Raw genomic sequence first — 72,089 nt, 5'->3', positions numbered from 1 at the left:
GACAAGCACAGCGGTGTCTCTACAGGATATGCTGGTCACTAGACAGCCAGAGTTTCTGTGGGGGAGATATACTAACAGAGGTTCTGTTGACCCAAAAAACCGGTGTAGAACGTACACAGAGAGCAACTTACAATATTTACTAAGGTAGCGGAAATGAGTTTACTGCAGTTATCAGAGCATTGTATTTTATTTGACAGCCACAAGTCACACAGGTCATGATGATAGTGTATCTGCAGCATGTTATTTGGAAATAAAGAAGCCTTTTTTGTATTCGCCCGCATTTTATATAAAATCTGCATAAAAAAATCTTCTTGGTTACACCAAAACACGTAAGAAACAAATGTATAACTTTTAGATCTACCGCATCCACAGATATTATTTCAGCGTTCTTTAATTCTACATTATTTTAGCACATATTAATTTCACAACTTTTATATGATATTTATAACACTCATTTTATATGAGTTTTCTAACACATTCTCACGGGGATATTATATATATATATTTTGTGTTTTGCGCAATTATTTGACACTGTAATTCGCATTTTATATAAAATCTGCATAAAAAATCTTCTTGGCTGCACCAAGACATGTAAGAAACAAATGTACAACTTTTAGCGCTGCAGCATCCGCAGATATTATTTCGGCGTTCTTTAATTCTACATTATTTTATCACACATTAATTTCACAACTTTTATATGATATTTATAACACATTCTCATTTATAAGGGATTTATAACACAATATTGTAAAAGCATTTATTGGTTCGCGGCCTTACTAATATCCTTTGAAAATAAATTCAGCATTATTATTCCATGCTGTAACATTTCTATTCTGCAGCCGCCTGTTTAGTAAAAATTCAGCATTCTTTTTATATCTTTGGTTTATATTATATTAGCTTTTTGATAATCCCGGGAATGCCATCTATCTAGCCCTAGTATTTTTGTTATCTCAAAAGGGTGTGACACAGTCACATATATTATTTCAGCATTCTTTAATTCTACATTATTTTAGCACATATTAATTTCACAACTTTTATATGATATTTATAACACTCATTTTATGAGTTTTCTAACACATTCTCACGGGGATATTTTATATATATATATATATATATATATATATATATATATATATATATATTTTGTGTTATGCACCATTATTTGACACTGTAATTCGCATTTTATATGCCGCTGCTTTTTCTTGTTTTTTGTGTAAAAATCTCTGGCAGACAGGCACAGCTGTATCTCTACAAGACATGCGGGACACACCAGAGACATTGGAAATTGGGGTTTATAATGTCGAATTCAGAAAATAACCATTTTATATTGAATGACTAATGATTTCTATAGGCCTACTTTACTATGAAATTATGCATAAAAAAATCTTCTTGGTTAACCCAAAACCGTAAGAAACAAACGCATAACTTTTAGCTCGAACACATCAGCATATATTATCACAGTTTTTTGCTGAATTAAAAATTATACAGTTATTTCATATTTTTGGGGCTTAATGACAGGAGAAATTATTGATAGAAACCCAGAGTTTTGATACGTGTATGAAAATACACCAATATTAACTATTTGTGCTATTTTAGGCACAAATTTGGTCTATATGCATAACAGGCAGGAGTTGGGGCGAAGAAATATGTGTTACATGCGTAGTGAATTGCAAATATATTCTGAAGTGTATGGCATTTTGAGAAATGTGTAGCATAAACAATTACCTATCACGGTCACTAGATGGCAGAATATCATATTAATTATACATTGGGGTTTACTTTTGGAAGCTTATAAAGGCGGTGTGTATGTGCACAGGATGACTTATTTTGTTTTTATAGTCACTAATATCCATATTAAATGACTCTTTAGCTTTATGAGTAAGAGACAACCTACAAATAGAATCCTTTTCCCTAGTAGTTTTATATTCTATGTCTGATATATTTCTACACAAAGCTACAAAACTATTTTGTAGTTTATAATGTATCACAGTAGTTTCATGTGAAGTTACATCTTAGGTTCTGTTCAGACTATTGTAATATCTGTAGCTTAAAATAGAGCCAAATAGCTACTTTCAAACACGGACATACACCATTGATTTTCGTCACAAATGGATCCAATATACACTATATCTCGTGTCACGGTTTATTTTTCCGCGTTACGGTTTAAAGTTATAATCATTTAAATAATAATTTTCTCATTAGATATGTGATTCGTGATATTTATTTGCTTAGGCTAGATCATTTTCAGTTTAACAATACATTTTATCACAAAAATGACCTTATCTGGGGCCCTAGAAACAACATAGCAGCATTAGTAAGCCCCTTTCTTTTTACATTATCAAGAATCCTTGGGCTAAGATAACGTAAGTTTATATGCATAAAGCATTTAATATAGTGCACCAAACATGATATGGTTTTTGATTTCTATGAACTGTCGCAAACAAATCATTTAAGGTTAAAAATATGAATATTATTGAATATAATGTTTTACTATTGTTTACAGTATTTTAGTTACTTTTGTTCATGTACTACTGGTTTCTTCCTCAGTTGTGATTTTTACCTTTTCTATATAAATATGGGTAAATGAATTGGCCATTATAGATTTATGGCGCTGTAAAGAGAGAGGAGAATTACAGAAAGGAGATGGCTGCAGGCAAACACACACACAACAAACACACATAACATACAGAAAACACACAACACATACAACAAACATACATACACAACATACAGAACACGCACACACACACACACAACACAGAACCCACACACCACAAACACACATAACATACAAAACACACACACAACACATACAACAAACATACAGAACACACACACACACACACACAACAAACACACATAACATACAAAACACACACACACAACACATACAACAAACATACATACACAACATACAGAACACACACACACACACAACAAACACACATAACATACAAAAGACACGACAAACATGCACACACACAACACACATACAACACATGCATTACACACAACGCACATAGTGTATAGTGCGATTACATTTTAGACCTCGACAGCATTGACACGATAAACCAGTAGTACATGAACAAAAGTAACTAAAATACTGTAAACAATAGTAAAACATTATATTCAATAATATTCATATTTTTAACCTTATATGATTTGTTTGCGACAGTTCATAGAAATCAAAAACCATATCATGTTTGGTGCACTATATTAAATGCTTTATGCATATAAACTTACGTTATCTTAGCCCAAGGATTCTTGATAATGTAAAAAGAAAGGGGCTTACTAATGCTGCTATGTTGTTTCTAGGGCCCCAGATAAGGTCATTTTTGTGATAAAATGTATTGTTAAACTGAAAATGATCTAACCTAAGCAAATAAATATCGCGAGTCACATATCTAATGAGAAAATTATTATTTAAATGATTATAACTTTAAACCGTAACGCGGAAAAATAAACCGTGACACGAGATATAGTGTATATTGGATCCATTTGTGACGAAAATCAATGGTGTATGTCCGTGTTTGAAAGTAGCTATTTGGCTCTATTTTAAGCTACAGATATTACAATAGTCTGAACAGAACCTAAGATGTAACTTCACATGAAACTACTGTGATACATTATAAACTACAAAATAGTTTTGTAGCTTTGTGTAGAAATATATCAGACATAGAATATAAAACTACTAGGGAAAAGGATTCTATTTGTAGGTTGTCTCTTACTCATAAAGCTAAAGAGTCATTTAATATGGATATTAGTGACTATAAAAACAAAATAAGTCATCCTGTGCACATACACACCGCCTTTATAAGCTTCCAAAAGTAAACCCCAATGTATAATTAATATGATATTCTGCCATCTAGTGACCGTGATAGGTAATTGTTTATGCTACATATTTCTCAAAATGCCATACACTTCAGAATATATTTGCAATTCACTACGCATGTAACACATATTTCTTCGCCCCAACTCCTGCCTGTTATGCATATAGACCAAATTTGTGCCTAAAATAGCACAAATAGTTAATATTGGTGTATTTTCATACACGTATCAAAATTCTGGGTTTCTATCAATAATTTCTCCTGTCATTAAGCCCCAAAAATATGAAATAACTGTATAATTTTTAATTCAGCAAAAAACTGTGATAATATATGCTGATGTGTTCGAGCTAAAAGTTATGCGTTTTTTTCTTACGGTTTTGGGTTAACCAAGAAGATTTTTTTATGCATAATTTCATAGTAAAGTAGGCCTATAGAAATCATTAGTCATTCAATATAAAATGGTTATTTTCTGAATTCGACATTATAAACCCCAATTTCCAATGTCTCTGGTGTGTCCCGCATGTCTTGTAGAGATACAGCTGTGCCTGTCTGCCAGAGATTTTTACACAAAAAACAAGAAAAAGCAGCGGCATATAAAATGCGAATTACAGTGTCAAATAATGGTGCATAACACAAAATATATATATATATATATATATATATATATATATATATATATATAAAATATCCCCGTGAGAATGTGTTAGAAAACTCATAAAATGAGTGTTATAAATATCATATAAAAGTTGTGAAATTAATATGTGCTAAAATAATGTAGAATTAAAGAATGCTGAAATAATATATGTGACTGTGTCACACCCTTTCGAGATAACAAAAATACTAGGGCTAGATAGATGGCACTCCCGGGATTATCAAAAAGCTAATATAATATAAACCAAAGATATAAAAAGAATGCTGAATTTTTACTAAACAGGCGGCTGCAGAATAGAAATGTTACAGCATGGAATAATAATGCTGAATTTATTTTCAAAGGATATTAGTAAGGCCGCGAACCAATAAATGATTTTACAATATTGTGTTATAAATCCCTTATAAATGAGAATGTGTTATAAATATCATATAAAAGTTGTGAAATTAATGTGTGATAAAATAATGTAGAATTAAAGAACGCCGAAATAATATCTGCGGATGCTGCAGCGCTAAAAGTTGTACATTTGTTTCTTACATGTCTTGGTGCAGCCAAGAAGATTTTTTATGCAGATTTTATATAAAATGCGAATTACAGTGTCAAATAATTGCGCAAAACACAAAATATATATATATAATATCCCCGTGAGAATGTGTTAGAAAACTCATATAAAATGAGTGTTATAAATATCATATAAAAGTTGTGAAATTAATATGTGCTAAAATAATGTAGAATTAAAGAACGCTGAAATAATATCTGTGGATGCGGTAGATCTAAAAGTTATACATTTGTTTCTTACGTGTTTTGGTGTAGCCAAGAAGATTTTTTTATGCAGATTTTATATAAAATGCGGGCGAATACAAAAAAGGATTCTTTATTTCCAAATAACATGCTGCAGATACACTATCATCATGACCTGTGTGACTTGTGGCTGTCAAATAAAATACAATGCTCTGATAACTGCAGTAAACTCATTTCCGCTACCTTAGTAAATATTGTAAGTTGCTCTCTGTGTACGTTCTACACCGGTTTTTTGGGTCAACAGAACCTCTGTTAGTATATCTCCCCCACAGAAACTCTGGCTGTCTAGTGACCAGCATGTCCTGTAGAGACACCGCTGTGCTTGTCTGTCAGTTTCACACTTATATTAATGAAATGTCTTTGTAAGCCACGTTGTCCTGTAGAGACACAACTGTGATTATTATATAAACGACATGGTGTGTTATAAAATACAATATATAATAATGAGAATACCTTACACATTACAGTCTGCAGCCAGAAACACTGGATCTAAAATACACTGCATAGAAATGTGGCCGTAATAGGTAATTAGTTATGCCCCACATTTCTCAAAATGACATACACTGTAGAATATATCTGCAATTCACTACGCTTGTAACACATATTTCATCGCCCCAACTCCTGACTGCTATACATATAGGACAAATTTACGCCTAAAATAGCACAAATAGTTAATATTGGTGTATTTTCATACTTATCAAAACTTTGGGTTTCTACATAATTTTCTATTTATATGGCCTAATTAGCAATACCATTCAGTTGTATTCTGAGATATATATATATATATATATACATTAATGTACACCCTGCACGACATCATGCCTGAACAAAACAGAAATGTAGATTTTTTGCGAATTTATTAAAAAGAAAAACTGAAATATCACACGGACATAAGTATTGAGACCCGTATAAAATCTAATATAAAACAAATGAGAAAGGTGTTATAAACCACGTGTAAAATAAATACACGACTAGGCTATAATTATAAACATGTGTTATATAAACGATATCAAAAGGGGAAATCAAACAAGGAGGGCCAGCTGGATACCTAAATGACTAATAACCACATATTAATAAAGTGCAAAAAATCCCTGACCTATGACAAAAAACTAATATAATATAAACCAAAGATATAAAAAGAATGCTGAATTTTTACTAAACAGGTTGCTGCAGAATAAAAAATGTCACAGCATAGAATAATAATGCTGAATTTATTTTCAAAGGCTATTAGTAAGGCCGCGAACCAATAAATGATTTTACAATATTGTGTTATAAATCCCTTATAAATGAGAATGTGTTATAAATATCATATAAAAGTTGTGAAATTAATGTGTGATAAAATAATGTAGAATTAAAGAACGCTGAAATAATATCTGCGGATGCTGCAGCGCTAAAAGTTGTACATTTGTTTCTTACGTGTTTTGGTGCAGCCAAGAAGATTTTAGAGAAACATTTTAGCAATAGGATATAAAATAAACAGCTGGGTGTGTTAATGATGTTGAATAACATGTGAAAACTCTGGTTGTAGTTTATAAGATGCAAAATGAGAATACTTTTCACATAACAGGATGTAAGATTGCATACAGAAACACCAGCCCTATTCACTATATGGATACACTGTTAATAAAATATAAAAAGAAATACTGATATAATATGAGAATACTTTTCACATAACAGGATGTAGGATTGCATACAGAAACACCAGCCCTATTCACTATATGAATACACTGAATAAAACACAGCGTGCAGAATCAAACTCGGGCTACGTATAAAATCTAATATAAAACAAATGAGAAAGGTGTTATAAACCACGTGTAAAATAAATACACGACTAGGCTATAATTATAAACATGCCTGGACAAATGCCCCGCAGATAACCTTCAGGTACAATACATGTACAAACAAAAAAAGCTGCCTCTACTGTTTGTGAAAATAAACATTTATGGGGTACGCAAATACAAGGATGTAGGATTGCTCTTTGAGATGCTGTTTTATTGTGAGAAATAAATTTTTTACATTTTTACAATATCGTGTCTTTGGTTTTTATTCGTATAAAACACGCCGCTTCTTACTTGTGTTGTAACATTGGGTTATATTATAGCTTGTGTTGTAACATTGGTGCATATTATATATATATATATATATATATATATATATATATCAGAAATAAGTTGTCCAGTAACTCTTCTGTTTGTGTATATAAGGCAGCCACAAGGAGAAAATCTGCGACAATGTGAATAAACACAACTTACAATGCCCTCAGTAGATAACAAATAACTTCTCAGATTGACATTGGTGCATATCGCTTCTGTGTATATAAGGCAGCCACAAGGAGAAAATCTGCTACAATGTGAATAAACACAACTTACAATGCCCTCAGTAGATAACAAATAACTTCTCAGATGCCATCTTCAGGACACAAAAAAGAGAAAGCAAATATCAATTCAGGTACAATACATGTACAAAGAGAAAAGCTGCCTCTTCTGCTTGTGAAAATAAACATTTATTGGGTACGCAAATACAACAACAATTGACCTAGGTGTTATGAACCTCTGAACCGCAGTTAACCTAATTTAGGTAATGTTCACCATTTAGTTAGTGTTCACCATTTACAAAAAAACAAACAGACAGCTTTAAGTTCTCCACTATATGAATACACTGCAAATACCCACAGCAGATTCTCTGTTTGTGAAAATAAACAGTTAGTTAATGTTCACCATAGTGCTCAGTAGAGACACATATAAACAGCTTTAAGTTCTCCACTATATGAATACACTGTGAATAAAACAAAAGCTTACAGAATCAAACTCGGGGATACGTATAAAATCTATTATAAAACAAATGAGAAAGGTGTTATAAACCACGTGTAAAATAAATACACGACTAGGCTATAATTATAAACATGTGTTATTCCACAAAAATACGGGAATAATATCAAAATGCAACAAATTAAAGTATATTAAACGATATCAAAAGGGGGAAATCAAACAAGGAGGGACAGCTGGATACCAGCCGTCAGACAAGGGGAGGGGAGGGGTTACACACTTTGATACACTTTGATAGGGGGCGGGGCACCTGTCAGATTGAGTTTGACGAATAATCTGAATTATACACTACTCACGTACAAGCTCCATCACCGTTTTTTAATGGATAGAACATGTACCTGTTATGTCTTATGTAGCTGCTCACATATCCATGTTTTTTTTGAAGACTGAGTGGTTCGGGAAAACCACAGATCAAAGATATCACGTGGATGACCCCAGCCCCACATTGAGTACTTGGTGAATTTTTCATAGACTTTCCTCATCTTGTTGAAGTCTATATGGAAAATCCACAAATAAAATGTATATTTACCACAAAAGAAATTGACATGTTGTGAATTTAAAAATTGTGACGTCATTCAGCATTAAAAAAAAAAGCACAGTGGGCGGTGGTTCCTTCAGTCTTGGAATTAGTGGGGTCCCAGCAGTCTGAAAACATATCACATAGCCTATCAATATACCGCCAGTTAATGAGATGAAAGTAACCCATTAATACTAAACAATCAAAAACTGGGACAATTCATACATTAACATTTAATCTCGGCCTCAATTTATTGTAACAGAGGCTCCATCATAGACATAGAAGATAACATGTAGGGGCTCAGTGAAGGAGGCGGTGAAGGTGTGTAAGTGTCTGATGGGGTCACACAGCTCATAGAAGGACAGACGCCCGGCCTCATAGTCTAAGAAGAATCCAAGTGTCGGATATGTTGCCTTTACACTGAGGGTTAATTTATCTGAGTTGTGCCATACTTCATATTCTCCATTATACATAAACAAACACCAAGATTTATCATTATATTCAATACAAGACTGCCGTCCTTCCCTCTCTATACTGGGATAGGACAATCCGATGGCACAGTTTCCTTTCTGGTTCCATTTTACCTCCCAGAAATGTCGTCCTGAGAAGAGGCCACATCTGCTTAACACCTGAGTATAATTAATAAATCTTCCTGGTGATTCTGGCTTCTGTTTTTTTCCTAAATCTGTTGCCGTTTTCAGATCCTCTGATATCTTCACCCATCTATGAGCCGTGTCCACATCCAGCAATATGTCCGGGACATGGACCCCGAGCTCTGATGTTACATTGGTGACAATATCCCTCATAGATCGGTGTAAGGTCAGTGAGATCAGAACCTCATCCAGATCCTCCTCAGTGCTGACCTCTCCACCATCTCCTCCTGTGTCCTCATCACCTCCATGACTACATACTGTAATGTCACTTTCTTGTAAGAGTCTTATTGGGTCGGTGACACGACACATCTCCTCCACGTGATGCATCTTCCTGGACAGCTCGTCCTCCTGTATTTCCAGCTTCTTGATTAGAGCAGATATCTGGGACACAATCTTCTCCTCCTGCCTGGAGACCTCGCTCAGCGCTTTTTTTTGTGCCATTTCCAGTTTCTTCTTAATGTCCATAAATATCTTACTGATGTTCTTCCTCTTATCGGAGGCTTTCTCCTGGATCTTCCTCTTACGATCCTGAAGATTCTGGACTTTTGCCTGAATTTCTGCTTTTTGTGGATTTAGTGCATCCAGATATTCCCTCAGTTTCTTAATCTTCTTCACAGAAGCCTCATCTAGAAGTTCCACCTGGTGTCCTCGGTGTTCGCCAACCAGGCAGCAAGACACACACAGACAAGCCGCGTCCTGCGGGCAGTAATACTCCAGAACCTTTTTGTGGAGGGAACATTTTTTGTGACCAAAAGAGTCGGTGGGTTCTGTTAATATATGATCCAATGCCTTGTTGTGGGCTGTCAGGTGGTCGTCACATAGGGAGCTTTCACAATGCAGACATGTTCTTACAGCCGGTACAGGAGACCTTGTACAGTAAGTACAGAAGATTCTGGTCTCCTCCATATCAGGCTGAGTAGATGAGAAACGCTCCACTATGTTCTCCAGCTTCCGGTTCTTCTCCAGGGCCGGACGCTCCGGATATTCTGCTCTGCAGTCAGGACAGGAATACTCTCCAGCCGCCTCCTGTGCATCCAGCACACTCACAATACACGAGCGGCAGAAGTTGTGTCCACATCTCAGGGATACGGGATCTGTATAGAGGCTCAGGCAGATGGAGCAGTTCAGCTCGTCCCTCAGCTCCGCAGACGCCATTGTAGTGAGAAAGAGCAGGAACCAAAGTGAAAGAGTTTATTAGAGGCGGAGACTGGAGTTTCTGAGAATGAACTATTAACCTCTGCAGCTCAGATAAGGAGAAAGAAACTGAATCACAGGTTCTGAGGTTGGATGAGAGTTGTAGTAGTTGCAGTTGCACCATAGGCCTGAAGCCGGGCCAGGAAGTGGGGTAGGCAGGGTAGCAAGAGGGGGGCGCACTTTGGGTAGAATTAAGTTACTTGGCTGAATAACTGCTGTCGACCAGCATTTTCCTGTGACTGCAGACATTCAGCACAGTGATGGCCGGGGTGTAGGCATGGAGGTGAGCGCTGTCTATCATTGGCACTGTTCAGCCCTCTCTGCCCTGCGCCCCGGCCATCGCTCCTTCCCTACACTCACGGCCAGAACAGGAGCTGTAATCCTCTCCCTGCCCTCCTGAGAACTCCAGCAGAACACAGGTAATTTCCGGCCTCCATTGTGCTGGAGATGGTGAACACAGGACACGTTGAATATCGCGAAACAGTGATGTCATAGCGCCATCCACGTCCACTGCTGTACAGTGACTACAAGATGAGATGGAGGTCACGGTATACAGGGAGCCAGAATGAGGGGACAGTAAACTTTTTTCTTTGATATTTTGCCAATGAATGAGAGACATAAGAGGGGCTGGCTATGGGAACATCAGAGGGGCTGGCTATGGGAACATCAGACTGTGGGGAACATTATACTGTATAGGGTGCTGTGGGGGGAATCATACTATATAGGGGGCTGTGGGAGACATCACAATGGATATTGGGGGACTGTTGTTGACATCATCCATAGATGTCCATAAATTATGTGTAATCATGAGAAATGACATGTAAAAAGTATTGAACACACGAAGAAAGAGAGGTGCAAAACACCCTGGAAAGTCCTGACACCAACTGAAATCTATCAGTAATTAGAAAGCAACCCTGCCACTTAGTGACAAATAATGTCAGCAGGTTCAACTGATGGTCTATAAAAAAGTGTCTCATTACCAAGGGGCCACACAAGAAACATCTCATGATGGGTAAAACTAGTGTGAGAGTGTGAGTGGGATAACCAGGTGAGTGTGAGTTGGATAACCATGTGACTGTGAGCGGAATAATTAGATGAGTGTGAGTGGGATAACCAGGTGAGTGTGAGTGGGACAAGCAGGTGAGTGTGAGTGGGATAACCAAGTGAGTGTGAGTTGGCTAACCATGTGACTGTGAGCGGAATAATTAGATGAGTGTGAGTGGGATAACCAGGTGAGTGTGAGTGGGATAACCAGGTGAGTGTGAGTGGGATAACCGTGTGAGTGGGATAACCAGGTGAGTGTGAGTGGGATAACCAGGTGAGTGTGACTAAGATAACCAGGTGAGTGTGAGTGGGATAACCAGGTGAGTGTGAGTTGGATAACCAGGTGAGTGTAAGTGGGATAACCAAGTGAGTGTGAGTGGGATAACCAGGTGAGTGTGAGTGGGATAACCAGGTGAGTGTGACTAAGATAACCAGGTGAGTGTGAGTGGGATAACCAGGTGAGTGTGAGTTGGATAACCAGGTGAGTGTGAGTGGGATAACCAGGTGAGTGTGAGTGGGATAACCAGGTGAGTGTGAGTGGGATAACCAGGTGAGTGTGAGTGGGATAACCAGGTGAGTTTGAGTGGGATAACCAGGTGAGTGTGAGTGGGATAACCAGGTGAGTGTGAGTGGGATAACCAGGTGAGTGTGAGTGGGATAACCAGGTGAGTGTGAGTGGGATAACCAGGTGAGTGTGAGTGGGATAACCAGGTGAATTTGAGCGGGATAACCAGGTGAGTGTGAGTGGGATAACCAGGTGAGTGTGAGTTGAATAACTAGGTGAGTGTGAGTTGGATAGCCAGGTGACTGTGAGCGGAATAATTAGAGAGTGTGAGTGGGATAACCAGGTGAGTTTGAGCGGGATAACCAGGTGAGTGTGAGTTGGATAACCAGGTGAGTGTGAGTTGGATAACCAGGTGAGTGTGAGTTGGATAGCCAGGTGACTGTGAGTGGAATAATTAGATGAGTGTGAGTGGGATAACCAGGTGAGTGTGAGTGGGATAACCAGGTGAGTGTGAGTGGGATAACCAGGTGAGTGTGACTAAGATAACCAGGTGAGTGGGATAACTAGGTGAGTGTGAGCAGGATAATTAGATAAGTGTGAGCAGGATAAGCAGGTGAGTGTGAGATGGCAGGTAAGTGTGAGTGGGATAACCAGGTGAGTGGGATGACAATGTGAGTGCGAGTGGGTTCATTAGGTGAGTGGGATAACCAGGTGAATGTGAGTGGGATAACGAGGTTAGTGCGTACTTACTTTTTACCTTTGAGTGCAGCACAGGTTGTGTATCATTTTGTAAACGCTGTTAAGGTGTCTTCTTGCAATCAGTGCATGGAAATGTAAGGTGCGCATCGGCTGAGACAAGCAGCTTTACGGCAGCATAGGCTTATATGTAGATGTGTGGAGGGTTCACCTTGATAACCTTTGATCCCCGGCTGTTCTGGGCATGGTGAACTCTTTGGTGGTGGCTGCTACTGTCCAAGTAACAGAACATAAGAGAGGCCATAGTTGTTAAACACAGTTCTTTTTACTGATGATCTTGATTTAAAACCGCCAGTTGATAACAGACACAGGACTTTGAACATAACACTTGTCGGGGATCGAGGAATGATCATATTTGCACATATTACACCTGACAGCGCCTGTATGGCAGCTCATGGAGGTTGTGCAGATCTTTTCTCCGTAGATACGTCCATTTTTTAGGCTTTCTAATGTATCCGTCAAGCGTAGTTGAAAAACGTGACATGGACACAGCCCTTTAGAAACAAAGTGGTCAGCACTAACTGGTCGATATGTCGGAAGACCACCAAACCATTTTAACACCTTATCCCATTAATGTTCAGAACACTTTTAAAAAGAAGGCAAAAAGTTGTTACAGAACTCAAAAGTGTTTTTTAATATATAGGGGTCTAATCTCCCTCCTTAACCAGATAATGGGACCTGAGCTACAACGTGATAGATCCCTGCTGAGGACATTAATATGTCTTCTAAAATTGTCATTGAAACACACATTTTTCTCCGGCACAGTCACGCACCCCTCTAGGGACTTGTACCAGAAACAATGGAGTGAGAACTCGTTCCTCTACATTCTAATATCGATTACGTACCTGCTATCGTCACAGGAGAAAATTATTGACATCTTCATATGTCAGAGTATAGAGAAAAGTAGTCACCCGATGTATAGGATGGGGAGATGCGAGAGGACCAGGGTGGGTGGACCCCATAACAAATTATTTCAAAACATTGACTGCATCCCACATATAAACTGTATAGTGATACAAGTCTTTTTATTGTTGTTTATTGTTGCTTTTTATTTTTATTGTGTTTTTTTTTGTTGTTTTATGCAATGTAAAGCAACACACACACTCACATCAGCCATAGACTCAGTCGCCCCTCTCATCCATGGCAAAGTGTAACAAATCAATAGGCAACCCTGGCATAACAACCTCACCAAAAAACTCTTGACAAATATCCAGGGTTGCGGAGCGGCGTTGGAAAAAAACAACTTCACCGCTTTCAAACAAGCTACACTTGCCTTCAAACTAGCCCTCCCTTCTGCTAAACAGACCTATTTCACTAACCTTGCATCTTCACTATCCTACAACCCAAAACAACTGTTCAGCACATTTAACTCTCTCCTCCGCCCACCACTGCCACCTCCAGCTCCCCTCATCTCTTCTGAGGACTTTGCCACCTACTTCAAAAACAAGATCGACCAAACAAGGCAAACTTTTACTGTTCCACCACCCCAACCACTCCATATACCATAGCCAACAGAGACAGTGAAGTCACAACACGATCAAATTGAATAAAATAGATGAATACCTTTATTAGAATATCAAACAGGAATATTCCATGAAAATCAAATAGAATATAAATAAATCTCACTAAAAATAACCACATATGTAATTTGCAACAGAGGTGAAAGAAACAGCTCCGCTGCACATGGACTGAAATTAACCAGCAACAGAGACAAAATAGAGAATGTGACTTATCCAAGTACTACTAATCCACAAAGATATAATAAGGACAGATATATATATAGATATAATATCATGTAATAGAATCCCATATGTTGTGGATCTACATGGCCGCTACACACCACCTAACATAAATAGGCACGATCATATATCACACCATAGGCCTTGCCCAAATAGGCATAAATGGGCTATATCTCATAGAACATGCTCAGAATTGAATATATTTATTACCTGCGGCCATTGTAGTAGAAAGATAGCGATCACACTGCAGCACCTCGTCGCGCGTTTCGCTGACACAGCAGCTTCGTCAGGAGGTAGCCAGTATTGTGTATTGCTGGCTACCTCCTGACGAAGCTGCTGTGTCAGCGAAACGCGCATTGAGGTGCTGCAGTGCTGTCCTATTTGGGCAAGGCCTATGGTGTGATATATGATCAGGGACTACGTACATATGTACAAATTAGTAGCATTAATACATAGGATCTCTATGATGAAGTTTAGGTACCCTACTGTATATAAGACTCAGGTATGTTCCACACTAATTATGTAGCAATATCAAATAGAAAAAAATAAATGCATAAGGAACCAATGATAATAAAAGCAATAGTAGGAATTTTAGGGTTGAGTTTGAATATGCTATCTTATTGTTACTGGAATCTGGCTTGCTCTCGATGTTAAAGGGAACCTGTCACCCCAAAAATGGAAGATGAGCTAAGCCCACCGGCATCAGGGGCTTATCTACAGCATTCTGTAATGCATTCTGTAATGCTGTAGATAAGCCCCCGATGTATCCTGAAAGATGAGAAAAAGAGGTTAGATTATACTCACCTGGGGGCGGTCCGGTCCGATGGGCGTCGCGGTCCGGGGCCTCCCAACTTCATAGGATCACGTCCTCTTCTTGTCTTCACGCTGCGGCTTCGGCGCAGTCGTACTTTGTCTGCCCTGTTGAGGGCAGAGCAAAGTACTGCAGTGCGCAGGTGCCGGGCCTCTCTGACCTTTCCCGGCGCCTGCGCACTGCAGTACTTTGTTGTGACACGTGACGTCGGCGGCCAATCAACGCCGGCATCACTGTCCCCCGCCACCTGTCGAAATGAGCATGAAGAGGAAGTCCGAGATCAGCTGCTACCTGGTGTATGAAGGTGGAGACCGTGACACCAGCGCCGATTAGGTGCCGATGTCACAGCAACCGCACAACCCGGAACCACAAGTGCAGACACCGATAGAATTGCTCCAGCACGAGAGGTGAATATAGGCTTTATTATTTTATCAGGGCCAAATATTTAAATCAAGAAGCGGTTGCCCTAGCACCTAGAGGTCTTAGTGAAGGAATATGGGACCGGCCAGGATGGGACACATTCATAAAAGGAATAGCAGCTGAGAGAGCGACCTTTATATAAGAGGAACATAAGATTGTGTGTGGGAAGTCACAAGGACACACATTGACCCACGTGACTCTTATAATCATGGGATGGATGTGCCCAGGGACACTTGCTGTACAGTTGTAAAGTCCCTCACAAGCTACGTACCGCAAGTTATACCCATCAACATTGTACATCTATTTTGTGCAGGAGAACTATTACCAAAGCGTTATACCTGCTACCAGTTATATATTTGTTTTACAAGTTCATCCAGTAGAATAAAGTTTATTTTAATACTCCTGCGTCTCCCAGCCATCCTTACGTTGTTGGGTCATGGCTTCCCACCAAAATCGGCAGCGTGCGGTCTGCAGGTGCATGTATGTGAATCACCAACACACACCCATCCAAGTATCCTTTTCTACGATGTTTAGGGATAACAAAGCAACCCTCGGTCAGAGACCTCCCTTACATACAGGGGTCCTGCTACCAGAAGAGGTGACAACACTTCCCGTTTTCATCGATAAGAGATACAGAAGAATCTGATGTCAGTTGGGTCCCAGCAATTGTCCCCTCGAAGATGTATCACATTCACAGGTGCTCACGTAAATCTATAAATGTTTCTAGTGGAAGCATTAGGCAGAAGGAAATGAGTAGAGAAATCCATGGCAATAAGTTATATTCTTATTTAATTACTTTTTAAACATAGAAGACAGACACTAAAACTTATAGCTTCCTACAAAGTCCTGTGTTCTTTGCTTGAATGAAGACATCAGCCTCCATCTCTCGGCTCCTCTGTTTGGCAGAGCTCAACTCCGCTCCATAGCACTGAGCTCAGATTATCTCCAGGAACAATAGAGAGAGACCAAAGTATCCAACCTGGCGAGTGTGGACCCCACAAGATGGGCTGCACGGTGGGGTCCAGAGCTCCGATCTGCAGGAGGCTGCACCAAACTAATGCTGCAGCCTCTTAAGTTTCAAAATCATTGGGGAGACTCGGCAGTCATAAGATTATGACATGTCTTGGCTAAATATCTCTACTTTATAAGATAGTAGTAACCTTTTAATAATTAACAATTATATCAGTGTCAAGACAATTCACCCATTAATATCTCCGTTTGGGTCAATCATTAATTCTTCATCTGATCTCTGAGGAAAAAAATACAACAGAAAATTCCCCACCCCAGGAAACTACCATACACGTTGTATTATTAGAGGGTCCTGCTGATAACTCACTATACACAGATGTGGCCATGTGACAAGGAATAATGTAATTATAATGTGACGTGGACGACATCGGCCTCAGCTTCTGATTGTAACAGAGGCTCCATGAAATACATAGAAGATAACATGTAGGGGTTCAGTGAAGGAGGCGGTGAAGGTGTGTAAGTGTCTGATGGGGTCACACAGCTCATAGAAGGACAGACGCCCGGCCTCATAGTCTAAGAAGACCCCAAGTGTTGGACATGTTTGTTTTACACTGAGGGCTAATCTGAATGAATGGTAAAATACTTTATACATATCACCATACATACCCAAACACCAAGATTTATCAAGATATATAATACAAGACTGTCGTCCTTCCCTTTCTATACTGGGATAGGACATTCCAATGCCGCAACCTCCAACTTTATTCCACTCTACCTCCGAATAATGTCGTCCTGAGGAGAGGCCATGTCTACTTAACACTTGGGGAAAATACAGAAATCTTCCTGGTGATTCTGGTCTCTTCTGTTCGGTATCTGAATCTGTTGCCGTTTTCAGATCTTCTGATATCTTCACACATCTATGAGCAGTGTCCACATCCAGCAATATGTCTGGGACATGGACCCCGAGCTCTGATGTTACATTGGTGACAATATCCCTCATAGATCAGTGTAAGGTCAGTGAGATCAGAACCTCATCCAGATCCTCCTCAGTACTGACCTCTCCACCATCTCCTCCTGTGTCTTCATCTCCTCCATGACCAAATATTTTAATGTCACTTTCTTGTAAGAGTCTTATTGGGTCGATGACACGAGACATCTCCTCCACATGACAAATTTTTCTGGACAGTTCGTACTCTTTTATTTCCAGCTTTTCGATCAGATGCGATATCTGGGATACAATCTTCTCCTCCTGCCTGGAGACCTCACTTAGCACTTTCTTTTCTGCCGTTTCCAGTCGCTCCTCTATATGTATAAATTTCTTACTGACATTTTTTCTCTTATCGGAAGCTTTCTCGTGGATCTTCTTCTTATAAGCCTGCAGATTTTGGACTTTTGTCTGAATATCTGCTTTTTGAGGGTTTAGTTCATCCAGATATTCCCTCAGTTTCTTTTTCTTCTTCTCAGAAGCCTCATCTAGAAGTTCCACCCGGTGTCCTCGATGTTCGCCAACCAGACAACAAGACGCACACAGACAAGCCGTGTCCTGCGGGCAGTAATACTCCAGAACCTTCTTGTGGAGGGAACATTTTTTGTTGACAAAGGATTCGGTGGGTTCTGTTAATAAATGATCCACTGTCTTATTGTGAGCTGTGAGGTGTTTACCACATAGAGCGTTCTCACACTGCAGACAGGATTTCACAGCCGGTACTGGAGACTTTGTACAGTAAGTACAGAAGATTCTGGTCTCCTCCATATCAGGCTGAGTAGATGAGAAACGCTCCACTATGTTCCTCAGCTTTCGGTTCTTCTCCAGGACCGGACGCTCCGGATATTCTGCTCTGCAGTCAGGACAGGAATACTCTTCAGCCGCCTCCTGTGCATCCAGCACACTCACAATACACGAGCGGCAGAAGTTGTGTCCACATCTCAGGGATACGGGGTCTGTATAGAGGCTCAGGCAGATGGAGCAGTTCAGCTCGTCCCTCAGCTCAGCAGACGCCATTGTGGTGGGAAAAAGCAGGAACCAAAAGCGAAATAGTTTCCTTATATATGATGGGTGGACATTTTCTGAGAATAAACTATGAACCCTGCAGCTCAGAAACTGGGTTTACTTATGATTTGTGTTTTGAACTCTTTAATTATTACTGATGTTCCACAGCCACTGAAACTCCACAGCTGAGAGACAGAATTTTTATGTAAATACTGCAGCCTTTTACAACCATCAGATCCCTCTCTCATATCTCAAGATCAGATTTCTGCTTGGTTTATCAAATGTGCTTAATGCGGACGTATCCAGCAGTCTTTATTCCCTTGGCAATGCAACTCAAACAAGAGGATCTACAGGTTGGACAAAAGCATCTGCATGCGAGAATCATTACCAGTCTCTCCTTTCCTACTCTCTTGCTTTTGGGATTTTGGCTACAAGAGATATTGGTAATCTCTCTCACATGATAGGGTGAATTCACATTGCGTTTAGGCATGTGGTCGGTGGCTTCGTCTGGGCTTACGTCCATACCCCCTTGCAAAATGGGATTTGGATGTATGTGCTGACTAGGCCATAGATTGGAATGATGCTATCAGAATGGACGTTCGCTCTGCAGTAAATCATTTTTAGGCGTATTCACCTCCTGGATTCGGACACTCCGTCACAGTCTACTACAGGTGTATACACTCAAAAATGATTCTGAGCTGTCATTCACAATACTCACACCTGTGCCTCAGATTGGGTGGTAGAGCTGTCACTCACAATCCTGACAGCTCAGCCAGCCCTCGATCCCATACGGCGGCAGAGCTGTCATTCACAGCATCCATAGGACACCATGAGTGGTGGAATTGTAACAGTGATGTCGCCAGTAACTGTAACATCTGAGGCCACAAGCTCCGAAAGGCTACCTCGGCAGACTTGACACAAGCCACTCCGTCTGGCAGATTCCAGAAAAACCCCGACAACCTTTAACCCCTATATAGCGATCTGGACTTACAAATGGGTCCAGTGGATTGCTACCTACAGAAGGGCTGCTTTCAGAGGTGCGAAGGAATGATCGCCAAGCAAGGTCAAAGCCGAGAAGTTGCATAAAGGACAAAATAAGGATTCGTAAGAATAGACAGAAAACAGAACCCGAGGACAAAAGAAGGAGCAATGAAACAACGGGGAACTAACAGACAGGACTGAACAAGAGAAGCACAAAACTATATCTGGCAGCTTCCAGCAGTAAGCTGGAAGCTAAAGTAGGGTGTAGTGCTCTCCAATTGGCCGGAGCAGAGGGCTGATAACTTCTTCTGGACAGCACACAGACTGAACAACAATGCAGGTCCTAGCCACTGTAAACTTAATGGCTGGACAGAGACTGTGCTGTGCAGAACTTCTGGTTCCAATGTGTCTTCTATCACCAGCGCCGCCTGCAGAATGAATACGCCTGGCGACAGAAGCAGATGTAGCAGCAGCAAGTCCTGGTGGAGATGAGAGAGTAGAATTGTTTGCCATAGGGGCTTTTTTATACAGGGGGATTATAATTCCTGTTTTTTTTAAAGAAGTCAAAGTAATATCTAAATAGTTGATGCTAATACTATTAAGATTGTGAGTAAATTTCAAATTTATATCATTTTTATTGATTCAAATTTTTATTGACTCATTTCCCTCCTGTATCAGGAGAGGGTCATCTATATAGCGAACATACCACCTCATATGAAGGGGGGAAAAGATTATCTTGAAAAAATAAGAAATAGTTCTTCCCTTTTTGCCATAAAAATATTAGCCATGGTAAGGGAAAATTGTAATCCCCATTGAAGCACTATGTTTCTGTAAAAAAAAGCTTTGTGAGTTCTGATTCTATTAATTCCTGAAATTGGTCTAAAACAGCTGGTGTAGTGTTGTGAATTCTGTGATCGAACTCCCTCCTGTGGTCATGAATGGTACTTCGGCGAGTTCTGTCCATGGACTCCCTCTGGTGGCTGTGAGTGGAGCTGCTGCTTCTGAGGTTCCTTCCACAGGTGACGTAGTTTATTCTTTGGCTGGCTGCTCTATTTAACTCCACTCAGATCGTTACTCCATGCCAGCTGTCAATGTTCTTTTACTGGTTCAGTTGCTCTTGGATCTTTCTGGTGACCTGTCTACTCCAGCAGAAGCTAAGTCCCTGCTAGTTAATTATTTGTTCATTGTTTCCTTGTCCAGCTTGCTATCATAATTTTGCCTTGCTAGCTGGAAGCTCTGGGATGCAGAGTGGCAGAGTCTTTTTGCACACTCTGCGTGGTCTTTTTGTAGTTTTTTTGTGCTGACCGCAATGATACCTTTCCTATCCTCAGTCTGTCTAGTAAGTCTGGCCTCCCTTTGCTGAAACTTGTTTCATTTCTGTGTTTGTGACTTTCATCTTAACTTACAGTCAATATATGTGGGGGCTGCCTTTTCCTTTGGGGAATTTCTCTGAGGCAAGGTAGGCTTTATTTTCTATCTTTCGGGCTAGTTAGCTCTTAGGCTGTGAAGAGGCGTCTAGGCAGTGTTAGGTACGCTCCACGGCTATTTCTAGTTGTGTGATAGGATTAGGGGTTGCGGTCAGCAGAGCTCCCACTTCCCAGAGCTTGTCCTGTGTGAGTTTAACCATCAGGTCGTTCCGGGTGCTCCTAACCACCAGGTCCATAACAGTGTAGACTGTATCTCGGGGATCTTCTGCCCACCATGTTCCTTCCAGCTCTTCTGGTGCGCCTTTTGATTTAGTATTTTGATTTTCAATATTACGTGTTTTACACGTATTTATGCAGATGGATCACCCCGAGTTAGGGCAATGGGGTACTCGGTACCGGGTCCTTCTCGAAGAGGGATGTCACGGTGGCTGACCCGGTCCATGGCCCGAGAGGTGTCCAGTAAAAGGTGTTTGTTTGGGGAAAGGTCTTTAAAGGGATAGTGTTCATGACGCCACCTGTGGTATTCGGTCAGGGTGACCGACGCTGCTTTAAGGGTGTCCGCTGGGGTGATGGTATGGCAGCTAGATGGTATACCGTCCCACAGGTGAAGTGTGTCCCCAGAGCTTCCCAGTAGATAGATGGTAGAATGGTGAGAGAGGTGCAGTGAAGAATGAGGACACAGGTTTGCAGTCTTTTACCTTGTTTACTGTAGGCTTCAGAAATCCTCAGTCCAGGGTACAGATCACAGGGCAGGCAGAGTCCATTTGGTCTGAAGGCAAATCCAGAGTCCCCTTATCCAGGTAGGAAATCAGTAGCCTTCCCTTGCGCTGCAGTGTTGTAGGTCCTTAGTGCATTAGCTCAGTAAGGTCCTCACAGATGTAATATCTCTCTCTCTGTTTCCCGTGGTCGGATAGAACAAAACCCGTATGACTGGTGGCTTGAGACTTTGGTTAGGGACTGTATCATGCCCCGGCCTCTGAGCATTGCCACCGTGCCTCCTGGGTATATGGGCGGACAGGTAACTTGCAATTAGCTGCCCTGCCAGTCTCTGGAGCAAAGCATAGAGGTCCGTGCTCCCTCGGTATTCTGGCTACCGGTATTGCGCCTCAGATGGAGGCAGCCTTGGCACGGCTACTCTCCTCTCTGATATCCACTTCTTTGCTATGCCTTCCTTCACGCTCGCTGCAATACAGTTCTCTTTCTGTGTGTCTCTTTCTCTGGGATGCTGCCGCACTTAGGGCAGGCACAGCTCCGTGTCTTTCTCCTCAGCTTCCCTGACAGGAACCCACTCCAGCCAGGAGCTGCTTCCCTGAAGCTCTCCCTCAGGAACTAACTAACTTTCCCTCCAACTACCAGTTTACATATATAATGAGGGGAGTGGCCTAGTAAATAGAACCTTTGCTCCCCCTGGTGGCTGGAGTGTGAAATGTGTTGCATGTTTGTGATACCTGGATTCAGCTGTCTTTCATTGCCTTCAGACGTATCATCACTCTCCCCGAGAGGAAAGCGACATTACTGCGACGACCAGGACCCTGGGGCGCTACACATGGTGTTCACATGTCTACTGGAGTTGGATGAATTGTCAGTGGGGGTATTGAATGATCATCTGCGGTTGCACCAAGTGAAGTATCAGAGTGTGTGTGGTTGGGACAGTACTCGCGCACTGTGGCTGTCACGGACAGGTAGTTTACGTGTCCCAACGCTATGTTTAGGCAAGTGGTTCCAAATGTTCCTGGAATGTCTGTGACCACTACAGCCACAAACTTGGACTGTGTGATCCCCCTAGTTACACTTCGGAACAGCTGTTTGCTCTTTACCATTATAACTTTAGTATGGATAAGTTTAGGCTTATTTACCGTAATCTTCAAGGAAGATTGGTACTCCATGGTAAGTGGAGGGGTTTCCTGCCTGGTTCCTTGGTAGCGAACATACAAAACTAAGAGTCAATGGAAATTAAGTTTCTGGCATTTGTTGTTGGCAAAAGTCCTAAATTTAGTGTGGGACTGCAGTTGCCAAAGGCAATTTTTACACTCGGTTTGAGAGGTGTCCGTAGACTATATCCTGTACTACACAAGGAAGAAGCGGACAGTGATACTAAAGATGAAAGGTGCAATGCTGTATCAGCACCAGAGAGCCAGCAAATGAGGTGTTATACTTGAGGGGGGCTCGTTGTAGACAGGTCCTAGCTGAAGTTCATGAATTTCAGCATTATCGATTCCTCATTCTGGAGTGACCACCACAAACATGACTTGATACGGTCAATTGGCTGTACAACAACTGACTGGAAAAGAAAAAAAAGAGAGGAAGATACTGAATCAGGTGCATTTCAGGAAAGTTTATTTTTAATATTTAAATTCCCAGAGGACCATTGCAAGGCCTATTTGTCTCCTTGTGCCGGTTTAGCATTCTACACCAGGAGAACCGTTCCCCTTAGACCCTCTGTCAGTGGTCTTTCACGTAGATAAATCAGACCTCATGCTTTGAACTGATGAGGGGCAAACATCCCAAAACAAAACTTCAGGCCTCTGCTAAAAAAGCTGAAGATGAATTTCACCTTTTCATCAAAAACATGGCATAATTAGAAGATGAAATATGTGAAATGGTCATCTGAAGTGACAATCTGAGGTGACTTGAAGAGGGCTCTGTATATAGGAGAAAATCTGTAAAAGGACCGGGAAAAGACAGAGTTCTATACAGACAGTAAGTAGTCCTAGGTTATAGTCACAACTAAACTAGGTGGTTCTATGTTTATGTTAACAACAAGTTGCGTCAAAAAAGAAGATCCATCCATCCAAAGCAGTGGCACTACCTATTGTAACGGTATGTCAGGGACAATTCATGTCCTTCATCCCTTCCTAATAAAACAGGTACACTTTCGCTAAAGTGTGAATTATGCTGAAGAATTTTTACATATTTTGGTAACGGTTTTATCATTATCTTTATGTGGATGACTAACGTTAATTACTCATATGTGTATTGTAACAGGATTAGGGGAAAGTTTAGGGATAAGTGCAGGGCATAGGTATAGCATAGGGTTCATAGTTTAGAATAGGATTGGGTATAGGGCACAATAGTGTTCTGGAAGTTAAATATGTTCAGCATAGAAACGGTTAAGATTTTATGGATTTTCCCAGTTGGGAGGGATAGGAGTAGATATATGAGGGACTCTTCCTGATTTAGAGCAGTTAGTTAGTGAGTTGGTTGTAGATAAGGAATATTGCATCAGATAAGAATTTCTGGGAAAAATAGTTCAGGGCCATAGGGCTGAAAGTCACACGGATATGAAGGAAAACATGGAAAGAGAAAAAAGGGAGCAGCATGAGAACGGCCACAACCAGGTTCAGTAGTATATCCCGGAACATTGAGACCAACGGTCTGAAAAAGGTATGGAGGAGCCAGCCTTATTTTCGTCCCCTAAGGAGAAATTGAATGGGGATTCGCAGACAAGAACCGGGTCAGAACGTTGGGAAGCTTGGAGGACCAGACAGTACATTTCAGAGATACAACAAAAGACCTATAGACTATAAAAATCAGGTCCCAGAATGCTAAAGTTCACAAAATAGAAATTTATTATTGACACACAGAATAAAATATTACTTTCATCATTTATAAAGACGTGCCTCCAATCCAATAAACGGCTTTACATGACATGCGGATATATCACAATAAAAGGTATAATAGTTTTACAAGGTAACACTTATCATGATTACTTTACCTTAATCTTATAACTGATGGTTCTATATATGTACCATGAGGGGCCACTAGTGTGTATAGGGGGATCAGTTTGTACCACAGTAAATCATATATACGTAAATCAACTGAAGTTTTTGAACAGTAACCATTAGCCAAAAATCCTAATCCAAATAAACTTCCCCCATGTAGCACCTAAGTGATGCATAAGCCCAATTATGTAAGAATAGGCAACTATGGCTAACCCTCCAAGACATATCAAATGGCAACAAAGCCTAAAGCAAAAATAGACATGTCTATCACAGCGTGACTACATGCCCTAATATCTATAACATCCGGAAGGTAAAATACAAATAGTATGCATAATCATGGACAAGGACCATCAGTGACCCTGCTCACAAATCATAATTACCTCCGCACATGTGTCACAGAAAGCCGGTAACCCCTACGCGCGTTTCGATATAGATCTTCGCCCCCAGACGAAGATCTATATCGAAACGCGCGTAGGGGTTACCGGCTTTCTGTGACACATGTGCGGAGGTAATTATGATTTGTGAGCAGGGTCACTGATGGTCCTTGTCCATGATTATGCATACTATTTGTATTTTACCTTCCGGATGTTATAGATATTAGGGCATGTAGTCACGCTGTGATAGACATGTCTATTTTTGCTTTAGGCTTTGTTGCCATTTGATATGTCTTGGAGGGTTAGCCATAGTTGCCTATTCTTACATAATTGGGCTTATGCATCACTTAGGTGCTACATGGGGGAAGTTTATTTGGATTAGGATTTTTGGCTAATGGTTACTGTTCAAAAACTTCAGTTGATTTACGTATATATGATTTACTGTGGTACAAACTGATCCCCCTATACACACTAGTGGCCCCTCATGGTACATATATAGAACCATCAGTTATAAGATTAAGGTAAAGTAATCATGATAAGTGTTACCTTGTAAAACTATTATACCTTTTATTGTGATATATCCGCATGTCATGTAAAGCCGTTTATTGGATTGGAGGCACGTCTTTATAAATGATGAAAGTAATATTTTATTCTGTGTGTCAATAATAAATTTCTATTTTGTGAACTTTAGCATTCTGGGACCTGATTTTTATAGTCTATAGGTCTTTTGTTGTATATCTGTACATAGGAATGTGTTCTTGATTTTTTGGACTAAAATGTATAAAAGTACATTTCAGAGGCAAGGATTGCATGAAAGGAAGGGACAGAACAGGTGGAAGGAACTATGACCATTGAAACCTACTGTGCGGTATCTGTGACTGAACTGAACTTGTTGAGCAAAGTTAATATGTTAAAAATGGACACGGAGTCTGTCATTCAATGTGTGGCGGCATCTGGATCTGGGACAGTGGAACCCGCAGAGACTATTTCACCCACACCACACGACAGACAGGAAACTATCTTCTTGTGGGGAGCCAGGGATGGGAGAACAGTTGCCCCTCACCCCCAAATACTACCCTGCGCCCCTCACACTGTCTACAGACCAGAATCCTGCAGATCGCATTACTAGAGCAGTTGATGATAGTCGACTACAAAACACAACATGGCTCTCAGGACCAAAACAGTTATATAGTGAAGAACAATTCTTGGAAACCTTTGAACTAGTAGAAGATTCCTCAGATCCTGAAATCCGCCCTCAGGTGTCTACACTTCATACAACGACCTCTGATATCCAACTGGGATTCCACAGATTTGACAAATTCTCAAGTTTGAAGTAACTTACCCTAGCTATCACCTGCTTGTCCCACATAGCTCGTTAGAGACGCCAGAACTCGTGAGATGGACAGATGTAAAGGCAGGCATCAAATACAGTGGGGCAAAAAAGTATTTAGTCAGTCAGCAATAGTGCAAGTTCCACCACTTAAAAAGATGAGAGGCGTCTGTAATTTACATCATAGGTAGACCTCAACTATGGGAGACAAACTGAGAAAAAAAAATCCAGAAAATCACATTGTCTGTTTTTTTAACATTTTATTTGCATATTATGGTGGAAAATAAGTATTTGGTCAGAAACAAAATTTCATCTCAATACTTTGTAATATATCCTTTGTTGGCAATGACAGAGGTCAAACGTTTTCTGTAAGTCTTCACAAGGTTGCCACACACTGTTGTTGGTATGTTGGCCCATTCCTCCATGCAGATCTCCTCTAGAGCAGTGATGTTTTTGGCTTTTCGCTTGGCAACACGGACTTTCAACTCCCTCCAAAGGTTTTCTATAGGGTTGAGATCTGGAGACTGGCTAGGCCACTCCAGGACCTTGAAATGCTTCTTACGAATCCACTCCTTCGTTGCCCTGGTGGTGTGCTTTGGATCATTGTCATGTTGAAAGACCCAGCCACGTTTCATCTTCAATGCCCTTGCTGATGGAAGGAGGTTTGCACTCAAAATCTCACGATACATGGCCCCATTCATTCTTTCATGTACCCGGATCAGTCGTCCTGGCCCCTTTGCAGAGAAACAGCCCCAAAGCATGATGTTTCCACCACCATGCTTTACAGTAGGTATGGTGTTTGATGGATGCAACTCAGTATTCTTTTTCCTCCAAACACGACAAGTTGTGTTTCTACCAAACAGTTCCAGTTTGGTTTCATCAGACCATAGGACATTCTCCCAAAACTCCTCTGGATCATCCAAATGCTCTCTAGCAAACTTCAGACGGGCCCGGACATGTACTGGCTTAAGCAGTGGGACACGTCTGGCACTGCAGGATCTGGGTCCATGGTGGCGTAGTGTGTTACTTATGGTAGGCCTTGTTACATTGGTCCCAGCTCTCTGCAGTTCATTCACTAGGTCCCCCCGCGTGGTTCTGGGATTTTTGCTCACTGTTCTTGTGATCATTCTGACCCCACGGGGTGGGATTTTGCGTGGAGCCCCAGATCGAGGGAGATTATCAGTGGTCTTGTATGTCTTCCATTTTCTAATTATTCCTCCCACTGTTGATTTCTTCACTCCAAGCTGGTTGGCTATTGCAGATTCAGTCTTCCCAACCTGGTGCAGGGCTACAATTTTGTTTCTGGTGTCCTTTGACAGCTCTTTGGTCTTCACCATAGTGGAGTTTGGAGTCAGACTGTTTGAGGGTGTGCACATGTGTCTTTTTATACTGATAACAAGTTTAAACAGGTGCCATTACTACAGGTAATGAGTGAAGGAAAGAGGAGACTCTTAAAGAAGAAGTTACAGGTCTGTGAGAGCCAGAAATCTTGATTGTTTGTTTCTGACCAAATACTTATTTTCCACCATAATATGCAAAAAAAATGATAAAAAAACAGACAATGTGATTTTCTGGATTTTTTTTTCTCAGTTTGTCTCCCATAGTTGAGGTCTACCTATGATGTAAATTACAGACGCCTCTCATCTTTTTAAGTGGTGGAACTTGCACTATTGCTGACTGACTAAATACTTTTTTGCCCCACTGTACCTATACTACCTCAGACTTGGATTCGTCTAGAAACCACATTGTCCTCTCTGTTCAAAGAGAAACCTACTTCAGAGAAATCCAATGCCTTATAAACAAAACCTCAATAAACAGTGTGTTAAGAAAACTTACCTCATTTATTGACAACAGTGTCCTGCAGAGAGTAGGAGGCCGACTTAAAGAAGCCAAAATGGAGTTTATGGAGAAATTCACTTTCATAATTGCCAAAAAGTGTCATGTCGCTTATTTAACCCCCTTTCTGACATCGGGCATAATAGTACGTCGATGTTAGAGTCCCTCCCTTTGATGTGGGCTCCGGCGCTGAGCCCACATCTTTTCCGTCACATGTCAGCTGTTTTGAACATTTTGCCATTAAGAAAAAAATGTAATTTCTCTTAAAATATTACTGGCACGACAGATGATTCAATCAAGACGGATATCCGCCATGTTAACGTTATAACTAAGCCGCATTCTTATCCTTTTCATCATACAGGTAACGGGTAATTTAATTGAGATATTTCCTGCATTATTGTTGAAGGATATTAGAAATCTAGAGACAATTTGCGGCATGACCCGGGATATCCTCACCAAACAACAACGTAGAGCCCTTTACTCTGTACTGGAACACTGGGAATATAATTATAAGGGCCGTAACAAAGGTGGAGGAGACGTTATCTGGGATCTCGCTGCAAACATCTCTAAATCCTAATGGATATCAGGGGATAAGACATTATCAAACTCTTTCCTCCGACCTCTCTGACGGACATTTTATCCAATATCGGAATGTGATTTTAGAAGTAGAGAGCAACGAGGGAGAGAAATCTGTATAAATCTCATCCACATTACTGGAACTATAATAATACAGCAGAAATACAGCATCAAAAGCTCGACAAAAACCCATCAGGGGCACAGAAAGCTGCTAGGTGGAGGTGAGAGTCCTGTACGTAGAGTTTGTACCTATTAGACATTTATGGTGTATAATTTGCAAATGCATAAATGTTACAAAAAATAATACCACTTTAATTTTTAGTGTGGCCCCGGATTGATTCAGTATGATAATGTGGCGCTTTCACCAAAGAAGGTTGTGCTTAGAAGTAAAGGGACAGTACTGACATATACAAGCTGGATAATGGCTACAGGAGCCTCATTGGCCACTAAATCCGCACATATAAGACCAGTTTGGTCGATGGTATAAAGTCGACATCAAGTCTCCACACATTCACCTCCCAACACCAGAAGAACAGCCGGAGATGAGAGCAGGGAGCTCCTCCACATTGTCCTGATCGTTACTCCACAACCATTTATCTATGGATTTTATTAGAGGATGAACCTCACATGTGCAAATAATATACAGAAATGACATAAAACTGAACGTCGCTCCGAGGAGGGCGAGGACCCGGAGCCAGCGGCATCGATTCCCAACTCATCCAGAAGTGAAAATTCTGCTGAATATATAACATATCGGGTTGTCCCGCTGTGAGGATAATAAGCAGATGTGGGGTCTTCATTATGGGGGCTGTGGTCGTCTCTTCTCTACATCTGTAAGTCCAGTGGGTCGGGGACTTTAAGCTCCGGCCGCCATGTTACCTATAATCGGCTGTGAGGTTGTGCCGCTGAATCTCCTTGTATAAAGCTGTAATATGTCTTCACTGATTGGTGCGGACCCCACAGACCCTGAGAATGAAGGGGCCACAGAGCTGATATAGTGATGCGTCCCCTCCCTGTTTACCCTGCACAGTGGTGCTCCGGACCCCCGATGTGCCCCCCATCCACTGCGGCCGTACTGCAGCTCCTGCATCGGGGGAGTCCAGAGCTCCGATGTGCAAGAGGATGAACTAATGCTGCAGCCCCTTTATTCTCAGGATCGGTGGGGGTCCCGGGAGTCAGAGAGTGCTGACATATCCCCGCTATATACCAGCACTTTATCAGAGAGGATTAACCCTTTACTGAATAACAATTATCAGTCTCAGGACAATTCACCCATTAATATTTACATTCTACTCAATCATTGATTCTGCATCTAATCTACAGGGAAGAGGAAAAAAACAATAGGAACAATCCCCCCATGACTCCGCCATATACACTGTATTATTAGAGGGTCCTGCTGATAACTCACTATATACAGATGTGTCCATGTGACAAGAAATAATGTAATTATAATGTGACGAGGACGACATCGGCCTCAGCTTCTTATTGTAACAGAGGCTTCATCATACACATAGAAGATAACATGTAGGGGTTCAGTGAAGGAGGCGGTGAAGGTGTGTAAGTGTCTGATGGGGTCACACAGCTCATAGAAGGACAGACGCCCGGCCTCATAGTCTAAGAAGACCCCAAGTGTTGGACATGTTGGCTTTACACTGAGGGCCAATACATCTGAGTTCTGCCATACATTATATTCTTGATTATACATATCCAAATACCAAGATTTATCATTAGATCCAATACCAGACTGTCATCCTTCCATTTCTATACTGGGATAGGACAATCCGATCCCACATTCTCCTATCTGGTCCCACTCTACCTCCCAGTAATGTCGTCCTGAGGAGAGGACACATCTGCTTAACCCCTGGGAGCAAGTCACAAATTTTCCCGATGATTCTGGTCTTTCCTGTTCTTCAGAATCTGTTGCAGTCTTCAGATCTTCTGATATCTTCACACATCTATGAGCAGTGTCCACATCCAGCAATATGTCTGGGACATGGACCCCGAGCTCTGATGTTACATTGGTGACAATATCCCTCATAGATCGGTGTAAGGTCAGTGAGATCAGAACCTCATCTAGATCCTCCTCAAAAGTGACATGATCGCCTTTTCCCTCTGTGCCCTCATCACCTCCAGGACTACACACTGTAATGCCACTTTCTTGTAAGAGTCTTATTGGGTCGGTGACACGACACATCTCCTCCACGTGACGCATCTTTCTGGACAGCTCGTCCTTCTGTATTTCCAGCTTTTTGATCATATGAGATATCTGGGACACAATCTTCTCCTCCTGCCTGGAGACCTCGTTCAGCACTTTCTTTTCTGCCATTTCCAGTTTCTTCTTAATGTCCATAAATATCTTACTGATGTTCTTCCTCTTATCGGAGGCTTTCTCCTGGTTATTTCTCTTACGATCCCTCAGATTCTTGACTCTTGTCTGTATTTCTACTTTTTGTGGATTTAGTTCACCCAGATATTTCCTCAGTTTCTTCTTCTCCTTCTCAAAAGCTTCATCTAGAAATTCCACCAGGTGTCCTCGGTGTTCGACAACCAGACAGCAAAATGCACATGGACAAGCCCAGTCATGCGGGCAGTAATACTCCAGAACCTTCTTGTGGTGGGAAATTTTTTTGTTGTCAAAGGAGCTGATGGGATCTGTTAATATATGATCCATTGTCTTATTGTGGGCTGTCAGGTGGTCGTCACATAGAGAGTTCTCACAATGCAGACATGTTCTTACAGCTGGTACAGGAGGCTTTGTACAGTAGGTACAGAAGATTCTGGTCTCCTCCATATCAGGCTGAGTAGATGAGAAACGCTCCACTATGTTCCTCAGCTTCCGGTTCTTCTCCAGGGCCGGACGCTCCGGATATTCTGCTCTGCAGTCAGGACAGGAATACCCTCCAGCCGCCTCCTGTGCATCCAGCACACTCACAATACACGAGCGGCAGAAGTTGTGTCCACATCTCAGGGATACGGGATCTGTATAGAGGCTCAGGCAGACGGCGCAATTCAACTCCTCCCTCTGCTCTTCAGACGCCATTCTAGTTGGAAAGAGGACGAACCGAAAGCTAAAAAGTTTCTTTTCATAAAAAGGGCTGAGGTTTCTGAGAATAAGTCATTAATCCTGCCGCTCAGGGACTGTTTGCTGCTGAAGCAGAAGATGATTGACAGGATCATTTGTAGGATGAAAGTTGTTGTAGTTGTAGAGACTCCACCTGTTTGCAGTATAGAGAATCCTCCACCAGTTCGGAGAAAGAGAAGTCAACTGAGCTCCAAAGAGCCTCTCCCAGAGGTGAGATAAACGGAAGCTCAATTCCTCTTATTCCGATCAGACATGAGACCATTATAATGATCAGTGCAGCCTCATCCGCCTGTGGATCAAATGTTGCTGTACAATGACGAGACTAGAGAATTATGAGATTTATTTTCCACACATACAATTGTTCTGTGAAATTCACTCACTTGTCCATTACCTAGCAGTGGTCGGTGTGCTGCGCAGGCGTGGTGTGTTGGGCACACGGACAATGCGCTGATGGAAACCATGGCGGTGTTAATGAAGTCCCTGCTTCTTGTAGTCCACAGTCAGGGGAGCCCGGGAGCTCCCTAATGATCATTAGAGGAAATGTCCAGTAAAACACATTATCAGCTATCTGAAGGAAAGGTCCAACCATGGAGACCTGCACCGATCAGCGGGAGGGAAACTTGCGCATCCCTGTTACAGAATGGAGCGTCCGGTGGGATGTCTGACAGCCGCTCCGTTCATCCTCTATGGGGCTGCCGGAAAAAGCTGATCAATCATGTGCACTGCTGCTCTGTCTAACAGGGATAAAGTGCTCCATTCTGGTGATCAGTGCTGGTCCCAGCCGCCGGACCCCCACGATGAACAAAAATTCAAACATGCTTTCTTGTGAATAGATGATAACTTGCTTCCACCAGAAAACCCCTTTAAGGCTCGCTCACACTGGCGTATAATACAGAGGAGTGCAAGGTGAGAAACATCGTATTGTGCTCGGAACAATAGTAGTCAATGCTGATCTGGGAGTTTTTCCTCATCTCTAATCAGACTAAAAAAAAAAAATCTCAGCATTCTACGCGTGGATGTGAGAATTGGAGCGCACTCGCCAATGCAAGTCAATGTGTGCGAGAGAAAAAATCAGACCACACACAGACCATGCGTATGGCACCCAATTTTTATGCACCCATCACAGAGGAAACCAGACATTTCATCAGCCGAGTACAATAAATTTACAACCCAAACCGTCACAATAGAACAGATTATATATATAACACATGTACAAGTGATTCTCACTAAATTAGATTATCATTAAAAAGTTACATTTTCAGTTCTTTAACACAAAAAGTGAATCTCATATATTCTATAGAGTCATTACAGAGTGATCGATTTCACATGTTTATTTCTGTTAATGTTAATGATTATGGCTTCCAACCAATGAAAACCCAAAAGTCATTATCTCAGTAAATTAGAATAACAAAAAACACCTGTAAGGCTTCGTAAGTGTTTATAAAGGCCCCTTAGTCTGTTTCAGTAGGCTCCACAATCATGGGGAAGACTGCTGACTGACAGATGTCCAGAAGGCGTCACTGACACACTCCACAAGGAGGGGAAGCCACAAAAGGTCATCTGTAAAGAAGCCGGCTGTTCACACAGTGCTGTATCCAAGCATATTAATGGAAAGTTGAGTGGAAGGAAAAAGTGTGGTAGAAAAAAGTTCACACACAACCGGGATAACTGCAGCCTTGAAAGGATTGTTAAGAAAAGGTCATTAAAAAATGTGGGGGAGATTCACAAGGAGTGGACTGCTGCTGGCGTCATTGCTTCACACAGACATATCCAGGACATGGGCTACAAGTGTCGCATTCCTTGTGTCAGCCACTCATGACCAATAGACAACGCCAGAAGCGTCTTACCTGGGCCAAGGAGAAAAAGAACAGGACTGTTGTCTGTGGTCCAAGGTGTTGTTTTAGATGAAAGTAAATTTTGCATTTCATTTGGAAACCAAGGTCCCAGAGTCTGGAGGAAGAGTGGAGAGGCCACAATCCAAGCTGCTGGAGGTCTAGTCTGAAGTCTCCACAATCAATGATGGTTTGGGGAGCCGTGTCATCTGCTGGTGTAGATCCACTGTTTTATCAAGACCAAAGTCAGCGCAGCCGTCTACCAGGACATTGTAGAGCACTTCATGCTTCCCTCTGCTGACAAGCTTTTTGGAGATGGAAATTTTATTCTCCAGCAGGACTTGGCCCCTGTCCACACGGCCAAAAGTACCAATACCTGGTGTACAAACAACAGTATCACTGGGCTTGGTTGGCAGCAAACTCTCCTGACCTTAACCCCATAGAGAATCTATGGAGTATTGTCAAGAGGAAGATGAGAGACACCAGACCCCACAATGCAGACGAGCTGAAGGCTGCTATCAAAGCAACCTGGGCTTCCATAACCCCTCAGCAGTGCTACAGGCTGATCGCCTCCATGCCACGCCGCATTGGTGCAGTAATTGATGCAAAAGGAGCCCCAACCAAGTATTGAGTGCATTTACTGAACATACATTTCAGTAGGACAACATTTCAGATTTTACAATCATTTTTCAAGCTTTTTTTTTAAAGTATTCTAATTTACTGAGATAATGACTTTTGGGTTTTCATTGGCTGTAAGCCATAATCATCAACATTAACAGAAATAAACACTCAAAAAATAAAGGGAACACTAAAATCGCACATCCTAGATATCACTGAATGAAATATTCCAGTTGTAAATCTTTATTCATTACATAGTGGAATGTGTTGAGAACAATAAAACCTAAAAATGATCAATGTAAATCACAACTAATATCCCACGGAGGTCTGGAGTTGGAATGATGCTCAAAATCAAAGTGGAAAATGAAGTTACAGGCTGATCCAACTTCAGTGGAAATGCTTCAAGACAAGGAAATGATGCTCAGTAGTTTGTGTGGCCTCCACGTGCCTTTATGACCTCTCTACAATGCCTGGGCATGCTCCTGATGAGGCAGCGGATGGTCTCCTGAGGGATCTCCGAGACCTGGACTAAAGCATCCGCCAACTCCTGGACAGTCTGTGGTGCAACGTGATGTTGGTGGATGGTGTGAGACATGATGACCCAGATGTGTTCAATCGGATTTGGGTCTGGGGAACGGGCAGGCCAGTCCATACAGTGCCTACAAGTAGTATTCAACCCCCTGCAGATTTAGCAGGTTTACACATTTGGAATTAACTTGGCATTGTGACATTTGGACTGTAGATCAGCCTGGAAGTGTGAAATGCACTGCAGCAAAAAAGAATGTTATTTCTTTGTTTATTTTTTTTTTTAAATTGTGAAAAGTCTTTTCAGAGGGTCATTTTTATTCAACCCCTCAACCCACCAGAATTCTGTTTGGTTCCCCTAAAGTATTAAGAAGTAGTTCAGGCACAAAGAACAATGAGCTTCACATGTTTGGATTAATTATCTCTTTTTCCAGCCTTTTCTGACTATTTAAGACCCTCCCCAAACTTGTGAACAGCACTCATACATGGTCAACATGGGAAAGACAAAGGAGCATTCCAAGGCCATCAGAGACAAGATCGTGGAGGGTCACAAGGCTGGCAAGGGGTACAAAACCCTTTCCAAGGAGTTGGGCCTACCTGTCTCCACTGTTGGGAGCATCATCCGGAAGTGGAAGGCTTATGGAACTACTGTTAGCCTTCCACGGCCTGGACAGCCTTTGAAAGTTTCCTCCCGTGCCGAGGCCAGGCTTGTCCGAAGAGTCAAGGCTAACCCAAGGACAACAAGGAAGGAGCTTCGGGAAGATCTCATGGCAGTGGGGACATTAGTTTCAATCAATACCATAAGTAACGTACTCCACCGCAATGGTCTCCGTTCCAGACGAGCCCGTAAGGTACCTTTACTTTCAAAGCGTCATGTCAAGGCTTGTCTACAGTTTGCTCATGATCACTTGGAGGACTCTGAGACTGACTGGTTCAAGGTTCTCTGGTCTGATGAGACCAAGATCGAGATCTTTGGTGCCAACCACACACGTGACGTTTGGAGACTGGATGGCACTGCATACGACCCCAAGAATACCATCCCTACAGTCAAGCATGGTGGTGGCAGCATCATGCTGTGGGGCTGTTTCTCAGCCAAGGGGCCTGGCCATCTGGTCCGCATCAATGGGAAGATGGATAGCACGGCCTACCTGGAGATTTTGGCCAAGAACCTCCGCTCCTCCATCAAGGATCTTAAGATGGGTCGTCATTTCATCTTCCAACAAGACAACGACCCAAAGCACACAGCCAAGAAAACCAAGGCCTGGTTCAAGAGGCAAAAAATCAAGGTGTTGCAGTGGCCTAGTCAGTCTCCTGACCTTAACCCAATTGAAAACTTGTGGAAGGAGCTCAAGATTAAAGTCCACATGAGACACCCAAAGAACCTAGATAACTTGGACAAGATCTGCATGGAGGAGTGGGCCAAGATAACTCCAGAGACCTGTGCCGGCCTGATCAGGTCTTATAAAAGACGATTATTAGCAGCTGTAATTGCAAACAAAGGTTATTCCACAAAATATTAAACCTAGGGGTTGAATAATAATTGACCCACACTTTTATGTTTAAAATTTATAAAAATTTAACTGAGCAACAAAACTTTTTGGTTTGTAAGATTTATGCATCTGTTAATAAATCCTGCTCTTGTTTGAAGTTTGAAGGCTCTAACTTATTTGCATCTTATTAAACCTGCTAAATCTGCAGGGGGTTGTATACTACTTGTTGGCACTGTAGCTTCAATGCCTTCATCTTGCAGGAATTACAGACACACTCCAGCCACATGAGGTCTGACATTGTCCAGCATTAGGAGGAACCCAGCATATGGTCTCACATGGAGTCTGAGGATCTCAGCTCGGTACCTAATGGTAGTCAGGCTACCTCTGGCGAGCACATGGAGGGCTGTGCGGCTCTCCAAAGAAATGCCACCCCACACCATTAAAGACCCACTGCCAAAAAGGGCAAGCTGAAGGATGTTGCAGGCAGCAGATCGCTCTCCACGGCGTCTCCAGACTCTGTCACGTCTGTCACATGTGCTCAGTGTGAACCTTTCACCTGTGAAGAGCACAGGGCGCCAGTGGAGATTTGGCCAATCCTGGTGTTCTGTGGCAAATGCCTAGCATCGTGCACAGTGTTGGGCTGTGAGCACAACCCCCATCTGTGAACGTCGGGCACTCAGACCATCCTCATGGAGTCGGTTTCTAATCATTTGTGCAGTCACATGCACATTTGTGGCCTGCTGGAGGTCATTTTGCAGGGCTCTGGTAGTGCTCCTCCTTGCACTAAGGCTGAGGTAGCGGTCCTGCTGCCCTGCTAGGGCCCCCTCCATGTCTCCTGGTGTACTGGCCAGTCTCCTGGTTGCACCTCCAGCCTCTGGACACTACGCTGACAGACACAGCAAACCTTCTTGCCACAGCTCACATTGATGTGCCATCCTGGATGAGCTGCACTACCTGAGCCACTTGTGTGGGTTGAGGAGTCCATCTCATGCTACCACGAGTGTGAAAGCACAACCAACATTCAAAAGTGACCAAAACATCAGCCAGAAAGCATTGGTACTGAGATGTGGTCTGTGGTCAAACAGTGTTGCTTACTAAGTGGACAGTTTGATTTCACAGAAGTTTGATTTACTTGGAGTTATATTCTGTTGTTTAAGTGTTCCCTTTATTTTTTGAGCAGTGTATATATGTACTAGATTGTGGCCCGATTCTAACGCATCGGGTATTCTAGAATATGCATGTCCCCGTAGTCTATGGACAATGATGATTCCAGAATTCGCGGCAGACTGTACCCGTCGCTGATTGGTCGAGGCAACCTTTATGACATCATCGTCGCCATGGCAACCATTATGACATCATCGTCGCTGTGCCCGTTGCTGATTGGTCGAGGCCTGGCGGCCTCGACCAATCAGAGACGCGGGATTTCGACGTCGATGCTGTGCCGGTCTCTGATTGGTCGAGGCCTGGCGGCCTCGACCAGTCAGAGAGCCGGGATTTCCAGGACAGACAGACAGACAGAAAGACAGACAGACAGAAAGACAGACAGACAGACGGAAAAACCCTTAGACAATTATATATATAGATATATATAAAATAGATAAAATATACAGTATATATAACAGATGGATGGATAGATATACACAGTAGAATAGGAAACAGTGAAATAATTGTCAATCTGAGCTCACAAGAAGCTCCTTGTTCACCTGTCTAATGTTTCCATGACCGGATAATGGTTCTGAGCTGCAAAGTAGCAGCCGATTTCCTCTCTGTAGATGACAGAAATGTCTTCTTATTTGTAGATAATGAGGGAAAGATGTGAATGTATGAGAATGATTAATATATAACTTTACTGTATTAATATTGTGCGTCTGCTGAAACTGTATAAAGAACCTGCTTAGTAGTAATGTGGGGAGAGGAGACGCTAAACTGGGGTCCAAATAATAAATGAAACCCAGATAAGCAGGAGGTTCCTGTTAGGATGTCTGTTTCATCAGGAGCCGGGAAGAGACATCTCGAAATCTGTGATTGTGATGAAAGCAGAATATGGTGGAGTAGACATGTCTGCCTTACTTGTTATAGCTCTGTCATTGCAGGCTTTTCTGTGTAACCCAACAATTGTGCTATTAAAGGGTTAATGAGCCTCAGAAAGGGGCTCCCTGTAGCAAATAGCTACAGAACCAAGGATGAGCTCACAGAGCTTATTGTTGTGAATTCTGTGGCAGAGCTCCCTCCTGTGGTCACAAGTGGTACTTCGGCTGATTCTCTCTGGGAGCTTCCGTTTGTGGAGGAAACTGGTACTGCTGCTTCTGAGTTTCCTCCCTCAGGTGATCTGGTGAGGTCGTTAGGTGCTTCTCTACTTAACCCCACCTAATGCTTTGATTCATGCTTCCTGTCAATGTTCCAGTGTTGGACTTGTGTTTCTCTGGATCATTCCTGTGGCCTGCTGCTCTGCATAGCTAAGTGCTTCTTTGCTATTTGTTGCTATTTTTTCTGTCCAGCTTGTCTATTTGTTTTGCTGGAAGCTCTGGGACGCAAAGGGTGTACCTCCGTGCCGTTAGTTCGGTACGGAGGGTCTTTTTGCCCCTTTGCGTGGTTTTCTTTAGGGTTTTGTGTAGACCGCAAAGTTATCTTTCCTATCCTCGTTCTGTCTAGAATATCGGGCCTCACTTTGCTGAATCTATTTCATCCCTACGTTTGTCTTTTCATCTTACTCACAGTCATTATATGTGGGGGGCTGCCTTTTCCTTTGGGGTATTTCTCTGAGGCAAGGTAGGCTAATTTTTTCTATCTTCAGGCTAGTTAGTTTCTCAGGCTGTGCCGAGTTGCATAGGGAGCGTTAGGCGCAATCCACGGCTGTCTCTAGTTGTGTTTGGAGAGGATCAGGGATTGCGGTCTGCAGAGTTCCCACGTCTCAGAGCTCGTTCTATTATTTTGGGTTATTGTCAGATCACTGTATGTGCTCTGACCTCCATGTCCATTGTGATACTAAATTGCCTTTCATAACAGCTTATAGTTTGTGACTGTTCTCTGTTAATTCAGGGACGTATCTACACCGTGTTCAAAATTATTATGCAAATTGGATATAAGTGTCATAAAAATTTAATTGTTTTGTTTTTCAAATAAACTCGTGGATGGTATTGTGTCTCAGGGCTCAATGGATCACTGAAATCAATCTTAAACACGTGAGAATTATTTTTTCCAGGTGATTCTAATTAAAGGAAAACTACTTAAAAATTATGTTCCACATTATTAAGCAGGCCAAAGCTTTCAAGTAACATGGGAAAGAAAAAGGATCTCTCTGCTGCCGAAAAACATCAAATAGTGCAATGCCTTGGTCAAGGGATGAAAACATTAGATATTTTCCAAAAACTTAAGCGTGATCATCGTACTTTTAAGAGATTTGTGGCTGAATCTGAGCACAGACGTGTTCGTGCTGATAAAGGCATAATGAGGAAGGTTTCTGCCAGGTGAGTTCATCAGATTAAGAGAGCAGCTGCTAAAAAGCCATTACAAACCAGCAAACAGATATTTGAAGCTGCTGGTGCCTCTGGAGTCCCTTGAACCTCAAGGTGTAGGATCTTTCAAAGGCTTGTTGTGGACATAAACCTGCTATTTTGGTGTTCACAAGCAGAAACGGTTGCAGTGGACCCAGACATATATGAAGACTAATTTCCAAACAGTCTTGTTTACTGATGAGTATCGAGCAACCCTGGATGGTCCAGATGGATGGAGTGGGGGATGGGCTCCATGTCCCAACAAGGCTGCAACGTCAGCAAGGAGGTGGAGGAGTCATGTTTTGGGCCAGAATCATGGGGAAACAGCTGGAATTGCCCTTTAAGGTTCCTGAAGGTGTGAAAATGACCTCTGCAAAGTATATAGAGATTCTGACTGACAACTTTCTTCCATGGTATAAAAAGCAGAAACGTCAGGAGCAAAATCATCTTCATGCTGACAATGCCCCATCTGATGCTGCAAAGAATCTGAGTCATTGACTGCTATGGGCATAAAAGGAGATAAACTCATGGTGCGGCCACCATCTTCCCCTGACCTCAACCCTATAGAGAACCTTTGGAGGATCATCAAGCAAAAGATCTATGAGGGTGGGAGGCCGTTCACATCAAAACAGCAGCTCTGGGAGGGAAGAAATACAAGCAGAAACTCTCCAAAAACTCACAAGATCAATGGAGGCAAGAATTGTGAAGGTGACAGCAAGAAGGCTCCTATGTTAACATGGAACTTGGCCTGTTAGGAGGTTTTGGAGTTAAATAGCTTTTTTGTTCAGTGAATGTGACTCCTAATGCTGCAAATCCAACAAATGAGCATCTTCAGTTCTTTAAAAAACATATCAGATGTTTAGAAATTCTACTGTGCCTAATAATTTGGAACAGAACAGTGCATTGTGAGGTTTTATTCATTTTGGAGATTATACTGTTATCATTGGGAGGTTTCTTCAATAAAATTAGATGTATAATCTAACGGGTGATGACTTTTATTAGACTGACTGTCATTTGCACCGACCATTTAGGAAACTCTGAGAAAAATATCATTTGCATAATAATTTGGAACATGGTATAGGTGGGGCATGTGGGGAATTTGCCCAAGGTGCAGTCAGCAAGGGTGCACCATGGGGCCGCCTCATGCAGTAATCCAAGGTATATCCCCGGCGGCTGCATTTTGCTGTTCCCATATAGGGAGTTGGCCATTCTCTGAGCTGTCAGGCTGACAGAAGGTGCAGCACACCTGCTTGTACTCCATTCTTTCAGATGGGTGTACAATTGCAGCCCTGCCTGCCGGCACTTCCAGTCAGGGAGACGTCAGCAGCATGATCACGTCTTGTGATCACATTGCTGATGTCATTGCTCGACTCCGCAGAGAAAAGCAAAAATGTTTGATAAACACTTAAGTGGCGCTAAAGACACCAAAAATGTATTGTAATTAGGAGAGTAGGGGAAGAAATTTGAGGACACAGTATGGGAAGCGCAGTGGGAATAAGCGCAGACTGTTGTGAATTCCGCTCTTGGGCTCCCTCCGGTGGTTGCAAGTGGCACTTTTGTGAGTTCTGCTCTTGGGCTCCCTCCGGTGGTTTTAAGTGGAATGGCTGCTCCTTGGATTTAGAAGACTGCAGCTGCTTCCACTAATTGTCTTTCTGCTCGGCTTTTATGCCTGGCCCTTCCCTTCAGCCAGTGCCACTTGTCAATTGTTCTTGGTTGGATTCACATCTCTGCTTGGATTTCCCTGATATCCTGACCTGTTCAGCAAAGATAAGTCCTTGCTTTGCTCTTTTCTGTCCACAAGTTGTGGACTTAATTGTTCTGTGCATTCTATGTTCTGTCCAGCTTTTTAGTATGGATTTATTCTGTTACCTGGAAGCTCTGGGAAGCAGATTTACCCTCCACACCTTTAGTCAGGTGTGGAGATTTTTGTAAACTCTGTGGATTTTTTTGTAGTTTTTACACTGACCGCACAGTATCCTGTCCTGTCCTATCTATCTAGCTAGTATGGCCTCCTATGCTAAAATCTGATTTCATTTCTGCGTATGTTATTTCCCTCTCCTCTCACCGTCAATATTTGTGGGGGGGCTATCTTTCCTTTGGGGATTTTCTCTGAGGCAAGATAGGTTTCCTGTTTCTATCTTTAGGGGAAGTTAGATCTTAGGCTGTGCCGAGGGGTCTAGGGAGTGTCAGGTACCCCCCACGGCTATTTCTAGTTGCGCTGCTAGGTTCAGGGTTTGCGGTCAGTACAGATACCACCTCCTTCAGAGCTCGTCCCATGTTGCTCCTAAACCACCAGTTCATAACAGCAGACACAGTATGGGGAGTGAGGTGGGAATTGGTGAGGACACAGTATGGGAAGCGCAGTGGGAATAAGCGCAGACACAGTATGGGGAGCGAGGTGGGAATTGGTGAGGACACAGTACGAGGAGCGAACTGGAGGGGAGAAATTTGAGGACACAGTATGGTGAGTGAGGGGATTGATTGGTGTGGACACAGTATGAAGAGCGAGGGGGTGGGATGGGTAGGGACACAGTATGGGGAACGAGGGGGGAATGGGTACAGACACACCCCTTGTCATGGACAGCAGCATGGAATCAATAGTGCTCTTAAAATAATCATATTAATAGCATGCTGAGCTGTCTCAAAGTAGAGATTAGTGATAGAGGAGGTGCTGGCATTCAGAGACGTCAGAGTCTGCTGCTGCCTGCACTTGTATTTGTGCGGGTGGCACCAGACTAAACTGATTGTATTAGCATCCATCATCCACACACTGCTTTTCAAAAACCTGACCTGCACATCCAAACATAGACTGAGTGTGAACAGGTGCTGAACCCAGAGTTGCCAACTTGTATATAGTTAAGTAAAAAGGGCAGCACACTACAGCGCCAAAACATGCAAACTTGAAAACACGAAATTTGAACTGCATTACTGCACTAGAAATATGAAAAATGAGAGCTTTTAGCGCATAAAAATGGCCATATTTATGTGTACCTCCTAGCCACTTTACGGCATCTCTCTTATATACGAGGTCCTACGCTTGACCTACCTCACTGAGAATAAACGTCTTCATCTGAATGGGTACATGTGAAACCTCTTCTTGGACTCAAATTCTCTCTCTCTGTGGAGGGGTATTAGACCTACTATAATTAAAACACCTGTGGCTAGGAGGCGGGGAGTGCACGATCAGAAGGCTAGAGAATACATTTCAAAAACCTGACCTGCACATCCAAACATAGACTGAGTGTGAACAGGTGCTGAACCCAGAGTCGCCAACTCGTATATAGTTAAGTAAAAAGGGCAGCACACTGCAGCACCAAAACATGCAAACTTGAAAACACGAAATTTGAACTGCATTACTGCACTAGAAATATGAAAAATGAGAGCTTTTAGCGCATAAAAATGGCCATATTTATGTGTACCTCGTAGCCACTTTACGGCATCTCTCTTATACGAGGTCCTACGCTTGACCTACCTCACTGAGAATAAACGTCTCCATCTGAATGGGTACATGTGAAACCTCTTCTTGGACTCAAATTCTCTCTCTCTGTGGAGGGGTATTAGACCTACTATAATTATTTGTTTTATAATTATTGTTTTAATTATGGTAGGTCTAATACCCCTCCACAGAGAGAGAGAATTTGAGTCCAAGAAGAGGTTTCACATGTACCCATTCAGATGGAGACGTTTATTCTCAGTGAGGTAGGTCAAGCGTAGGACCTCGTATAAGAGAGATGCCGTAAAGTGGCTACGAGGTACACATAAATATGGCCATTTTTATGCGCTAAAAGCTCTCATTTTTCATATTTCTAGTGCAGTAATGCAGTTCAAATTTCGTGTTTTCAAGTTTGCATGTTTTGGCGCTGCAGTGTGCTGCCCTTTTTACTTAACTATATACGAGTTGGCGACTCTGGGTTCAGCACCTGTTCACACTCAGTCTATGTTTGGATGTGCAGGTCAGGTTTTTGAAATGTATTCTCTAGCCTTCTGATCGTGCACTCCCGCCTCCTAGCCACAGGTGTTTTAATTATAGTAGGTCTAATACCCCTCCACAGAGAGAGAGAATTTGAGTCCAAGAAGAGGTTTCACATGTACCCATTCAGATGGAGACGTTTATTCTCAGTGAGGTAGGTCAAGCGTAGGACCTGGTATAAGAGAGATGCCGTAAAGGGGCTACCAGGTACACATAAATATGGCCATTTTTGTGCGCTAAAAGCTCTCATTTTTCATATTTCTAGTGCAGTAATGCAGTTCAAATTTCGTGTTTTCAAGTTTGCATGTTTTGGCGCTGCAGTGTGCTGCCCTTTTTACTTAACTATTCACACACTGCTACCGCACATTTAGGTGTGTCGTAGCAGAATGAAAGTCGGATCTCTCCCTAAACTACTCTCAGCACTAACGTCCCAATGCACGTTTTGCAGGTTACTCAGCTTCATCCAGGGTTCCTAGTGAAATAGATATCCAAACATAAACTTCCTACTTAAACTGAGTTTCATTTATTGTGGGTACCCCAGTTTATGGATTCCTCTCTCTACACTACAACTAGTCATGCTTTTATTCTAATTTTAGTATACACACAATATTAAATACATAATTTTCAGTGTATTATTTATAATTCTTGCACATTTATATCCTTTCCCATCTTACTCCTTTCACATTATTACCATTATAACCAGTGGTGCATGCTCAATGTGGAAGTATAGTAATCCTAATAATTTGTAGAAACCCCCCTCGCCTCACTCTGTGGACTTGCTGATGACCGGGGGAGAACTTGTTCCTCTACATTCTGACGTTGGTTCTGCATCTTCTAAGCACAATGTAAAACATGAAGAAAGACTCGTTTTCTGGAGAAAATACCTGACAATGTCATACGTCAGGCGGATAAAGGGGCGGCCGTGCTTGTGCGTCACAGGGAGGTTTACAGTCAGTAGAACCTTATCCTGAAGTCCGACTATGAAACTTATAAAATTCTCACAACTCAACATTGAAATTAAAGATAAATTGCAATAAATCCCCATTTATAGCCTTGGTTCTGCCCCGCATTTATTTCAGATAGCAAGGCGGTACTGTAAAAAGATTCTTCTTACACATCAGCGCAGTGTTATTCTCCAGCACAGGTTGTGTATATAGTGATTCCCCTGGAACGTGGCCGTCTTCTTCCTGACATTGTGTCCGGGCTCCTCGCTCCTTCTCTGACCCGATGGTGGAATCTCTGCCCTGGAGTAAACCCCTCGGTGACTACAGGGAGCGTCCACCGACACATGACACCAGGGACGTACAACCTGTAATATGGAGAACCACTAGAGGGCGCACATTGTACATGATACCAGGGACGTACTATCTGTAATATGGAGAACCACTAGAGGGCGCACATTGTACATGATACCAGGGACGTACTACCTGTAATATGGAGAACCACTAGAGGGCGCACACTGTACATGATACCAGGGACCTACTACCTGTAATATGGAGAACCACTAGAGGGCGCACATTGTACATGATACCAGGGACGTACTACCTGTAATATGGAGAACCACTAGAGGGCGCACATTGTACATGATACCAGGGACGTACTACCTGTAATATGGAGAACCACTAGAGGGCGCACATTGTACATGATACCAGGGACGTACTATCTGTAATATGGAGAACCACTAGAGGGCGCACATTGTACATGATACCAGGGACGTACTACCTGTAATATGGAGAACCACTAGAGGGCGCACATTGTACATGATACCAGGGACATGCTACCTGTAATATGGAGAACCACTAGAGGGCGCACATTGTACATGATACCAGGGACATACTACCTGTAATATGGAGAACCACTAGAGGGCGCACATTGTACATGATACCAGGGACGTACTACATGTGATATGGAGAACCACTAGAGGGCGCACATTGTACATGATACCAGGGACATACTACCTGTAATATGGAGAACCACTAGAGGGCGCACATTGTACATGATACCAGGGACATGCTACCTGTAATATGGAGAACCACTAGAGGGCGCACATTGTACATGATACCAGGGACGTACTATCTGTAATATGGAGAACCACTAGAGGGCGCACATTGTACATGATACCAGGGACGTACTACCTGTAATATGGAGAACCACTAGAGGGCGCACACTGTACATGATACCAGGGACGTACTACCTGTAATATGGAGAACCACTAGAGGGCGCACACTGTACATGATACCAGGGACATACTACCTGTAATATGGAGAACCACTAGAGGGCGCACATTGTACATGATACCAGGGACGTACTACCTGTAATATGGAGAACCACTAGAGGGAGCACATTGTACATGATACCAGGGACATACTACCTGTAATATGGAGAACCACTAGAGGATGCACATTGTACATGATACCAGGAACGTACTACCTGTAATATGGAGAACCACTAGAGGGCGCACATTGTACATGATACCAGGGACATACTACCTGTAATATGGAGAACCACTGGAGGGCGCACATTGTACATGATACCAGGGACGTACTACCTGTAATATGGAGAACCACTAGAGGACGCACATTGTACATGATACCAGGGACATACTACCTGTAATATGGAGAACCACTAGAGGGCGCACACTGTACATGATACCAGGGACGTACTACCTGTACTATGGAGAACCACTAGAGGGCGCACACTGTACATGATACCAGGGACGTACTACCTGTAATATGGAGAACCACTAGAGGGCGCACATTGTACATGATACCAGGGACGTACTACCTGTAATATGGAGAACCACTAGAGGGCGCACACTGTACATGATACCAGGGACATACTACCTGTAATATGGAGAACCACTGGAGGGCGCACATTGTACATGATACCAGGGACGTACTACCTGTAATATGGAGAACCACTAGAGGACGCACATTGTACATGATACCAGGGACATACTACCTGTAATATGGAGAACCACTAGAGGGCGCACACTGTACATGATACCAGGGACGTACTACCTGTACTATGGAGAACCACTAGAGGGCGCACAATGTACATGATACCAGGGACGTACTACCTGTAATATGGAGAACCACTAGAGGGCGCACATTGTACATGATACCAGGGACGTACTACCTGTACTATGGAGAACCACTAGAGGGCGCACATTGTACATGATACCAGGGACGTACTATCTGTAATATGGAGAACCACTAGAGGGCGCACATTGTACAGGATACCAGGGACGTACTACCTGTAATATGGAGAACCACTAGAGGGCGCACATTGTACATGATACCAGGGACGTACTATCTGTAATATGGAGAACCACTAGAGGGCGCACATTGTACATGATACCAGGGACGTACTACCTGTAATATGGAGAACCATTAGAGGGCGCACATTGTACATGATACCAGGGACGTACTACCTGTAATATGGAGAACCACTAGAGAGCGCACATTGTACATGATACCAGGGACATACTACCTGTAATATGGAGAACCACTAGAGGGCGCACATTGTACGTGATACCAGGGACATACTACCTGTAATATGGAGAACCACTAGAGGGCGCACACTGTACATGATACTAGGGACGTACTACCTGTAATATGGAGAACCACTAGAGGGCGCACATTGTACATGATACCAGGGACCACTAGAGGGCTCACATTGTACATGATACCAGGGACGTACTACCTGTAATATGGAGAACCACTAGAGGACGCACATTGTACGTGATACCAGGGACATGCTACCTGTAATATGGAGAACCACTAGAGGGCACACATTGTACATGATACCAGGGACGTACTACCTATAATATGGAGAACCACTAGAGGGCGCACACTGTACATGATACTAGGGACGTACTACCTGTAATATGGAGAACCACTAGAGGGCGCACATTGTACATGATACCAGGGACGTGGTACCTGTAATATGAAGAACCACTAGAGGGTGCACATTGTACATGATACCAGGGACGTACTATCTGTAATATGGAGAACCACTAGAGGGCGCACATTGTACGTGATACCAGGGACGTACTACCTGTAATATGGAGAACCACTAGAGGGCGCACATTGTACATGATACCAGGGACGTGGTACCTGTAATATGAAGAACCACTAGAGGGCGCACATTGTACATGATACAAGGGACATACTACCTGTAATATGGAGAACCACTAGAGGGCGCACATTGTACATGACACCAGGGACATACTACCTGTAATATGGAGAACCACTAGAGGGCGCACATTGTACATGACACCAGGGACGTACTACCTGTAATATGGAGAACCACTAGAGGGCGCACATTGTACATGATACCAGGGACGTACTACCTGTGATATGGAGAACCACTAGAGGGCGCACATTGTACATGATACCAGGGACGTACTACCTGTAATATGGAGAACCACTAGAGGGAGCACACTGTACATGATACTAGGGACGTACTACCTGTAATATGGAGAACCACTAGAGGGAGCACATTGTACATGATACCAGGGACGTACTACCTGTAATATGGAGAACCACTAGAGGGCGCACATTGTACATGATACCAGGGACGTACTACCTGTAATATGGAGAACCACTAGAGGGAGCACATTGTACATGACACCAGGGACGTACTACCTGTAATATGGAGAACCACTAGAGGGAGCACATTGTACATGATACCAGGGACGTACTACCTGTAATATGAAGAACCACTAGAGGGCGCACATTATACATGATACCAGGGACATACTACCTGTAATATGGAGAACCACTAGAGGGCGCACATTGTACGTGATACCAGGGACGTACTACCTGTAATATGGAGAACCACTAGAGGACGCACATTGTACATGATACCAGGGACGTACTACCTGTAATATGGAGAACCACTAGAGGACGCACATTGTACATGATACCAGGGACGTACTACCTGTAATATGAAGAACCACTAGAGGGCGCACATTGTACATGATACCAGGGACGTACTACCTGTAATATGGAGAACCACTAGAGGACGCACATTGTACATGATACCAGGGACGTACTACCTATAATATGGAGAACCACTAGAGGGAGCACATTGTACATAATACCAGGGACGTACTACCTGTAATATGGAGAACCACTAGAGGGCGCACATTGTACAGGATACCAGGGACGCACTACCTGTAATATGGAGAACCACTAGAGGGCGCACACTGTACATGATACTAGGGACGTACTACCTGTAATATGGAGAACCACTAGAGGGCGCACATTGTACATGATACCAGGGACGTACTACCTGCAATATGGAGAACCACTAGAGGGCGCACATTGTACATGATACCAGGGACGTACTACCTGTAATATGGAGAACCACTAGAGGGCGCACATTGTACATGATACCAGGGACGTACTACCTGTAATATGGAGAACCACTAGAGGGCGCACACTGTACATGATACTAGGGACGTACTACCTGTAATATGGAGAACCACTAGAGGGCGCACATTGTACATGATACTAGGGACGTACTACCTGTAATATGGAGAACCACTAGAGGGCGCACATTGTACATGATACCAGGGACGTGGTACCTGTAATATGAAGAACCACTAGAGGGCGCACATTGTACATGATACCAGGGACATACTACCTGTAATATGGAGAACCACTAGAGGGCGCACATTGTACATGACACCAGGGACATACTACCTGTAATATGGAGAACCACTAGAGGGAGCACATTGTACATGATACCAGGGACGTACTACCTGTAATATGGAGAACCACTAGAGGGCGCACATTGTACATGATACCAGGGACGTGGTACCTGTAATATGGAGAACTGTTGTGAATTCTGTGGCTGAGTTCACTTCTGTGGTCACAAGTGGTATTGCAGTCTCTGGGCTTCCTCCCTCAGGTGTTTTGGTGAGCTCGTTGGCTGCCTTGCTATTTAGCTCCACCTGAGTCTGTCTTCCTTGCTCCTTGTCAATGTTCCAGTGTTGGATCTGAGCTACTGCATCTTTCCTTGGGCCTGCTGCTCTGCTAGATAAGTGCTTCTAGTTTGTTTTCTGTTTTTTCTGTCCAGCTTGCTATTGTCTTTTGCTGGAAGCTCTGAGAAGCAAAGGGGTGCACCGCCGTGCTGTTAGTTCGGCACGGTGGGTCTTTTTGCCCCTTTGCGTGGTTTTCGTTTTAGGGTTTTTGTAGACTGCATAGTTCTCTTTGCTATCCTCGCTCTGTCTAGAATATCGGGCCTCACTTTGCTGAATCTATTTCATTCCTACGTTTGTCTTTTCATCTTGCTAACAGTTATTATATGTGGGGGCTGCCTATTCCTTTGGGGTATTTCTCTGAGGTAAGTCAGGCTTGTATTTCTATCTTCAGGCTAGTCAGCTCCTCAGGCAGTGTCGAGTTGCATAGGTAGTGTTAGGCGCAATCCACTGCTGCTTATAGTTGTGTGAGGATAGATCAGGTACTGCAGTCTACAGAGATTCCACGTCTCAGAGCTCGTCCTATTGTTTTTGGTTATTGCCAGATCTCTGTATGTGCGCTGATTACTGCACGCTGTGTTGCCTGATTGCCAGCCATAACAGTACAAGGAGCCACACCAATGATTCCCAATAGAGGGAAAAAAGAAATCCTGACATCATTTTTTTTTCTTAGCTCTGTCTTCAGTCTTTTTTTTCCCCTAGACATTAGAGTGCTTCAGGACACAGCTGTGGACATGGATATTCAGGCTCTGTGCTCCTCAATGGATAATCTCGTTGTAAATGTACAAAAGATTCAAGATACTATTGATCAGAAATCGATGCTAGAACCAAGAATTCCGATTCCTGATTTGTTTTTTGGTGACAGAACTAAGTTCCTGAGCTTCAGAAATAATTGTAAGCTATTTTTGGCCTTGAAACCTCATTCTTCTGGTAATCCTATTCAACAGGTTTTGATTATTATTTCTTTTTTGCGCGGCGACCCACAGGACTGGGCGTTTTCTCTTGCACCAGGAGATTCTGCATTGAGTAATGTTGATGCATTTTTCCAGGCGCTGGGATTGCTTTACGATGAGCCTAATTCAGTGGATCAGGCTGTAAAAAATCTGCTGGCTTTATGCCAGGGTCAGGATGATGTAGAAGTATATTGTCAGAAATTTAGGAAGTGGTCAGTACTCACTCTGTGGAATGAATCTGCACTAGCGGCCTTGTTCAGAAAGGGTCTCTCTGAAGCTCTTAAGGATGTAATGGTGGGATTTCCTATGCCTGCTGGTTTGAATGAGTCTATGTCCTTGGCCATTCAGATCGGTCGTCGCTTGCGCGAGCGTAAATCTGTGCACCATCTGGCGGTATTGTCTGAGAGTAAACCTGAGCCTATGCAGTGCGACAGGACTATGACTAAAGTAGAACGGCAAGAACACAGACGTCTGAACAGACTGTGTTTCTATTGTGGTGATTCTACTCATGCTATTTCTAATTGTCCTAAACGCACTAGGCGGTTCGATAGCTCTGCCGTTATTGGTACTGTACAGTCCAAATTCCTTTTGTCCATTACCTTAATGTGCTCTTTGTCATCGTATTCTGTCATGGCGTTTGTGGATTCAGGCGCTGCCCTGAATCTGATGGATTTGGATTATGCTAAACGTTGTGGATTTTTCTTGGAGCCTTTGCGGTGTCCTATTCCGTTGAGAGGAATTGATGCTACACCTTTGGCCAAGAATAAGCCTCAGTACTGGGCCCAGCTGACCATGTGCATGGCTCCTGCACATCAGGAAGTTATTCGCTTTCTGGTACTGCATAATTTGCATGATGTGGTCGTGTTGGGGTTGCCATGGCTACAAACCCATAATCCAGTATTGGATTGGAACTCTATGTCGGTAACCAGCTGGGGTTGTCAGGGAGTACATGGTGATGTTCCATTTTTGTCAATTTCGTCATCCATTCCTTCTGACATCCCAGAGTTCTTGTCGGACTTTCAGGATGTATTTGAAGAGTCCAAGTCTGATGCCCTACCTCCGCATAGGAATTGTGATTGTGCTATCGATTTGATTCCTGGTAGTAAATTCCCTAAGGGTCGTTTATTTAATTTGTCCGTACCTGAACACACCGCTATGCGCAGTTATGTGAAGGAGTCCCTGGAGAAGGGACATATTCGCCCATCGTCGTCACCATTGGGAGCAGGGTTCTTTTTTGTAGCCAAGAAGGATGGTTCGCTAAGACCGTGTATTGATTACCGCCTTCTTAATAAGATCACTGTTAAGTTTCAGTATCCCTTGCCATTGATTTCTGACTTGTTTGCTCGGATTAAGGGGGCTAGTTGGTTTACTAAGATTGATCTTCGTGGTGCGTATAATCTGGTGAGAATCAGGCAGGGAGATGAATGGAAAACGGCATTTAATACGCCCGAGGGTCATTTTGAGTATCTGGTGATGCCGTTCGGACTTGCCAATGCTCCATCTGTTTTTCAGTCTTTTATGCATGACATTTTCCGTGAGTATCTGGATAAATTCTTGATTGTTTACTTGGATGACATTTTGATCTTCTCGGATGATTGGGAGTCTCATGTGAAGCAAGTCAGAATGGTTTTCCAGGTACTGCGTGCTAATTCCTTGTTCGTGAAGGGATCAAAGTGTCTCTTCGGTGTGCAGAAAGTTTCATTTTTGGGGTTCATCTTTTCCCCTTCTACTATCGAGATGGATCCGGTTAAGGTTCAGGCCATCCAGGATTGGACTCAGCCGACATCTCTAAAAAGTCTGCAGAAATTCCTGGGCTTTGCTAATTTTTATCGTCGCTTCATCTGTAATTTTTCTAGCATTGCCAGACCATTGACCGATTTGACCAAGAAGGGTGCTGATTTGGTTAATTGGTCTTCTGCTGCCGTGGAAGCTTTTCAGGAGTTGAAGCGTCGTTTTTGCTGTGCCCCTGTGTTGTGTCAACCTGATGTTTCTCTTCCGTTCCAGGTCGAGGTTGATGCTTCTGAGATTGGTGCAGGGGCGGTTTTGTCACAGAGAGGTTCTGATTGCTCAGTGTTCAAACCATGTGCTTTCTTTTCCAGGAAATTTTCTGCTGCTGAGCGTAATTATGATGTGGGCAACCGAGAGTTGCTGGCCATGAAGTGGGCATTCGAGGAGTGGCGTCATTGGCTTGAGGGTGCTAAGCATCGCGTGGTGGTTTTGACTGATCATAAGAACCTTACTTATCTTGAGTCTGCCAAGCGCTTGAATCCTAGACAGGCCCGTTGGTCGTTATTTTTTGCTCGTTTTGATTTTGTGATTTCATACCTTCCGGGCTCTAAAAATGTGAAGGCGGATGCTCTGTCTAGGAGTTTTGTGCCCGACTCTCCGGGGTTATCTGAGCCGGCGAGTATCCTCAAGGAAGGAGTCATTGTGTCTGCCATCTCCCCTGATTTGCGGAGAGTGTTGCAGAAATTTCAGGCTAATAAACCTGATCGTTGTCCGGCCGAGAAACTGTTCGTCCCTGATAGGTGGACTAGTAAAGTTATCTCTGAACTTCATTGTTCGGTGCTGGCCGGTCATCCAGGAATCTTTGGTACCAGGGAGTTGGTTGCTAGATCCTTCTGGTGGCCATCTCTGTCACGGGATGTGCGTGCTTTTGTGCAGTCCTGTGGAATTTGTGCTAGGGCTAAGCCCTGCTGTTCACGTGCCAGTGGGTTGCTTTTGCCCTTGCCGGTCCCGAAGAGGCCTTGGACACATATTTCGATGGATTTCATTTCTGACCTTCCCGTTTCTCAAAAAATGTCGGTCATTTGGGTGGTCTGTGATCGCTTTTCTAAAATGGTCCATCTGGTGCCCTTGGTTAAATTGCCTTCCTCCTCTGATTTGGTGCCTTTGTTCTTCCAGCATGTGGTTCGTTTACATGGCATTCCTGAGAATATTGTTTCTGACAGAGGTTCCCAGTTTGTCTCGAGGTTCTGGCGAGCCTTTTGTGGTAGGATGGGCATTGACCTATCTTTCTCCTCGGCCTTCCATCCTCAGACTAATGGCCAGACCGAACGAACCAATCAGACCTTGGAAACATATCTGAGATGTTTTGTTTCCGCTGACCAGGATGATTGGGTGTCATTTTTGCCGTTGGCTGAGTTCGCCCTTAATAATCGGGCCAGCTCGGCTACCTTGGTCTCTCCATTTTTCTGCAATTCTGGGTTCCATCCTCGTTTCTCTTCAGGACAGGTTGAGTCTTCGGACTGTCCTGGTGTGGATTCTGTGGTGGACAGGTTGCAGCAGATCTGGACTCAGGTAGTGGACAATTTGACCTTGTCCCAGGAGAAGGCTCAGCTTTTCGCTAATCGCAGACGCCGTGTGGGACCCCGACTTCGTGTTGGGGATCTGGTTTGGTTATCTTCTCGTCATATTCCTATGAAGGTTTCCTCTCCTAAATTTAAACCTCGTTTTATTGGTCCGTATAGGATTTCTGAGATTCTCAATCCGGTGTCTTTTCGTCTGACCCTCCCAGACTCCTTTTCCATACATAATGTATTCCATAGGTCGTTGTTGAGGAGATACGTGGCACCTATGGTTCCATCTGTGGAGCCTCCTGCCCCTGTTTTGGTGGAGGGGGAATTGGAGTATATTGTGGAGAAGATTTGGATTCTCGTGTCTCTAGACGGAAACTCCAGTATCTGGTCAAATGGAAGGGTTATGCTCAGGAAGATAATTCCTGGGTTTTTGCCTCTGATGTCCATGCCCCAGATCTTGTTCGTGCCTTTCATGTGGCTCATCCTGGTCGGCCTGGGGGTTCTGGTGAGGGTTCGGTGACCCCTCCTCAAGGGGGGGGTACTGTTGTGAATTCTGTGGCTGAGTTCACTTCTGTGGTCACAAGTGGTATTGCAGTCTCTGGGCTTCCTCCCTCAGGTGTTTTGGTGAGCTCGTTGGCTGCCTTGCTATTTAGCTCCACCTGAGTCTGTCTTCCTTGCTCCTTGTCAATGTTCCAGTGTTGGATCTGAGCTACTGCATCTTTCCTTGGGCCTGCTGCTCTGCTAGATAAGTGCTTCTAGTTTGTTTTCTGTTTTTTCTGTCCAGCTTGCTATTAACTTTTGCTGGAAGCTCTGAGAAGCAAAGGGGTGCACCGCCGTGCTGTTAGTTCGGCACGGTGGGTCTTTTTGCCCCTTTGCGTGGTTTTCGTTTTAGGGTTTTTTGTAGACTGCATAGTTCTCTTTGCTATCCTCGCTCTGTCTAGAATATCGGGCCTCACTTTGCTGAATCTATCTCATTCCTACGTTTGTCTTTTCATCTTGCTAACAGTTATTATATGTGGGGGCTGCCTATTCCTTTGGGGTATTTCTCTGAGGTAAGTCAGGCTTGTATTTCTATCTTCAGGCTAGTCAGCTCCTCAGGCAGTGTCGAGTTGCATAGGTAGTGTTAGGCGCAATCCACTGCTGCTTATAGTTGTGTGAGGATAGATCAGGTACTGCAGTCTACAGAGATTCCACGTCTCAGAGCTCGTCCTATTGTTTTTGGTTATTGCCAGATCTCTGTATGTGCGCTGATTACTGCACGCTGTGTTGCCTGATTGCCAGCCATAACAGAGAACCACTAGAGGGCGCACATTGTACATGATACCAGGGACGTACTACCTGTAATATGGAGAACCACTAGAGGGCGCACATTGTACATGACACCAGGGACATACTACCTGTAATATGGAGAACCACTAGAGGGCGCACATTGTACATGATACCAGGGACGTACTACCTGTAATATGGAGAACCACTAGAGGGCGCACATTGTACATGATACCAGGGACGTACTACCCGTAATATGAAGAACCACTAGAGGGAGCACATTGTACATGATACCAGGGACATTCTACCTGTAATATGGAGAACCACTAGAGGGCGCACATTGTACATGACACCAGGGACGTACTACCTGTAATATGGAGAACCACTAGAGGGCGCACATTGTACATGACACCAGGGACGTACTACCTGTAATATGGAGAACCACTAGAGGGCGCACATTGTACATGATACCAGGGACGTACTACCTGTAATATGGAGAACCACTAGAGGGCGCACATTGTACATGATACCAGGGACGTACTACCTGTAATATGGAGAACCACTAGAGGGCGCACATTGTACATGATACCAGGGACGTACTACCCGTAATATGAAGAACCACTAGAGGGCGCACATTGTACATGATACCAGGGACGTACTACCTGTAATATGGAGAACCACTAGAGGGCGCACATTGTACATGATACCAGGGACATACTACCTGTAATATGGAGAACCACTAGAGGGCGCACATTGTACATGATACCAGGGACGTGGTACCTGTAATATGGAGAACCACTAGAGGGCGCACAATGTACATGATACCAGGGACATACTACCTGTAATATGGAGAACCACTAGAGGGCGCACATTGTACATGACACCAGGGACATACTACCTGTAATATGGAGAACCACTAGAGGGCGCACATTGTACATGATACCAGGGACATACTACCCGTAATATGAAGAACCACTAGAGGGCGCACATTGTACATGATACCAGGGACGTACTACCTGTAATATGGAGAACCACTAGAGGGCGCACATTGTACATGATACCAGGGACGTGGTACCTGTAATATGGAGAACCACTAGAGGGCGCACATTGTACATGACACCAGGGACGTACTACCTGTAATATGGAGAACCACTAGAGGGCGCACATTGTACGTGATACCAGGGACGTACTACCTGTAATATGGAGAACCACTAGAGAGCGCACATTGTACATGATACCAGGGACGTACTACCTGTAATATGGAGAACCACTAGAGGGCGCACATTGTACATGATACCAGGGACATACTACCTGTAATATGGAGAACCACTAGAGGGTGCACATTGTACATGATACCAGGGACGTACTACCTGTAATATGGAGAACCACTAGAGGACGCACATTGAACATGATACCAGGGACATTCTACCTGTAATATGGAGAACCACTAGAGGGCGCACATTATACATGATACCAGGGACGTACTACCTGTAATATGGAGAACCACTAGAGGGCGCACATTGTACGTGATACCAGGGACGTACTACCTGTAATATGGAGAACCACTAGAGGGCGCACATTGTACATGATACCAGGGACGTACTACCTATAATATGGAGAACCACTAGAGGGCGCACATTGTACATGATACCAGGGACGTACTACCTGTAATATGGAGAACCACTAGAGAGCGCACATTGTACATGATACCAGGGACGTACTACCTGTAATATGGAGAACCACTAGAGGGCGCACATTGTACATGATACCAGGGACGTACTACATGTGATATGGAGAACCACTAGAGGGCGCACATTGTACATGATACCAGGGACGTACTACATGTGATATGGAGAACCACTAGAGGATGCACATTGTACATGATACCAGGGACGTGGTACCTGTAATATGGAGAACCACTAGAGGGCGCACATTGTACATGATACCAGGGACGTACTACCTGTAATATGGAGAACCACTAGAGGGCGCACATTGTACATGATACCAGGGACGTACTACCTGTAATATGGAGAACCACTAGAGGGCGCACATTGTACATGATACCAGGGACATACTACCTGTAATATGGAGAACCACTAGAGGGCGCACACTGTACATGATACCAGGGACGTACTACCTGTAATATGGAGAACCACTAGAGGGCGCACATTGTACATGATACCAGGGACGTACTACCTGTAATATGGAGAACCACTAGAGGGCGCACATTGTACATGATACCAGGGACATACTACCTGTAATATGGAGAACCACTAGAGGGCGCACATTGTACAGGATACCAGGGACGTACTACCTGTAATATGGAGAACCACTAGAGAGCGCACATTGTACAGGATACCAGGGACATTCTACCTGTAATATGGAGAACCACTAGAGGGCGCACATTATACATGATACCAGGGACGTACTACCTGTAATATGGAGAACCACTAGAGGGCGCACATTGTACGTGATACCAGGGACGTACTACCTGTAATATGGAGAACCACTAGAGGGCGCACATTGTACATGATACCAGGGACGTACTACCTATAATATGGAGAACCACTAGAGGGCGCACATTGTACATGATACCAGGGACGTACTACCTGTAATATGGAGAACCACTAGAGGGCGCACATTGTACATGATACCAGGGACGTACTACATGTGATATGGAGAACCACTAGAGGATGCACATTGTACATGATACCAGGGACGTGGTACCTGTAATATGGAGAACCACTAGAGGGCGCACATTGTACATGATACCAGGGACATACTACCTGTAATATGGAGAACCACTAGAGGGCGCACATTGTACATGATACCAGGGACATACTACCTGTAATATGGAGAACCACTAGAGGGCGCACATTGTACATGATACCAGGGACATACTACCTGTAATATGGAGAACCACTAGAGGGCGCACACTGTACATGATACCAGGGACATACTACCTGTAATATGGAGAAACACTAGAGGGCGCACATTGTACATGATACCAGGGACATACTACCTGTAATATGGAGAACCACTAGAGAGCGCACATTGTACATGATACCAGGGACATACTACCTGTAATATGGAGAACCACTAGAGGGCGCACATTGTACGTGATACCAGGGACGTACTACCTGTAATATGGAGAACCACTAGAGGGCGCACATTGTACATGATACCAGGGACGTACTACATGTGATATGGAGAACCACTAGAGGATGCACATTGTACATGATACCAGGGACATACTACCTGTAATATGGAGAACCACTAGAGGGCGCACATTATACATGATACCAGGGACGTACTACCTGTAATATGGAGAACCACTAGAGGGCGCACATTGTACATGATACCAGGGACGTGGTACCTGTAATATGGAGAACCACTAGAGGGCGCACATTGTACATGATACCAGGGACGTACTACCTGTAATATGGAGAACCACTAGAGGGCGCACATTGTACATGATACCAGGGACATACTACCTGTAATATGGAGAACCACTAGAGAGCGCACATTGTACATGATACCAGGGACGTACTACCTGTAATATGGAGAACCACTAGAGGGCGCACATTGTACATGATACCAGGGACGTACTACCTGTAATATGGAGAACCACTAGAGGGCGCACATTGTACATGATACCAGGGACATACTACCTGTAATATGGAGAACCACTAGAGAGCGCACATTGTACATGATACCAGGGACGTACTACCTGTAATATGGAGAACCACTAGAGAGCGCACATTGTACATGATACCAGGGACGTACTACCTGTAATATGGAGAACCACTAGAGAGCGCACATTGTACATGATACCAGGGACGTACTACCTGTAATATGGAGAACCACTAGAGAGCGCACATTGTACATGATACCAGGGACGTACTACCTGTAATATGGAGAACCACTAGAGGGCGCACATTGTACATGATACCAGGGACGTACTACCTGTAATATGGAGAACCACTAGAGGGAGCACATTGTACATGATACCAGGGACATACTACCTGTAATATGGAGAACCACTAGAGAGCGCACATTGTACATGATACCAGGGACGTACTACCTGTAATATGGAGAACCACTAGAGGGCGCACATTGTACATGATACCAGGGACGTACTACATGTGATATGGAGAACCACTAGAGGGCGCACATTGTACATGATACCAGGGACATACTACCTGTAATATGGAAAACCACTAGAGGGCGCACATTGTACATGATACCAGGGACGTACTACCTGTAATATGGAGAACCACTAGAGGGCGCACATTGTACATGATACCAGGGACGTACTACCTGTAATATGGAGAACCACTAGAGGGCGCACATTGTACAGGATACCAGGGACATACTACCTGTAATATGGAGAACCACTAGAGGGCGCACATTGCACATGATACCAGGGACGTACTACCTGTAATATGGAGAACCACTAGAGGGCGCACATTGTACATGATACCAGGGACGTACTACATGTGATATGGAGAACCACTAGAGGGCGCACATTGTACATGATACCAGGGACATACTACCTGTGATATGGAGAACCACTAGAGGGCGCACATTGTACATGATACCAGGGACATACTACCTGTAATATGGAGAACCACTAGAGGGCGCACATTGTGCATGATACCAACAGATCAATAGATCTCTGTCTGTACAGAGACATGATCAATCGAAAGCTTTAGCAGTAAAGGGACAGTACTGACATATACAAGCTGGGAAATGGCTACAGGAGCCTTATTGGCCACTAAATCCGCACATATAAGACCAGCTTGGTCGCTGGTGTAAAGTCTTCCCAACTCATCCAGAAGTCCCAGAAGTGAAATTCTGCTGAATATATAACATATCGGGTTGTGCCGCTGTGAGGTTAATAAGCAGATGTGGGGGGTCTTCATTATGGGGGCTGCGGTCGTCTCTCTTCTCTACATCTGTAAGTCCAGTGGGTCGGGGACTTTGAGCTCTGGCCGCCATGTTTCCTGTGTTCGGCTATGAGGTTGTGCTGCTGAATCTCCTTGTATAAAGCTGTAATATGTCATCACTGATTGGTGCAGACCCAACAGACCCTGAGAATGAAGGGGCCACAGAGCTGATTTAGTGCCGTGTCCTGTGAAGGAAACCCCGGTTCCTCCCACGTCACCAATCCGTGACGTCACTACACAGGCACAGCTCTCCCGCGCCCCCTTTGTCTCTCAGGTCACTAACTGCACCTAGAGCAAATGGACGCAGGGGAGACTGCCCTGTTACCCACGCTGGGTATTCTAAGATTCGCAATCAGAGTAAAAGGATCAGCCCAAAATTAATTTATGATTTAATTGCCTTAAGGGCGCACTAGGTAATTACGAGTAATATACAGTCAAAATATATCAAGAGTTACAGTCAGAGTAAAATATAACAATCATAATACAGGGCTTAAAGGTATACAGCAGGAGGTAAATTTACCAGGTTGAAGGTCGCTTGTGGAAGCCGGGGGGATCAGCGTTCCGCAGGTCCAAGACTTTTCTTTTATGAGCCCGTACCTCGGACGATGCATCCATAATTCATGATTCCATGTTGGAGACGGATCTACTGGAAGGCCATAATACACGTGTATCCTTTGGCTACTTGACATGCGTGCTTTAATTCAGCCCCCAAGCACCTCCTAGTCCCCTGCTGGTGTGGCTTCCTCATTGGCTTTGAAGTACCTTCTGCCTGCTACACTGAGCTTAACTTAATTACCATGCTAAAAGTAACTTTATTCATGAGAAAAAGTGGGGGCCAAGAGCGTTACTCTCTGCAGACCTGTGACCAGGAGACAAAATGGAGTCACGCCAATCTCTGTTAGTATGCCCGTCCAAGATGGCGGCGGCTCCCTCATCACATGTCCCCTCCTTGTTTACTCTGCACAGGGCACTCCTGACCCCCGATGTGCCCCCCATACACTGCCGCTGTACTGCAGCTCCTGCATCGGGGGAGTCCAGAGCTCCGATGTGCAGGAGGCTGAACTAATGCTGCAGCCCCTTTATTCTCAGGATCGGTGGGGGTCCCGGGAGTCAGAGAGTGCTGACATATCCCAGCTATATACCAGCACTTTATCAGAGAGGATTAACCCTTTATTGGATAACAATTATCAGTCTCAGGACAATTCACACATTAATATTTACATTCTGCTCAATCATTGATTCTGCATCTGATCTACAGGAAAAAGGAAAAAACAATAGGAACAATCCCCCCATGACTCCGCCATATACACTGTATTATTAGAGGGTTCTGCTGATAACTCGCTATATAAAGATGTGTCCATGTGATAAGGAATAATGGAATTATAATGTGACGAGGACGACATCGGCCTCAGCTTCTTATTATAACAGAGGCTTCATCAAATACATAGAAGACAACATGTAGGGGTTCAGTGAAGGAGGCGGTGAAGGTGTGTAAGTGTCTGATGGGGTCACATAGCTCATAGAAGGACAGACGCCCAGCCTCATAGTCTAAGAAGACTCCAAGTGTTGGACATGTTGGCTTTACACTGAGGGCTAATCTGACTGAGTTGTGCCATACTTTATATTCCTCATCATACATAAACAAATTCCAAGATTTATCATTATATTCAATATCAGACTCTTCTCCTTCCCTTTCTATACTAGGATAGGACAATCCAACACTACATTCTCCAATCTGGTTCCATTCTATCTCCCAGTAATGTCGTCCTGAGGAGAGGACACATCTGCTTAACACCTGGGGGTAATCCACAAATCTTCCTGGTGATTCTGGTTTCTCCTGCTTTTCTTCTGATTTTGTTGCGGTCTTCAGATCTTCTGATATCTTCACACATCTATGAGCAGTGTCCACATCCAGCAATATGTCTGGGACATGGACCCCGAGCTCTGATGTTACATTGACAACAATATCCCTCATAGATCGGTGTAAGGTCAGTGAGATCAGAACCTCATCCAGATCCTCCTCAGTACTGACCTCTACAACATCTCCTCCTGTGTCCTCATCACCTCCAGGACTACATACTGTAATGTCACATTCTTGTAAGAGTCTTATTGGGTTGGCAATACGACACATCTCCTCTACGTGATGTATCTTCCTGGACAGTTTGCCCTCCTGTATTTCCAGCTTCTTGATCAGATCAGATATCTGGGACACAATCTTCTCCTCCTGCCTGGAGACGTCACTCAGCGCTTTCTTTTCTGCCATTTCCAGTTGCTTCTTAATGTCCATACATATCTTACTGATGTTCTGCCTCTTATCGGAGGCTTTCTCCTGGATCTTCCTCTTACGATCCTGCAGATTTTGGACTCTTTTCTCAATTTCTGATTTTTTGGGATTCATTTCATCCAAATATTTTCTCAGTTTCTTCTTCTTATTCTCAAAAGCTTCATGTAGAAGTTCCACCTGGTATCCTCGGTGTTCACCAACCAAACAAGACACACACAGACAAGCCGCGTCCTGCGGGCAGTAATACTCCAGAACCTTCTTGTGGAGGGAACATTTTTTGTAACCAAAAGAGCCGGTGGGTTCTGTTAATATATGATCCACTGTCTTATTGTGGGCTTTCAGGTGGTCATCACATAGAGAGGTCTCACACTGTAGACAGGATTTCACAGCCGGTACAGGAGACCTTGTACAGTAAGTACAGAAGATTCTGGTCTCCTCCATATCAGGCTGAGTAGATGAGAAATGCTCCACTATGTTCCTCAGCTTCCGGTTCTTCTCCAGGGCCGGATGCTCCGGATATTCTGCTCTGCACTCAGGACAGGAATACCCTCCAGCCGCCTCCTGTGCATCCAGCACACTCACAATACACGAGCGGCAGAAGTTGTGTCCACATCTCAGGGATACGGGATCTGTATAGAGGCTCAGGCAGATGGAGCAGTTCAGCTCGTCCCTCAGCTCCGCAGACGCCATTGTAGTGGGAAAGAGCAGGAACCAAAGTGAAAGAGTTTCTTTACATAAGAAGGGTGTGGAGTCTGTTCAGGATAATTAACCCCTACAGCTCCATGGTTGTGATCACTGCTGATTCACATGAGGAAGAAAGCACTTAGGCTAGTTTCACACATCCGTCTTTGGCCATCAGGCATAATCCAGCGGCGCACCGGAACAACAGATCCGGCGACATTAGTGAACGCCGTAAACGACATAAATGCCAGAGAAAACTAGACGAAACGTAAGGTCATCTGGCGCTAATACAAGTCTATAGGGAAAAAACGGATCCGGTGTCAACTTTTTCCGGATCCAGTTTTTTTCAAAATTTGCCGGATTGACCCTGACGGCGAAAGACGGATGTGTGAAAGTAGCCTTACTGATCAGCCATGAGGATCTGGTGTAGGATTGGGAGTTATAGTGACTCCACCTGATCATCAAGAGAATCCACCACCAGTTCAAGGAAGGAGAAGGAAGCAGAGGACTCATAAAACTTTAGTGCATCATAAGAAGAGACCTTTGGAAATCTTGATTTGGGTGAAATAAAATTCATCCCCACTTCGTCCTATCAGGCTGAGATATAGGCCGGGGTCACACTTGTGAATTCAACGAGAGAAACTCGCGCATCAAGTCCTGGCACTGCCACCAGCACTCGGGACCAGAGCGTTCAGCTGCATAGAAATACATGTATTTGCACGCTCCGGTACTGGGTGCCAGCGGCAGTGCCAGGATATGATGCGCGAGTTTCTCGAATTGATCAGATTTTGCCATCAGTGTTTTATTAGTAATTTCCTTAGATAATTGCAAAACTTCTCCTCTCTATTAGTCCACGTTCAGTATTTGATCAGTTTTTTACCTCAGTATTTTGTAGGCCAAAACCAGGAGTGGAACTTAAAAATGAAAACTACACTTGGAATATTGACACCTGTCCTGTGTGAGGAGACACTCCTGGTTTTGGCCTAGAAATACTGATGTGTGAACGAGGCCTTAGTGGCACTGACGCCGTCCGTGTGCTGGGTGTGATTTTCTCAGACCCATAGACCTGATCTGTGACTTGTATCAGAAACGGACATGTTGCCGTGATCTTTTGCTGAACGCTCAGTCCAGAAACACCAGGGACATGTGAACATCCCCGTAGATCATGTACCTGGTACAGTCCGTCTGTGAACACCACGTCCATGAATAACCCGTGTGTGAACGAGGCCTTACACATCAGCGCAGTGTTATTCTCCTGCACAGGTTGATTATATATAGTGATTCCCCTGGAACGTGGCCGTCTTCTTCCTGACATTGTGTCCGGGCTCCTCACTCCTTCTCTGACCCGATGGTGGAATCTCTCCCCTGGAGTAAACCCCTCGGTGACTACAGGGAGCGTCCACCGACAAGTGTGAACTAACCCCACAGATGACGACGGCGCCTTTCTCCGGCCCGGTCCTCATGGAGAGCGTCACTTCTCCTGTAGATCTCTTCTGTCAGATGGAGTCACTGCTCAGTAATGGGCGACTGTTGTGAATTCTGTGGTCAAGCTCCCTCCTGTGGTCATGAGTGGTACTTCGGCTGGTTCTGTCTATGATCTTCCTCTGGTGGATGTGAGTGGGGCTGCGGCTTCTGAGTTTCCTTTCTCAGGTGACGAGGTTAAGTCATTAGGTGCTGCTCTACTTAACTCCACCTAGTTCTTTGTTCCTGGCCTCCAGTCAATGTTCCAGTATTGGCCTTGCTTTCTCCTGGATCGTTCCTGTGGCCTATCTGCCTTGCATGAGCTAAGTTTTGCTTATGTTACTTTTGTTTCCTATATTTTCTGTCCAGCTTGCTATATTGGTTTTTCTTGCTTGCTGGAAGCTCTGAGACACAGAGGGAGCACCTCCGTACCATTAGTTGGTGCGGAGGGTCTTTTTGTCCCCTCTGCGTGGTTATTTGTAGGTTTTTGTGCTGACCGCAAAGCTATTTTTCCTATCCTCGGTCTATTCAGTAAGTCGGGCCTCACTTTGCTAAATCTATTTCATCTCTGTGTTTGTATTTTCATCTTACTCACAGTCATTATATGTGGGGGGCTGCCTTTTCCTTTGGGGAATTTCTCTGAGGCAAGGTAGGCTTATTTTTCAATCTTCAGGGCTAGCTAGTTTCTCAGGCTGTGACGAGGCGCCTAGGTTCTGGTCAGGAGTGCTCCACGGCTACCTTTAGTGTGGTATGATAGGATCAGGGATTGCGGTCAGCAGAGTTCCCACGTCTCAGAGCTCGTCCTATTTAGTAACTAAACAGGTCACTTGTGTGCACTTAACCACTAGGTCCATTGTGGTTCTGAATCACCTGTTCATAACAGGCGACGTCCCCTGTGATCTCCATGTGGTGATACAAGCGCTGAGATTAACACACAAAATGCCAAAATGAAGAAAATACAGAAATGCTGCGATTCTTCCTCTGCAGGATCCGCACCAAACTGCACAATAACAATCTGCTCTGATTATTATGTTGTTGCTGCGTTTTTTTGCCTTTTTCCTACTTTTGATCGTCTTTGGTGCTGATGTGAAGACGAGTTTGAGTTTTTAATGTGTTTTTTTTTTTTTAGATACTACAGTAAATCTTTGATTCTGCATTTAAATACAACTGTGTTTTTTACGTGTTTTTCAGGCTCATAATTATGAAAAAAAGCCCAAGACGGCAGAGTTCAGCAGCGTCTTCAGACCACAGCGGGTAGCGTCAACCAATAAACATTTATCTAAGGCTAGTTTCACGTTTGCGTCTATGTGCGCAGCGTATCATCCACAAACGCAAACACTGGTTTTTTTTTATCCGCATCAGCTTATGCATGACGGCAAAAAAAGGCAAAGTTTGCATGCGTTTTTGCTTGCGTTTGTGCTTTTTATGCGCATGTGTTCAATATTTCTAGGAGGGCATGTCTTAAAACAGTTCCTGAACATGCGCAGTCTGAAGTCTGCAAGCGCATCGTACGCATGTGTTCCCATAGACAGTAATGCGTTTAACGCACTCATCCGCATGTGCATGTCTGCGCATATTTGACTGATTGTTTTTACGCTTCCAAAAATGCAACATGTTGTGTTCGCCATGCCCCGCCACACAACGCAAAAAAACGCATGCGTACGCATACAAATGCATGTCCATGTGTACACCATGTTAAAGATAGGTACGCATGACGCATGCGGATCTATGTGGATCAGACGCTGCACGGACAGACGCAAATGTGAAACCAGCCTAAGCTGGACGCCTTTATTCTAACGGCTGGTAAACTTCTTATACCCACGCTATGGCGCTCTCCTAATATCCCTAATAAAAGTCAGCAGATCCTTAAGACTGACCAATTGTACCATACTGAGGAATTGGCGGAGCTGTCTACACATACCCTTCCTTTTTGCGTGTCTGGAAAACTTGGCCATCCGATAGGACGGCTGATAATTGTATCTCCTTAAGTGTCAGACCTCACACATTGATGATACAAGGCACTTTTGACCTATCAATAGACCTTTTATATTTTACGTCTAGAATACATGGAGATACATCCATAGAAATGCACTGATATATAGAGCTGTAGCTCTATGGCCCAGCACAGTCGGCCTGGACGGGGAACAAGGAGAGAAGCAGGAAAACTGCAAGTGCAACATCCAACCCCACTGCACTTCCAGCTCCGGGTGCAGATACAGCAGAACACAATGATGGGACACGAGGCGCCGGCTCCCTGCTCCACCATTCAGCCTGTGCCGCTGAGTCCGGTGCCGTCATCTCCTGCTGAGCAGAGTCTCAGTCCACACCAGGCACTGACCAGAGCAGCAAGTGAACGAGGCGAGGGCAGGATGTTCTCTTCTATTGTGCCAGTCATTATATGTGGGGGATATCATACAGTGTGGGGGCCGTCACCACAAACCTGCACAGCCCCATTAAATAGGAATCGTCGTTGTTTTGTTGTATTTTTCCCATAAATCAACAGAGAACATAAAAGATTTTGCAATATATCTGATGAGAGGAATTTGCTTATTTCCTTCTCAAAACTCTAATTAAGACAAATTTCCCCAATGTGGAGATCGGAGATAACATAGTAACATAGTAACATAACATAGTTAGTAAGGCCGAAAAAAGACATTTGTCCATCCAGTTCAGCCTATATTCCATCATAATAAATCCCCAGATCTACGTCCTTCTACAGAACCTAATAATTGTATGATACAATATTGTTCTGCTCCAGGAAGACATCCAGGCCTCTCTTGAACCCCTCGACTGAGTTCGCCATCACCACCTCCTCAGGCAAGCAATTCCAGATTCTCACTGCCCTAACAGTAAAGAATCCTCTTCTATGTTGGTGGAAAAACCTTCTCTCCTCCAGACGCAAAGAATGCCCCCTTGTGCCCGTCACCTTCCTTGGTATAAACAGATCCTCAGCGAGATATTTGTATTGTCCCCTTATATACTTATACATGGTTATTAGATCGCCCCTCAGTCGTCTTTTTTCTAGACTAAATAATCCTAATTTTGCTAATCTATCTGGGTATTGTAGATCTCTCATCCCCTTTATTAATTTTGTTGCCCTCCTTTGTACTCTCTCTAGTTCCATTATATCCTTCCTGAGCACCGGTGCCCAAAACTGGACACAGTACTCCATGTGCGGTCTAACTAGGGATTTGTACAGAGGCAGTATAATGCTCTCATCATGTGTATCCAGACCTCTCTTAATGCACCCCATGATCCTGTTTGCCTTGGCAGCTGCTTCCTGGCACTGGCTGCTCCAGGTAAGTTTATCATTAACTACGATCCCCAAGTCCTTCTCCCTGTCAGATTTACCCAGTGGTTTCCCATTCAGTGTGTAATGGTGACATTGATTCCTTCTTCCTATGTGTATAACCTTACATTTATCATTGTTAAACCTCATCTGCCACCTTTCAGCCCAAGTTTCCAACTTATCCAGATCCATCTGTAGCAGAATACTATCTTCTCTTGTATTAACTGCTTTACATAGTTTTGTATCATCTGCAAATATCGATATTTTACTGTGTAAACCTTCTACCAGATGATTAATGAATATGTTGAAGAGAACAGGTCCCAATACTGACCCCTGCGGTACCCCACTGGTCACAGCGACCCAGTTAGAGACTATACCATTTATAACCACCCTCTGCTTTCTATCACTAAGCCAGTTACTAACCCATTTACACACATTTTCCCCCAGACCAAGCATTCTCATTTTGTGTACCAACCTCTTGTGCGGCACGGTATCAAACGCTTTGGAAAAATCGAGATATACCACGTCCAATGACTCACCGTGGTCCAGTCTATAGCTTACCTCTTCATAAAAACTGATTAGATTGGTTTGACAGGAGCGATTTCTCATAAACCCATGCTGATATGGAGTTAAACAGTTATTCTCATTGAGATAATCCAGAATAACATCCCTCAGAAACCCTTCAAATATTTTACCAACAATAGAGGTTAGACTTACTGGCCTATAATTTCCAGGTTCACTTTTAGAGCCCTTTTTGAATATTGGCACCACATTTGCTATGCGCCAGTCCTGCGGAACAGATCCTGTCGCTATAGAGTCCCTAAAAATAAGAAATAATGGTTTATCTATTACATTACTTAGTTCTCTTAGTACTCGTGGGTGTATGCCATCCGGACCCGGAGATTTATCTATTTTAATCTTATTTAGCCGGTTTCGCACCTCTTCTTGGGTTAGATTGGTGACCCTTAATATAGGGTTTTCATTGTTTCTTGGGATTTCACCTAGCATTTCATTTTCCACCGTGAATACCGTGGAGAAGAAGGTGTTTAATATGTTAGCTTTTTCCTCGTCATCTACAACCATTCTTTCCTCACTATTTTTTAAGGGGCCTACATTTTCAGTTTTTATTCTTTTACTATTGATATAGTTGAAGAACAGTTTGGGATTAGTTTTACTCTCCTTAGCAATGTGCTTCTCTGTTTCCTTTTTGGCAGCTTTAATTAGTTTTTTAGATAAAGTATTTTTCTCCCTATAGTTTTTTAGAGCTTCAATGGTGCCATCCTGCTTTAGTAGTGCAAATGCTTTCTTTTTACTGTTAATTGCCTGTCTTACGACTTTGTTTAGCCACATTGGGTTTTTCCTATTTCTAGTCCTTTTATTCCCACAAGGTATAAACCGCTTACACTGCCTATTTAGGATGTTCTTAAACATTTCCCATTTATTATCTGTATTCTCATTTCTGAGGATATTGTCCCAGTCTACCAGATTAAGGGCATCTCTAAGCTGGTCAAACTTTGCCTTCCTAAAGTTCAGTGTTTTTGTGACTCCCTGACAAGTCCCCCTAGTGAAAGACAGGTGAAACTGCACAATATTGTGGTCGCTATTTCCTAAATGCCCAACCACCTGCAGATTTGTTATTCTGTCAGGTCTATTAGATAGTATTAGGTCTAAAAGTGCTGCTCCTCTGGTTGGATTCTGCACCAATTGTGAAAGATAATTTTTCTTGGTTATTAGCAGAAACCTGTTGCCTTTATGGGTTTCACAGGTTTCTGTTTCCCAGTTAATATCCGGGTAGTTAAAGTCCCCCATAACCAGGACCTCATTATGGGTTGCAGCTTCATCTATCTGCTTTAGAAGTAGACTTTCCATGCTTTCTGTTATATTTGGGGGTTTGTAACAGACCCCAATGAGAATTTTGTTACCATTTTTCCCTCCATGAATTTCGACCCATATGGACTCGACATCCTCATTTCCTTCGCTAATATCCTCCCTTAAAGTGGACTTTAGACAAGACTTTACATAGAGACAAACCCCTCCTCCTCTCCGATTTTTACGATCCTTTCTAAACAGACTGTAACCCTGTAAGTTAACTGCCCAGTCATAGCTTTCATCTAACTATGTCTCGGTTATTCCCACTATGTCAAAGTTACCTGTAGATATTTCTGCTTCTAGTTCTTCCATCTTGTTTGTCAGGCTTCTGGCGTTTGCGAGCATGCAGTTTAGAGGATTTTGTTTTGTTCCAATCTCCTCGCTGTGGATTGTTTTAGAAATGTTCTTACCTCCCTTCTGAGTATGTTTTCCTGGGTCTTCTTTGTTCAAGTCTAATGTTTTTCTTCCCGTCCCCTCTTCTTCTAGTTTAACGCCCTCCTGAGGTGGCAGCTGGGGCTCATAAACTTCTATGGAGAACTGTAAATGTTGCTTCCAGATCCTGCAGCAGAATGTCTGTGTCTCCTCCGGCTCCTCCTCTTCCCTCCATAGAGGTCTATAAGCACCAACTGTCATCTCCTCTCTCAGTAATGGGAATATCCGTCTTCTCTGAACACAGATTTTACACCCGGGTTTAGAGGGAAAGAAGCAGATTTCTCAGATAAGATTTATTACAAAGTTTCTTATTTTATCGTGTTTTATTGATTTCTGAAACAAATATAAAGAATGGAGACTCCTTAACTCAAGGACTTATAGAATATGACCACTAGAGGGCAGTGCGGACTCTGAAGCCACGACACAATATATCATGACATTAGTCAAGGTCCTTACCACGACCCACCCATGACGCCCCACTTGTACATGTCTACATGTGTGTGACCAGTGATATCTACAGGACGGCCGAATATGGAGCTCTTCAGGGGACAAATACACTCCCTAAGAGAAGTTATGTCGCTTATCCATATAATGTAAATAAAAGTTTATAACCTGATGTTAAATTCATCCATTGGTTCTATAAATTATTGTTTTGAAAGCTGAGACCCTCCGAAACGTGGTTTAGGTTAAGAAAATCAATGCAGAAATATTGATCAGTTAATGGACACAGAATGGTCAGATTTTGGCAAGACAAAAGTTCTGTCGCCCACAGAAAGTGATGTGATATTCAAACAAATAATGAACTTAAAATACAAATATATGTTGCATAACGTTGGTGAATGAAGTTGTGGTGCTATTAGAGCCATATTTAATATTTTGTGTGACTTCCATGAGCTTGAAGGACTGCATCCATGCGGTTCAACACTGATTCATAGTTTATTAATGAAGTCATCAGGAATAGCACAGAATGGCGTCTTACATGCCTCCCCGAGTTCATCTAGATTCTTTGGTTTTGTCTTCCAAGCTTCCTCTTTCATCCTACCCCAACATGCTCAATGATGTTCAGGTCTGGTGACTGGGCTGGCCAGTCCTTGAGCACCTTGATCTTTTTTGCCTAGAGGAACTTTGTTGTAGAGCTGGATGTATGGATGGAGCACCATCCTGCTGCAGAATTTGACCCCTTTTATGATTTGGAATATAAGAGGTAGCTAATACTACTTGATATTTTAGGCTATTGATATTGCCTTCCACCTTGCAAATGTTTCGCACACCCCCATACTGAATGTAACCCCAGACCATGGTCTTTCCACCACCAAATGTAACTGTTTTCTGGGTGTATTTTGGATCCAGACGGGCTCCAGTAGGTCTCCTGCAGTATTTGCGGCAGCTGTGGTGTAAGAAGATTCATCAGAGAAATCCACCTTCTGCCACTTTTCCAGTGTCCATCTGTTTAGCAGGCTGTGGGACTTTGCAAATGCCACACGGTTTTTTATTTGCCTTTTGTTTAGTGCTGGCTTCTGGGCACTGATTCCACCATGGAGGCCATTTCGAGACAGAATCCTACAAACTGTTCTAGTTGACACAGGGACTTGAGGTGACCAGGCTTGTTGGAGCTCTGCTGCAGTGGAAGAGGGGCTTGCTTTGGATTTTGTAACCAACA

General features: G+C 43.4%; 2 protein-coding genes and 1 pseudogene across 2 annotated transcripts; all 3 read right to left on the bottom strand.

Moving 5' to 3' along the window:
* Positions 1-8,448: 8,448 nt before the first annotated feature.
* On the bottom strand, positions 8,449-10,439 carry LOC138645527 (E3 ubiquitin/ISG15 ligase TRIM25-like). The gene has a single exon (XM_069734915.1). It carries the CDS (start codon positions 10,425-10,427, stop codon positions 8,865-8,867), a length of 1,563 nt encoding a protein of 520 aa, XP_069591016.1. The 5' UTR covers positions 10,428-10,439; the 3' UTR covers positions 8,449-8,864.
* A 6,566-nt stretch (positions 10,440-17,005) lies between these two features.
* LOC138645529 (E3 ubiquitin-protein ligase TRIM8-like) lies at positions 17,006-18,715 on the bottom strand. Its single transcript, XM_069734917.1, has one exon. It carries the CDS (start codon positions 18,710-18,712, stop codon positions 17,714-17,716), a length of 999 nt encoding a protein of 332 aa, XP_069591018.1. The 5' UTR covers positions 18,713-18,715; the 3' UTR covers positions 17,006-17,713.
* A 9,653-nt stretch (positions 18,716-28,368) lies between these two features.
* LOC138646203 (uncharacterized) lies at positions 28,369-63,397 on the bottom strand (annotated as a pseudogene).
* Between the last annotated feature and the right edge of the window lie 8,692 nt (positions 63,398-72,089).

The sequence above is a fragment of the Ranitomeya imitator genome, chromosome 7, assembly GCF_032444005.1.
Source record: "Ranitomeya imitator isolate aRanImi1 chromosome 7, aRanImi1.pri, whole genome shotgun sequence".
In the NCBI taxonomy this organism is placed as follows: domain Eukaryota; kingdom Metazoa; phylum Chordata; class Amphibia; order Anura; family Dendrobatidae; genus Ranitomeya; species Ranitomeya imitator.
This window is presented reverse-complemented; position numbering and strand designations above follow the sequence as displayed.

Bases quoted from the DNA above. Each gene is read 5' to 3' on its own strand.
- LOC138645527 (XM_069734915.1), bottom strand. From the start codon at position 10,427: ATGGCGTCTGCGGAGCTGAGGGACGAGCTGAACTGCTCCATCTGCCTG.
- LOC138645529 (XM_069734917.1), bottom strand. From the start codon at position 18,712: ATGGCGTCTGCTGAGCTGAGGGACGAGCTGAACTGCTCCATCTGCCTG.